Source organism: Nyctereutes procyonoides, unplaced genomic scaffold, assembly GCF_905146905.1.
Source record: "Nyctereutes procyonoides isolate TBG_1078 unplaced genomic scaffold, NYPRO_anot_genome, whole genome shotgun sequence".
NCBI lineage: Eukaryota > Metazoa > Chordata > Mammalia > Carnivora > Canidae > Nyctereutes > Nyctereutes procyonoides.
The window spans coordinates 69,735,395-69,807,483 of NW_026575051.1; positions in this window are offsets into that span (position 1 = coordinate 69,735,395).

A 72,089-nucleotide genomic window follows, 5' to 3' on the forward strand; every position below is an offset into this window, starting at 1 on the left:
ATGATTTCTCCCTGCATAAAAAGATGAACCCCCCAAAAGCATGAACCTTTGTTCAATGACATTTCATAGGCCTAGATCAGTGTTTTAAAAGTAATGAAAACATTTGTTTATCCTTATGGACATCAAGTCAAGGCTATTGACCAGGCGATTGGTTTGTGCGAATGTTAGAACAGCTGCAGGTAACTCTTTCATGCCTTTTCTTATTTATTTTTTAACAGTTAAACTTGACTTTCATGCCTTTTCTGGTAAATACCTTTATAGGAAGAAAAACAGAAAATGGGTATTGCAATGAATTGGTAGGCTAGCTGCCAAGTGACAGCATCAGTTATCTCAGGAGGATCTCGCTCATCTGTGGGAACAAACACCCAGTGAAACGGACTTAAGTCAGAAGTTGATTTACGGGGGCACCTGGGTGGCTCAGTCACTTAAAGGATCTGACTCTTGATTTCAGTTCAGGTCATGATCTCGGGGTTGTGGGATCGAGCCCCACCACTGGCTCCAAGCTCAGTGGGACCTCTACTTCTCTCTCTGTGTCCCTCTCCCTCCACCCCCACTTGCATGTGCATGGGCTCTCTCGCTTTCTAAAATAAATAAATAAAATTTTTTAAAGGTGATTTATTGACTGCATAAGTAAAAAGTCCAGGAATTGATGTGGAAATGTCATAACTGGATCCACTTACTCTAGTTGTAACCCCAAGAATCAGTCTCTTTCTTCCCCATGACTGATACTTCTGTGTTGGCTTTATTCTCAGGCAGGGACTCCCTAACTGCTGCCAAACCTGGTCACCAGCAGCAATGGTTTCCTTCCTGCTCATGAGGGCCACAGTGGAGAAAGCGGCTCTTTCCCAGCGGTTCCAACAAAGTTCCCTGCCTGACTCTCACTGACCTGGATGGATTGCTGCCCTTCTCAAACCAATCGCTTAGCCTTCAATTGCCCTGGTTTAAGTCATATCCTGTTCCTACGCCAGGGGCTGGGGTGAACCCACTCAAACCAGATGAGAATGACGGATAAGTGGTTTTGCAATGACAAGTCAAGAACTTTTACCAAAATAAGGAAGAAGGGGCGTTGGGCTGGCATTACAACTGATGTCTACTATGTTATGAAATGCCCAGATCTTTGAGAAAAAGTTAACAGCATGTCTAGAGTAAAGTGATAGGAAATGACAATGGAAAATTAGATGGAGGCCTGATTATTAAGAGCTTTTCTTCTTCTTTTTTCTCTAAATGAGAAAAGCACTGCATGTGGTCTCAGGAGACCTGGGTTCTCTTCTCAAACCTTTCTGGAACTATCTATAGGATCTTGCCAAGTAACTTAATATCTATATAAATGTGTCCTCAACTATAAAATGATAAATTACACTCAAATAATCTCTGTGTTTCCCACTAGCTCTATCAACTGACGGTTCCAATGGGGCACGGTGAGTGTTGCCTCCAGCTAATGTACCTACCATAGACATACTTATTATCACGTAAAGCAAAGAAGAGGGGAATACCTGCTCTTTCCCTTGCCACTAGCTAGGAACACTATTTCGTACCCATACCTAGTACACTACAGCATTTTGATGGATGGGAAAACTAATTCCAGGCAGAGAGAACTGGGTTCCAAGTTTTGGGAAGCTAGTGCTTCAGCATGACCTGGGAAACTCAAAAAAATATAGACCCAGGCCCACTCCTATGGTGTAGCTCAGATTCATGAATTTGTACTTTTAGAATTCCCCTTGTTTTTGCTTCCTCCTACTCTTCAGTCTTGGATATGGCAGCTTTCTTAAATACTAATCAAAAATCTTACATATCTACATGCCAAGAGAGATCTTCATTTGGGAATATGTATCCACAAAATATGGTCTAGAGTGCCTGACACCAAAATATGGGAGGAAAAAGAAACACCACATTCACTAACATACTTGAGTACTTTATGCAGAAGAGATGTATTTCATTTGACAAGAATTATGGTTTTCATAATATATACAAGATGCACCCTCTTTATGCTGCCAGTTTCAGAGAACCAGTCATAACTTTTCAATTTTCATATAACATTCAAGTCACAATAAGAATGAAGGCATCCTTCACACATCTTCAGTCACTGATTTTTTTTTCAATAAATCCCCAGAATTTTTTTTAAATGTAGTGATGGCAAGCAACTCAATATCAATTATATCTAGCACATCTGCTCCCATTTGTGATGAATTTTTCAATAGATCACTACATTATAGATTATCAAGTTCTTAATCTTAGGAACCAATCATCTGCTTTAGTCTTAATTTTTCTCAGAGCATTTTTCTTAGATTCGTTCAGCCAATATTTTAATTTTTGAAAGTCCATCCATTCAGATATGATAAAATTAGCCACAAAAGAAGCTTGAATTTGAGGAAATAATGTCTCAATGCGGACATGTTTACCTTACATAGTGTTGTCATTCTGACTTCCTGGGCTGTGCGAATACGTGCTCTGGGTTTGTCAAGAAAGAGTTAACTTCCGTATGATGCATATTCCTAGGACTAAAGGAAGGGAGTGCTGAGAAAGCTGAAGTGAGATGTAAATACAGTATTTCCTTTCCACAAACATAAGAAAACAAACAAGCATCAGACGTACATACACACACACACACTCACACACATACACACAATACATTTAGGATCAGTATGTGAGGTGTCCTGAGAACAGTTTAAGCAAATAATCATTTCAGACACAATAGGAAAAATCTCCAAACATCAGATAAATTCTGACTGCTGTAAGAAAAAAAAAAAACTGAAAAAAAATAGATTTCTCCTTTGTCCTAGAGAATAAAGGTGATGTTTCATTCTTTCATAAGGTACTTCCTTGATCAAGGCTACTTAGGAGTAGAAAGAATTAATATTTGAGTCACTGAATTGTTGGATCATTAATTTATCACACATTTATTTAACCTCTTCTATGTCTACGCAGAACACTTGATATTAGGGAGATGTTTAGTCTCTTCCCATGGAAACCCTGACTGATACTACAATAGTTTTTTGGGTAGATTTACTGAGACCATGCAGTTGTCACAGCCTTCCAAATCAGAGGAGGGCTCAGAAGCACCTCAAGGCCCCTCCAGCCCAAATGAATCCCCTATCTGGACCCACCATAGAAATGTGCCTCTTTCCCATGTTCATAGAGCACATCCTCCGTGCCCAGCTCTGCCCTCATCCTAATTCTGGGAATAGAGAGGTAAATCAGACTCAGATCCTACCTCCTAGAGCTCTCATACCAGGGAGGGAGTTGGACACCTAAGAAATCCTACGTGTGTGCCAGAAGCTATAACCATCGCAGGTGCAGAGTGCTAGAGCACCGGGAGGGCAACTAGCTCCATCACTCATGACCCCAGGGGCATTGAAAGCCATGTAGAGAGCAGGAAAGAAAGACCAGGTGTGGGTGGCAGAGGGGACTGTTGGCGCACGTGCAAACACAGGCATGGCAAATCTCTGGATGGCTTCAGAGAGCAAATGTGAGGAGGATAGAGAGAGAGGCATGTGAAGAGAGGAGAAGTGGTTAAGAAATAACAAGAGGTTTACTCGCTTTGCAGACACATTTTTTGCATGTTGCCTGAACACTAAATGTCAGACGGCATTTCAGAACCACCCATCCAGGGGCGCCTGCGTGGCTCAATAGGGTGAGTGGCCATCTCTTGATTTGGGCTCAGGTCATGATCCCGGGGTTGTGAAATTGAGCCCTGCTTTGCTTGAGATTCTCTCTTTGCCCTTTTTCTCTCTCTCTAAAAAAAAAAAAAAAAAGAGAGAGAGAAAGAAAGAAAGAAAGAAAGAAAGAAAGAAAGAAAGAAAGAAAGACCTCTTCAGTGTTAATGTGTGAATGAATTCATGTGAGGAAACCCGAAGTTAAGGAAAGGTTAGAGGACTCTCTGTATCACAAAGACCCATGATAAGCGTCCACCAAGGAAGGGTGCCTGTAGGACAAGGAGGGGATGAGTCTGAGACTTGAAGTGACCAATTTTAGGTGGAAGATGCAAGGAAGGGAGGACTCAGGGATGCCTGACAATTTTCCAGATGGAGAACCAACATGGATGGTGGCTCCTCTGCTAAATGTAACAGGGAGAAGTAAAGATGTGGGGGAAGGTAGGGAGAAGGGGGAGATGCTGAGTTCGGTTTTTCTCATGTTGTTTGAGGTGGGACAACCTCCAGTTGAGGTTTCCATGGGGCAAGGGGACGTCAGACTGGACTGTGAAGATAGCTGAGAGCTGGGGATGTAGTTTCTGGAAACTTCTGCGTACGGGTGGCAGTTGAAGATGTGAGAGAGAGTGAGATCAATCCGGACAGCTGTTTTGTGAGCACGGCGGCAGCCTGAGAACGAACTCTGAGGAAAGCCAACGTTCAAGAAAGGAGTAGAGGCAAAGCAGCCTCAGAGGAGAGAATAAACTGGGATCGTCTGGGGGAGAATCAAGGACTGAATAGTGATCCTTAAAAACAGCCACAAGGAGTTCAGCAGTAACTTCAGTAGAGAACTTCAGTGCTCCACATGGACAGCAGCCAGATTAGTCTAGAATAGTGAATGATGGACGGAAGTAGAGGATGTGGACTATGAAGCTAGACCACCAGAGAGAGGAGACAGAAGACAAAAGAGCCCATGCCAAGGTGCTTTCATTTTACTGTTTTGGGATAGAAGATATTTATCTCTCAGAGGAAAGAGGCACTAAAATTAAGACTGGAAAGCCTAAGCCAGAGGAAATAATAAATGGGTGAGGTTTCTGAGAAGGCTGTACAGAGGGGGAGGAGAGGGAGGAGACAGTGTAGGGAATGGATTTGGAGTTAAACAGAGAGGAGGACATCACTTCTCCTGAGAGGGGAGGGAACAGCATGGGGTGGATGCAAATACAAGTGTATTGGGGGGAAAGGACAGGAAGTTGAGGACCTTCCCCTGCATCACCAATTTTCTTTATGACATAGTCTGAGTCATCCTAGGAAGGGGAGCATCTTGAGGCCCCACTGTTGCAATCTCGTCCTTGGGCAACAGGAGTAATGTGACAACCTTGTGACCAGAGGTTGATCATTAAAATGCACAACCTTGTGGGGCCCAGAGCTGCTAACGGATGCCCCTCATTCTGAAGGACTTCAGGGGTGAGCTTCACTGTGTGGGGATGAGACTCCACTGGGAAACACTGAATGATTTAGCCAGAAGGTGGCAAACGTGGCAGCGGGAGGGTAGAGCGGAGAAGATGGGAAGAAGCTGGTCCCCCAAAACACTGGGCCCTGGGGGATGCCAGGGTTCCAAGCAATTTCCAGCAAAGATGAATCCCAACTTAACTAATCGGGTGAAGAAGTAGGCTCGTGTGGAATCATGCTCATCCACACCCTCCAGCGCTGAGTCCCGCACGCTGAAGGAGCCTAGAATTTATCTCGTTGCAAGTTCAACACGTGTCTTCGAAATTAAGTTTAGAGCCATTTAAAATTGAAGGCAATTTTCTGGTCTTCGTGTCAATAGTAATTGAGAAGCGAACCGTTGGGTATGACGTTCTGTGTTCATTTTGGCGGAAGTTCTATTTACCCAAGGTAGTAACCAAGAATATCGTAACATCATCAGGACTTGTGAGCTGCACGTGTAAGGCCGCCCTAAGCCTGTCCGTGTCATTCCCCTTTTATTCGACTTTATCTACATGAGTCCATTTCTAGTCAAACTGGTCTGTTCAAACACAATTTTATTTCCTTTGGTATTAAAGGTTACGATACCTTGCCTAAAATCCCTTCCCCGCTCCTATTGTTCTGGATCATATTCATCCTGGCATTTCTTCTTCTTCACTGTGAAGTCACTGGGCGCTCTTCCTTGCTGTGATATCTTATCTGAACTTCCTGAGAAGGCATTGCCCATATCGCTCTTCCAGGACCTGCGAACATCACCTTTATTGTAATTTTTATCTTTATTTGTGTCTAGCTTCCAATTTGAGTTACAAACTCAGTACGGCTAAAATCCTCCCCTACACTTCTGTGTACCTCCTCCCTCCCCACCACTACTCTGTGAGGCCATCTTAAAAGTCTCCATCCCTGACGACAATCTTCTCCGTACCCCCCAGTTCTCTTCCCCTTCTTCCCACCATAAATGTTCTACTGTGTCCTTTTTGCCTCATCCTTCCCTCCGTTGTCTCTCAATCTATCAGTCACTTTCTTTTATTTCCTTTTCTAGCCAGTCTAGATCACATGGTCCACCCCTTAGACCAGAATGTTGTCGCCATCATCAGCTTCCTTCTTGTGCGAAATCACCCACCCAGTAGAATGCCCAGTTTCAATTCATCTGACCATCAACCACCTCCGCTACTGAAGTGCCCTGATCATCAGCACTGGGGTCTCCTGTCACAACAAGGCACTGCCATTTTTCCATTTGACCCCAGTCGCCTGCTTTGCCCACCCTGCCCTACAACCTGGCCAGAATGTTTCCGTTCTCCTCTAGGCACTAGCTCCACCAATACTCCTCTCACTCAAGGGAGAGGTTCGCCTTCTAATTCACAGAGAAAATAGAGGCTGTTTTGGCCCATAATATCAGGCCTCCCTTCTCTGAATAAGCCTATTTATTCCTATGTTATTGTTTTTCTTCAATTCCAATATTCATTGGAACGTTTCTTTTTTAGCCAGAATTAATCATGTTATGTACACCATGTTAGACATCATCATCCTCCACATCCTCCACATCAACCTTATTCTTTTTCCCTCTCCTTCCTATATCTTCAACTCCTCACTCCTCACTCCTCACTCTCTACCACTCTTTTCTCTAAGCTTATGCTCGAAGGTGTCCATATTTAAAAAAAAAAGGGGGGGGGGAATGAGAGAGAGAATGAAGCTCGTCCCTGATCTACGACCACATATTTGTACCCACTCATGGCCACACCACATGAAAGAGTGGTCTATACACACTCCCTCCCATTTCTTTACTCCTATACTGTGTATCACTGCAAACCCACTTGAGAACCCTGTGCTCCATTGGAGTGGCTCATGCAAATGGCACCAATGACATCCAGGGAGTATTTATTTAGTCCTTGCCTTTCCTGATTTCAGTATCTAACACTGTTGGCTATTCTCCATCGCTCTCCTGGTTTCCAGAAACCCACCTCTTCTGTTATTTTGTCTGTCTGTCCAGCCATCCTATTTTAGGCCCCATCTGGTTCCCTCTTCCTATGTATTTCTAAGGATCATTCCCTCACTTTTCTTCCCTTTGTATGATATAGTTTCCAACTTTGATTGCACATTGGGATCACCTCAGGGACTAATTTGTAATTATTAATGTCTAGTCCCCAATTCCAGAGATACTGATTCATTTGATCTGGAGTGATTCATACATCAATATTAAAACAAAATATGGGGTGCCTGAGTGGCACATTTGTTAAGTGCCTGACTCTTGGTTTTGATGCTGAGGTTATGATCTCAGGGTCATGAGATGGAGTCCCATGCTCGGAATTCTCTGTCCCTCTCCCTCTGCCCTCCCATTCATGCTCTCTCTCTCTCAAAATAAATAAATAAATCATAAAAAAAATAGAAAGCAAAATAAAAATAAATCTTGTAAGTGATTCTGGTGCACAACTATATCAAAGAGCCACTGCTCTACAGAGTTGTCTTGTGTAATTCTATCCCTTTCCGTAACCACTTACCATCCATTATCAACTTTGGTTCGCCAGCACAACAGGGGAAGAAAATCCTGGATGATCATGTCACAGGGAGATTATGAACAGACACAATATACTGCGAAATAGTTTCAAAGCCCATTTATTTAGAAAGACTCGTTTTAAGTGTCCAGGGACACATTTCTCACTCTAGAGACATCATTCGAAAGTATTAATACAAGGACAGTGGTTTAAAATTACATTATTTAAGGAAAATTGGTCAAAAGTTTCAAAGCTGTCTTCCTTACGTTGCTGTGTGTCAGAACTGAGCTCTTCCTTTGTTCAGATGAGAAAACAAAAGGCTACACACAACGTGTCTCACTCAGAGCACATTCTCCTCTCCACCCTTTAAATGGTCCAGCAACTGCTACTGTTGCAAAACTCCCGTCCATGGCTCATCTCATCTTCACTGGTTGACCCCACCCTTCATTGCCATTGCCTTTTCCCACATTGCCATTTTCCTTCTTCCCACATCATAATGTTAACTTCCTTCGGAGCTCGCAGATGGTAGAGTCAAAATACTCACTCATTAAAACAAAACAAAGCAAAACAAAAACAAAAAAAAATGAAAAACAACTTTCTGGCCTTAAAAAGCATGATTTGCAATTTGCTTTCACACCCACAAATGACAGTTCTCCCGTGCCAGCCTCATAGCCTTATGTCTGTTTGGTAAGAAAGAGGGGTCCGCAAACTGTAGTAGCCACTGTATAAGCTGTCGTAGCCTCCAGATGATAAATATCTTCTAAAATATTGCTTCATGGAAATTGTGTTTTTTCTATAAATATACTGTTTAACATTTTTAAAAAACCACATTTAATCTACAACCTGCAGAAAAAGTACATGCTGATCACTATGTATGTCTAGAGCTCCCAAATCTCCAGCTCTGTCTCAAATTCTTCATAATGGTTTTGGACTTCCTGCCAAAGATCTGCTGAAGAATCCACCTGGGTACTCACTCCATAGCCATCTCACCCCTAAAATGTCCAAAATGAATCCATTATCTCCATCATCCTTCCCGGAGCTTGCTCCTTCTCCCTCTTTTGGTGATTGGCACAACGAGCCCCTTGCAGTCCACCTGGCCAGATCCTGCCGTGCTCAGAGCCCTACATAGGTCTCTGCCCCTTTGCTCGTATCCTCCCTCCCTGCCACTCTAATCTGTCTCCTCACCTCATATGGAAGAGGGTGGGATAGAGAGAGAAGATACAGATTATTTTTCATTATTTTTTCACTGCTGCTGTCGTTACTATGATTATTATTCATTTTAAACAGGCACATTCGTGTGGTCTCTAGCATTCTAGTAACTTCCTACTGGAACTAGTACAAAATCAAAACCTACCATAGCCTACATGACCCTACAGAAGCCGATCCCTTTCTGTTTCTAAGATCCTCTTTTCCCTTTCTCACTTATAGCTACACAGTCCTTCTTACCATTTCTTGAACATTCCAAACTTGTTCTTGATATGAGGTTTTGCCTTTGATATTCCTTCTGCACAGAATACTCTTCATCCGTCTTGATAAGGTTGGTGTCTTCTTGCCTTTCTGGTCTTAAGTCAAAGACATCGCCTCAAAGAGTATCTCTCTGTCCATAAATCTAAATGAGGCCTATGCCCCGTCGTTACCACAACATCCTATTTTGCTTTCTTTATAACATATATCATTCTCTGAAGTTATTGCTTTGGTTAATCTTCCTGGTTTTTGTCTGTCTCGCTTCACAAAAATGTAAGCCCTCTGAAGAGCAACTATGTGTTTCTTGTTCACATCTCCACTTCCAGGAGCTAGACTAGTGCTGGTACAGAGTAATGCTCAATCATTTTTAAATATTAACCGATAATAATAAATACTAAGCTGTACACTAAACCTGAAGACGTACACCCGAAACATTTGTTGGAGGATGAGGGAAGGAAACATCAAGAGAAACACCAATTTGGAGAATATAGCAGCCTGTTAGAATCCCCAGAGGGATGCCTCGGGTCAGTGGTAAGGGTAGCAGAAAACAGCCAATTTGTAGGAAGTCATGGGGACTAAGACAGAACAAATTTTCAGCAACGGTTTTGAAATCCACCTGACCCACCTCTGAGTCCCTGGATAGAGAACCATGGGCTCAGGAAGTACGTGTTCAGAGGGTGCATTTCGTCATTTAATTGCACCACACCTGGTGTAGTAATTTGACTAACGGATGTGCGTATGCCTCTTCTTGCGAGGCAGTGTGGTGTGGTGCAAAGCACGCTCACTGTGGGATCAAAGACCCAGATCTAGGTCATTAACTAGCTCTGTGACCTTAGGGAAGAACTATACCTGTCCAACTGTGCTGGCTAAACTGTCTCCTGCCCTCCAAAGCAGCTGGGACACGAAACCATTCTTTTGGGGTAGGATTTTTAAATGATGTTCTCTTCCCATTCAACACCTTGACCTTGGCTGCTCTTAGACTTAGCCCACACTCAGTTGTTTTTTCTTCCTACAAAGCCCCTTTATTATTTGTTAATATTTTTCTCCTTAGTCCAGATCTTCCTTAAGATCTTATTCAGGACTACGTCCATCTTCCACCCCAATTCCTTATCCCTACCTACTCCCAAACTCATCCCTTCACTACTATGCATGTAGTTAAATTTTTTTTTAAATGTTTGTTGAAATGTTCCCCAAAATTTTCTGGAGGACAAAATAGTACTATAATATCAAGTGCTTTAAAAAGAAGCATATTCTTTGACCGAATTACTCTTTTAGAACCCAATCTTAACATGTAATTCCAAATGCAAACAAGAATATATGCGTAAAGATGTTCAGTCCAGTGCTTCATTAATTGCAAAACAGAACAAAATAAAAAAAAAAACAAGACAAAAAATGGAGCAACATAAGTAATCATCAAGAGCAGAGGACTAAGTAATTCATGAAATATTCAGTGATAGAAGGTTTACATACATGAATATATGATAAGAGATAGAAGGATATTAAGGATTCTTGTAAAGTGATGTTTTATGGACGGGGAAGTAAGACATACAACTAAGTGAAGAAATCAAGTTTTAAAAAGCTATACACATTATGATTGCAGTTGTGCAATGTTATAAACACACCCACTAAAGCCTAGAAATATAGTGAATTATTAACCATGAATATTCCTGGAGTGGGATTATGCATGATTATTTTTCTCTTAAATCCTTTTCCATATTTTCAGTTTCTGCAATGTACCTTCATAACTGCTTAACAATCCTAATTAGTGAACCGATGAACTCAAAAAAATTGTTATCGAACTAGTTTAACTATAAAATGGGATTAACAATACAATTTCCCCTCCCATGTTTTCCTGTGTGAAGCTTGATGGAAACACTGCTACACATCGCACTCTAATATGTTAGCTTCCTCCCTAGGTGAGTGAAATTCTAAAGAAAAAACGACAATGCCTTATATCTCTTTCACGTTAGTGAATTCCAGTGCACGTAGTAAGACGTGGGCAGTAAACATATGAAGCAATGCTTTACAAGGTTTAATTTTTTTGAACTCTGAAATTCATAATAATGCAAATCAGTGCTCAATGTATAGACATTACAAAGGAGGAGAGAACAGAGCTAGATTTCTTCCGAGCACATTGAATGTCAGATGATTTACATTTGTTCACTAGGAACTATTGTATGAGGCAGAGCTTACTAACCTTGCTTTACAGTTTGAGGGTGTTGAGATTTGGAAAAGTGACTTCAGTGACTTCAGTGAATTCTATTCATTAAATTCTATTCCAAATACTCTCCAAATGCTCTGCTTCCAGTGGGCCCTTCCCGACATGAAGTTCCACAGTCCATCATTGACCCAGGCTTGGCCTTAGGCCTTGTTTAAGCCAATGAGTAGAAATATCACATTGTTCACCACGAGTCCTCTTTTCTCCCTCTCCCATGAGGCCAACAATGTCCTCAATAACAAGATGCAGGCTGTGTCTTTATTTTGGAATAAAGAAACCATGGAACAAAGACACAGCCAACCCAAAAAAACATGTAACGTGAGTGAGCAATAAATCTTTGTTGTAAACTACTGAGACGGGGCAGCTGTATATCCTAACCTAACCTCTGCTGATGAAGACTCACTAGCAACTGGTGAGGACAAAATGCAAACCCAAGTCTGTGGCTCCAACGTCCATGCTCTTTTCACTACATCACTCTACTTTATGTTTTCAATATTTTTGGTGAAGTTTATTGTTATGCTGGGAAGGAACGTATAATGAAACAATCGCTTCTGTGGATCAGGGATGTTTTCTAAATGTAAACCTAAAATGACTACTATTTTGTCTCTCCATGATCCTCATACTTTCTATTATACAAGTAATTTTAAAGCTTTAATCTAACACGCTGTGAAGTATCACTCATGCTTCCTGACTGACACCTCGCTAAGATTCCACGGGTTGGGTTAGCTTTATCACTTGAATGTTCAAATAGAAAACCCACATTCAAGTGAGTCCCCTGCCTTTTCACTTTGGAAAGATTAATTGAACTCATGGGGATGTGCCACTCTTATTTGCAAACCATTTCTGTGGATGAGGACATAGACTTTTTTAAGGCTTCTGCTTTTGTCTTGGCAAGGTGGTGTTAAGCCACACCATGGGTGGGAACCTCTCAGTGCGAGCATTCGAGATGGCTCAGACCTATCATGAAGCCTTTCCTAAAGAAATGGGGGTCCTCTCCCACTGGGCATAGCTATTTGCTGCCATGGAGACTCAAACTCTTGGCAGCTCCTACTGGACTTTCTATAGGATTTTAGAAAATTCCTGGCAAGCTCACCTGCACTATTTCAAAAGTCTGGAAACTAAAAGTTAGTTTCTAACTGCTCAAAGTTAGAGCAATAAAACTGATGATCAAGCCTAGTCAAACTCATCAAGTTTTGACCTTGGGGCCCAAGAGCACACATATGAATGTAAATACATGTATACTACCTCCTTTTCTTAAAGGAGCCTAGAGGCCCTGAGGTAGCCCTTGGGTGCTACCAGTCTTGAGTATAGCTGAAGTCACAGCAATTTTTATACCTGGTGTCTCTGACTCATCTCTCACTTTCTCGTGTTAAAATTTCAGCCTTCTTTAACATGACATCCCTATCCCCCGCAAGGATCTCCTGTGCATTCTGGAACAAGTTTAATCCACTGGACATAGTATAACTTCCAAGGTTTTTAATGGAAAACCAGCACGCTCAGGAGCATCCCATCTCCAGCATTATTTCCACTACTTCTAGATGACAGTCTTGGTAAAGGTGCTGTCTCCTCATATATTGAAATTATATGGCCCTCAAGACGCTGAAATACAGCAGTGTTCCTCCCATCCTCTCTAAGCTAGCGATCTGAATCAATATGCCACCATCGACTATCTTTATTTCTATCCTCTTGTCTCTCCTAGAAATGATGAACAAGCTGTCTCCCCCAACAACCACAACATTGGTTAAATTAATGTCTCATCCTTTCTTCGGGTTGTCCTCACTGAGGACCAACACAAAGTTCCCTTGCAGTTCTTATTTCTTGACAATTTTTTAAGTTTTCTTTAATTTATGCTCATAGTGCTCTAGAGAAGTGTAGTTTACGTGCAGTGTAATCTAAACCTCGGGTGTACAGCTTGATGAAATTTTCTATACATCAATGTAGGCTGGTCAAGATAGAAAATATTTCCTCAACTTCAGAAAGTACTTCAGTCCCTTCACAAACCGCATTTTCCTCCCACCTCTGCAGGTAGCCACTATTTGAAATTCTAGGATCACGGGTGGTTTTTACCTATTCTTGAACTTTATGTAAATAGAGTCATACATCTACTTTTTGTGCCAGGATTCTTTTGCTCAAAAAAGTTTCGAATCTAGTAGCTGAGTTATAGTCATATATACATGCACATTACAGTTGGTTTTATCCATTCTTCTGCCAATGGACATTTGGGTTGTCTTCATCTGAGGCCTGTTGTGAACAAGGCCACCATGAAAATGTTTGTAAAAGTCTTTTTATGGATGCATATCTAAAAATGAAGTGGATTAGCCATTGGGTGAACACATTTTTATTAGAACCTGCCAAACAGTTTCATAAAGCGAAGTTATCATTTTATATTCCCACCACCAGTGTTCCAGCAGCTATTGCGGTGGTATTTCAGTGTCCTTCCAGTGAGTTCCTGAGATTCCATGAGCCAATCTAACCTAGTCCCATGGCAAGCATAATATACATAGCTCCTGTGTCCAGGTTAAACAATGATTTTGTTTCTTTCATTGAAATAAAATTGATGGAAAATATGATATGTGTACGATGATGGTTTTTATATGCCTACAGGATCCTAAACGCTAGAAGCCCAAGAAAGATTTTCCTTTTCAGATATTAGAAAAAGAAATTACAATAAAAGCTTGGAATCCTTGATCCAAATGCAACTTCTGTATGTGGGCTGCTACTGTTGTGCATGCCTGAAGGAAAAGTTTTTCATTTTGTCTTGACGTTTTTATTACTTGATTGCTCATTTTCAGAATCTCTCACGCTTGAAGGGTATTTTGTGATTTCACACCTTCATTGGCTCTCTCGCTGCAGCCTCCATAAGTGAGGGAGATAAAAGTGTTATCATGCTGTCTGGAACTCCACGGTTGGCACTGGGTGCTGAGCAAAACTAGCAGCCACAATAATGAGGTTTCCCAGAGAAGGCACCTACAGGTGAGGCTCACTGTTGGGCCTGCACTGCAGCCATGGTGCTGGGCAACACCAGAATAAGAGCCAAAAAGATTCCATACCTGCAGAGGGAGTCACTTGAGCCCCTACTGCCCCTCAACAATGTTGATGACACAGCATCATGTGCTGTTTACCTCACGTAGGTATTGTACAAGCAACCCGACCTGGTCCAAATCCACAGTTGGAAGGTGGTGACACAAGGACGGGATAATTTCCTGAGAATTTCATAGTTAGTTAAATAAACACCACCTCTTCGTTGGAAATCTTCATATGCCAGAGACATAAATTCTAGGTTTCCTTTTTCTCTGCTGCTCTTATATTAGCTGCATTCAAAGCTAAATAAAGCATGATTTGACCAATATATTCCCTGGATTAATTTTCTATCTTCTCTGTGTTCTAAAAAACGTAGTCAACAGGCATTTGCCCCGGGGAGCTTGTTGGTGGCCCAAGATGCAGCTGTGACTGCTGCTGAGGATGACTTTTACTCTTCCTTAAGTCATTTGCTTTCCAACCCTCCTTGTATTCATCTCAAAGTAACAATGGGAACTTCTTAAATCTACTTGAGGGAATAGCCTAAGTGATTCCCTAAGAGAATATTCAGGACTCATACAGGTTCCTGGTCCACCTACGCAGAATTGCTTGACCTTTGAGAGCATCAGTTTTCTCTGAAAAACAAAATTCATAATATCTCCCCTTGGAATAGCTGTGAAAAGTGAATAGACTAGTGAATGTGAAAGTCATTTATCGATTTATGACATTATAAAAAGTATTTTTTGTTACCCTTAAAAACAGAAAACCCAAAATGAGTGCATAGAGCACGATATCACTAAATGTCTGCCTCTGAATGTACGAGTAAGACATGTGGAATTCCTCTCAGAGTGCTCTATGTTTCATGTCAAGAGGGAAAAAAATAAGCTAAACCATGTCCAAAAAAGAACGTGTTGACGAAACATAGGTCAAGATGATATCCGCCGGAAGGTGCTACTAAAGCTAAGGATAAGGTAGAGAAAAGAAAGGGCAGCCAGAAAAAGAGAAGACAAAGGAGTCCGTGGAGACGATAACCGATGAAATATAATTTTGCTCATCAAATGTAGCAAGAGTTATGAGTATATGGTATCTACCTTCTCCAAGATACATATGAAGTGACATTTAGGAACTGTGTGAATCAAAGATCTGGGTCAATTCTCTCTTCAGGTATCCCTGATGTTTGCAGAACCACTCGGGCCCTTGTGCTGCGAAATCACTTTGAACCTTTGGCCCAAGACCCATTCTAGCGCTTGTGCTTTAGGATTCCCTGAGTGCTGCAGTTGTTTATCATCCACACCCAGCTGAGGTTCATCCGTCTGGACTCTATTTGTCCTAGTTCAGTTCACCCTACTAACATTCCAGGGGCATCTTGCTTTCTGTGTCCTCTGAAAGCTCAGTAGAATGGCACTTGGATTAAAAAGGACCCGAGTCTTGCTCTTCAGGATCTATTACTGCTGATCAGAGCTTCAGTCATTGGGGTGCATTTGGAGGTGACTCTGGTTAAAGTTCTCTGGCTTTGCCTACAGTAGGATTTTGTCTACTATAGACATTGTTATACTCACACCTGACGAAGCCTGATTCACAAAAATGCCTACCTTTTAAATGAATTCATTTGAAAATGTTCCTTGGGTTTAGGAAAAGATTTGTTATGAGATTTATTTAAATAGCTCTTTTACTGAATTGGAATAAGACTTTATTTACCACTTTTTAGGAACACATCTGTCACAGGGAAAGTGGGGTATTCCTGCATAAGAATATCCTTAAACATTTAAAGCCCTGCTGGGGTGCCTGGATGGGGCACTTGGTTAAACAACTGACTCTTAGTTTCCTCTCAGATTGGGATCTCAGGGTCGTGATATTGAGCCCACATCAGGCTCTGTGCTCGGTGGGGAGTCTGCTTGAGATGCTCTCTTCTCCCTCTGCCGCTCCTGCTCAAGCACTCTCTCTCTCCCCCTCTGAAGTAAATAAGTAAATATTAAAAAAAAAAAATCTAAAACCCTGCTTGAAAAACATAAGAAAACATATCAAATGTTAGTCTTGCTCATAAATAAAGAAGAAAATGACCTCGTTCTTTCCCCCGAGTCTTGTTAAAGCTCTATCCAAACATGAGACACCCACTCCTATGTCTTTTCCATTCTGGTTGCTTGGACTTGACACCTGATGTATCCAGAATCATTTTTTGTTTTGTTTTATTTTTAAGATAAACCCTCTTTCTTACAGGTAAAAGGAAGAAAGTAGTGCCTAGAGGGAGTCGTAAAGTTAAACATTTATTTTGAAAATAGGATGAGGGGTGCCTGGGTGGCTCAGTTGGTTAAGCATCTGCCTTTGGCTCAGGTCATGATCTTGGGGTCCTGGAATCAAACCACACAAGCTCCCAGTTCAGCAGGGAACCTGCTTCTCCCTCTACCCCCTGCTTGTGCTTTCTCTATCTCTCTCTTTCTCTCAAATAAATTTAAAAAAAAAAAAATCTTTTTTTTTTTTTAAAAATAGGATGAAAGTAGAATAGAAGCAGCCCTCAATAATCCATGTTAATAAGGGGCACAATTAGTTTAGTTAATCCAAAAACTTTCATTTTAGACACCACATTCTACTTTTTAATTAATTCATTCATGATAAACATTGCTTTTCATTTCTTGTTAATACCTTCACCAATTCTCTGCCCTAAATTTCCATTCAATTTTGGTTTCCTAAGACCCCAGTGGTACTCTGCAGACATGAAGGAGTTAGATCACACATCTTCAACTAATCCATCTAATTACCCAACTCACCCCCAAGCACTGTGCTAACCAGAAAGACAACGTATTTCATTAGTGAGTAACTGTGGTTTGCAGAACTGGATCAACCAGATTCTGCTCTGCCAAGGCCCAGGTTTCTGAATGTCTGTCCTCAGTGAAGCTCTGTAGGTTAGGGTAGTATATCAGAGACATTGGAAGCTTAAGTTCATTTCCAGCTTCTTCCTCTGTACCTTCTGTCTTCCAATAGCCTTTAAACATGTACCAGATTCTCCCATAATCATCTAAAAAAATTTTTTTGATTGAAATCGCTCTATTGTTCCTCCCAAGGTCACCAGGAACTTCTAAGTTACCACATCCAGAGGATGTTTTTCAGTCTTTACCTGTGGAAGGCAACTTGGTTTTAATACAGTTGATTACCTCTTGCTTCTTAAAACTCTACTCCCTTGGCCTCCATGCTGCCATACTTTCCTGGTTTTCCTTATGTTTCTGTGAGTTTTCCTTTTGCCTGTTTTCTCTGCACAACCATTCAACATTGCCCAGGCACATAGAGCTTTCTCTCACCATTTTCCGTCTACATCCCACCCCTCTGTGGTTTTATCTACTCACGTAGTTCAGGAGTTATATATTTGCTAATAGCTTCCAGATTTCCCACTAGAGATTGAGATTTTTATGGCGAACTATAGGCTGGATAGCTCCATGAGAACGCACAACAAAATTTCAAATCCAACATGTGCAAAGCTGAAATTATTAATTTCTTCCTTAAATTTGTTCCTATTTATATATATATATATATTTAAAAAAAGATTTTATTTATCTATTCATGAAAGACACACAGAGAGAGAGAGAGAGAGGCAGAGACACAGGCAGAGGGAGAAGTAAGCTCCATGAGGGAAGCCCGATGTGGGACTCAATCCTGGGTCTCCAGGATCACACCCTAGGCCAAAGGCAGGCGCTGAACCGCTGAGCCACCCAGGGATCCCCTCTATTTTTGTATTTTCTATCTCATTTATGGGGCTACCATTCAAACAAATGTGTAAACTGGAAACCTGGGTGTCATTCCTGACTGCCACCTCCCTCAACCCTCACATGTAATCAATGAAATCACAAAATCTTGATTATTTTACATCTAAAATGTATCCTTTATTACCCCAATTGCTAGTATTAATACTAAGAGTCTTACCTCCTCCTACACAGTGCACTAACCTCCTCAATCATCTCATTTACATTCTTTTCACCTTCCACCAGCCTCTAGAGGTAGGTAGATCTACAATATCTATCTCTTTAATGGCTGCCTACTTCTCACAATAAAGACCAAGCTCCTTTGCAGAGAACAGAGCCCCTTGCCCACCTTTCTGCCCTTATTTCTTGCCACTCAATCTCATACTTTTAATTTTTTTACCATTCAGTCTCACGTTCATATTTCAGAGAATTTGAAATGCCTGTAGTTTCCCACACAGCATTCAATTCCTTGCCTCCATAGATTGTTTAAGCTGTCTCCATTCCTATCTCTTCTTATCTTCCCCTCACCTCGGCCAACACACCCTACTGTGTAGCTTCTACTCATCCTTTGAGAATGAGCTCATCATAATCGTCTAAAGCTTTTCTGACAGACACACCCTCTTTTCCACTCCAGGGTAGTTGAACTTCTCCAAGATTCCAGACATTTGAATATCTCCCTCTGCATACTCAACCTCAGTCTTCAGCATAATACTTGACTAGAACGGGCTCTCGTGGATATTTGTTGAATGAATGAGTGTGGAATAACAGGTTGGCTTCCTGCTGACTGGGCTTTTAGCAGTTGTATCAGCCTAAGCTATGATGTCATTCATTTCCATTGTAGAGGAGGCAGAGAGGAATATGACACATGATTTTATCACGTTTCCTTTTAACAGTTCAGCCTCACGATTTTGTTTGAAATGTTAGAGACTTGCAGAATACTGAACACATCCAGGTCTAAATGTGGCCGTCAAACTACATTTCAAAAGTAATAATTTTAAATAGTAATTAAACTACATTTCAACTACATTAAACTACATTTAAACTACATTTCAAAAGTAATAATTTTAAATAATTTTAAATAATTTTAAATAATTTTAAATATTTTAAATTTAAAATAAATTTTAAATTTTCCACTGTGGAAACTGTGTGACTTGTTTTCTCTGAGAGAGGACACCGTCCAAAGGTTGCCTGTCGCTCTCAAGTCCTTCTGATCAACATTTTCCAGAGGAGACACCAACAAGTAGGACAAGTTTCATCTGTGTCTGCTTTCTCTCCAGCCCCCCGTGCAGGGGTCGGGTAATTGATGTGAAACTTGGTTAAAGTTGATCACCAAAAAGGAGAGAAGGACAATCTAAAAGCATGGGAACCACCCTTCCAATAATCAAGAGATAACATAGCGCATTTTTACACTATTTTGGCATTTTCAATTCCAGAAAAAAAAGAACAGTGCTTCCTGTAACTCACAAGTCAGCGCCTGGGCTTTGTCTCACAGGAAGCATCTGGGAGCTGCAGGTCAGAGGCGAGGAAGGTTACAACGGGCAGGTTTCACAGGCAGTGATTAAGCATGTGGAAACTGGAAGTCGGGGAATAGGATGTGAATAGTTTTTAAGACAAGGGCAAAGAAGCACAGACAACGGAAGAACTATCGGAAGATATCTGAAAAAGAAACCAAGAAGCTTCAAGAAATAGAAAAAAAAATAAGTCAGATAATTACCACCCTGTGTTACAAATGACAGAAAGGGAAAAATTAAGAGACAAAGTTTTTACCTTAAAAAAAAAAAATGACAGAAGGAATGCAGCAGCGACTGTGGATGATGCATCTAACATCCTTTGGGAGATGATGAGGAACCAGGAAATACTGGAAGGGAGAATGATAGTCGTTTTTGTCAAAAAGTTTTCCAGCTTTATAGGCAAGAAAGTCTTTAGTTCTGTGCCTGCATAATGCTTCCTTTGTTAAGTCTTATGTTACGTATCACTAATGTTCATTTAAACTTTAAAAAATAAAGAATTTAAAAATTGCCTTAAATATTTGATTCTAGATAAGATACAGCTCATTAGATTCTTCCACATATATTGGTTTATTTTCTAATTTTGCAGTATTAGCCTTTGAAGATTTACATTCACTTTCATCCATTGGGTAGCCTCCAATCAAAGCACCGTCATGAAACCCAGCCCCAAAACTCTCCAGGCTCATGGATCCCTTCAGCTGCCAGAAGGACTCAGCATGCTCTTCATTTTCCATGCCCTTCCTCCAAAGGCCCTTGACTCCCAGGCCAGCCACTCAGGGTGCCATAAGCTTCTTAAATAACAGTTTCTAAAGAGTCAAGTTTTCATAATAGGAATAAAGCTTATAAGAGTAGACAATTACAGGTAGACAGATTAGTTTCGTCCCTCTGGTAAATGAAATAATAGAAGCAAATATATGCACAGGTTATTTTAGCTTAAATGCAAATGTGTTTGGTCTGAGCTAGAAAAGTTCATTATATGGGGTTGGATTAATGCTTTGCAGTAACTCAGTACATATGCACCATTAACAAAAGCTATCTCTTTAGATATTTAGACAATATCTTTAAAATTTAGTATCATCAAGTCATCTTATACACTGGAAGCCAAAGCCCTACACAAAACAACGTATAACCCACAAATGTTTTAGGCCTAGCACAGGGGGAGAAAAAAAAAGCATGGTATTGAAAAAGTCACATTTATTGCTACATTGTGGAATCCTAAATTCATCCACTTATTATGCAAAACAGCAATTTTGTTTTTTCATTTCTAAACTACAAACACACCTGTAAATGTTACAAATATAACATCCAATTGATGCCTAAATCAGCTAACTCCATCATGAAACAGCCTGGCTGTTCTCCATGAGCTATAGAAGCAAAGAGCAAGAGATAGAAGGAGAGGCATTGGTACTTTATATTTTGTTTGCTTTAAGCATTTCTTTTTGTTTTAGGATGTCCCCAGGCAGTCATTTCATTAATTTTCATGTAGGGTATTCCTACTAATCCAATGAGAAGTTCTTCTAATAACATTTCTCCATAGCAGTTGAAATAAAAACAAGGTACCAGGAAAAAAAAACAAAACATTCTCTGCCACACAGGAAAGCAGGATCTGAAAAATCTAAGCAGAAGGGTAGAAAAATACAGCCTATTCCCCCGTATTTTGCTTGTTCAACATCCTTTTTGGGAGGAAGAGAATCTGGCTTCTTGGTACAGGGTGACATGGTATGTGTATCACTCATCCATCGCTGGTTACAAATTACCCCTAAATTACCATAAAAAATAAACAATACCTCACACGGTTTCTGGAAAGTCAGGGACCTGACAGCGGTTGAGCGGAATGGCTCTAGCTCAGGGGGTCCCGTGAGGTTGCAGTCAAGCTAGGATGATCAACATTCCCAGTTTGCCAGTGACAGAGGAGTTTCCCAGGAAACGCAATGTCAGTGCTAAACCTGAAAAAGTCCCTGGAAAACCTGGACCATTGGTTCCCATAAATCAAGTGTCACTTGGGCTGTGATCTCTAAAGACGACTGGGGTTGGAGGATCCACTTCCAAGTTGACTCACACGGTGGTTAGCAGAAGGCTCAGTTCTTTGCTGTGTACACCTCTGCACAGAGCAAGCTCATAACATGGCTTCCCTCAGAGACAGTGATGCCGCGCCGCATTTTATGCCCTAATCTCCAAGGTCTACCATCTAACTTCTGCTGCAGTCTGTTCCCTTAGAAGCCAGACACTAAGCCCAGGTCACACTAGAGGGTAGGAGATTGTAGAAGGGCTTGTATTCCAGGAGACCAGGATCATTTTAGCCATCTTGGAGACTGGCGATGGTGTGGTAGGGTAGGGATCCTAACAGAACGTATTGAAAACACCCCAGGTAGTTGTCCAGATGAGACACCTTCATTTTCTTTTTTTTTTTTTTTTCATTCAGTATTTCTTATGAACCAGATGCCATGTAAAATGTTCCTGTTTGAGCTTATACCAGGAGAATGATGAAAGCAGAGCAGTCCCCAAGGTACTCTATCATTCATATAGGAGTTTTCATGGAAAAAAAAAAAAGCGGGGGAGAGGGAGCTTAAAAGAATTTCAAGATGAACCTTGAAAATAAGTATAGAAAGCAAAAAGTAGGATAAAGAAACCATCCCATTTTCAGCTTCTGTGGAAACGCTAAAGGCCCAATTCTTGGTATAGCGCAATGCAATGCACGAGCTCAGGAGCCAGACCACCTGGGCTCAAATCCTAGTTTTACCCTCTTCTAACCGCATGACTCTTGTTAGGCTACAGCTAGAAAATGGAGGTAACAATGACAACTACCTGATGGAGTTGTGAGGGCCAAATAAGAATTGTGCACAGTGTCTAGAACGGCGCTTAGCATACAACGTGCAACTATTAGCTTTTGTTACCAACTTGTCACCATTCTTGAAACCAGTGTCCCTTACTACTTTACTACTGTGCACTTTTTGTTCCCTGTCCCCTTTGCAGATCATCTCTTCACTAACTCATCTTTGGTTGACTCTCCTCTTCCTACTCTCGTGGTTCTCAGGATCTTAGCTTCAAATCCCCCCACCTTTTTTTTTTTTTTTTAAGAGAGAGATAGATATGCATGCTCTATGCAGGGAGCCCAATGTGGGACTTGATCCTAGATCCCGGGATCATGCCCTGAGCCAAAGGCAGACGCTCAACAGCTGAGCTACCCAGGAGTCCCCAAACCCCCTTTTTTTTCCTACATGTACCCCCTTGGAAATGCCATCCTCACACATGTGCGTGCTGAAGACTTCCAAAACACACTTGCCTGTTCACATTCCTCTCCTGTGAGCTCCAAATATCACCTACACTCACAAGCAGTAGCAGCACAGAGATCTAAAACCGAGATGGGCCTGCTGTGTTTCCTACTCACTATTTCCCTTGCTTGGTAAATGGTGTCACTATCTTCCTAGTTGCCCAAGTCAGAGCTCCATCTGAGTCACCCAGCCTTATTCCCCCAAGTCACATTCAACATTCAATCAGTCCCCCATCTTCTCTCTTAAAATCTCTTAAAATCTTTGAAATTATCTCTGTCCCACTGCTTCCATCTAATGCCTGAGCAAGACCTTCCTATCCTTAGAGAGGCCGGCATAGTACGCAGAAAGGACATGGGCTTCAAATCCCAGGTCTGTCACTTTCTGGTTATATGACCTCTGTATGCCTCAGCATCCTTTCCTCCTAGAAGAAAAAAGAAAAAAAAAAGAGAGAGAGAGAGAGACAGTGAAACAAAACAAAACAAAATCCTCTCCCCACCACCCTAGGAAACGTAGTGCTCCTTACTCACGGCAGTATCCTCTACCGGGGTATTGACATCTATCGGACCTCCCCCCCACCACCACCCCTGTGCTGGCAGGTCTTTAAAAAGAGAGATGTGTCTCAGTGGTTTTGTATACGCAAAAAAGGGTGGCGCCTAACTCAGAAAGCCCACAAGATGTGTGTGGGATGAAGTGCATTGTAGTCAATGGTCGTCAAGCTTTTACAGTACCCAGTGCTAGAACCATCACCATCACTGAGCTCTTGTCAGCTGCATCCCTGAGCCCAAGTGCATGGACGTCCACCACACCGCCCACCTTTGACCACCATGAACCACTAAACTGAACAGGTTTAGTGAACTGAACTGCTGGCTATTTGACCTGAAACTGCCTCTTATCAACCACAAACATATTTGCATTCAATGGAATACATTTTCCTCTTCCTTTTTTTTTTAAATTGACTAATCAAATCCACAATAAAACCATTTAAGCTGGTAAGAATCAAACTGTTTATACTCAATTATTCATCAATGATGGAGAATTAGGGAGTAAATAGTATTCTTCACATTTTGTTTTCCTTTAAAACAAATAATAATCCCTCATGAAACTTTGTTTCCACTTTAGGCCGGACGGTTGTGATAGTGATTTGAATCAAGTTCGAAAAAGAAATAACTAGTTTTGCTGGGATAAGACCTTGAAGTATAATTGGGTTGCGTGATGGGGGAAAAAAAACAAAAAAACAGTATCAGTTGTTATCAGGCTTTCTTGGGTCTCAAACTACAAATATAAATGCTGAGGCCTTTGCAACACCAGCAAGAGATCCAGGTGTCCAGTAGTAGGAATAGGTAGAAATATCCCAGCTATTGGCAAATACCACAACTATAATATTGTGTCTCTCGGAATCTATAACCCTGCCATGGATTCCCAGTCCTTCCATACACTGCAATGTTCTGAAATTCTCTGTGACTCCAGCTGCTGAATTGGTTCATACCTAAGAAAATGTTCTTGTTAAATCCTGGTTGTTGTTATTCTTGTGATCTCAGAGCAATTGACATTTGACATGTGGTAGGAAACGGCAAGATATTTTGTACAAAGGACAATCCCAACCGTTGGTCACGGGTTTAGTAATAGCAGAGAGCTCCAATGTGATTTAATCTCCTATCTAGTTTGTATTTCTTCCCATAATCACTCACACACAGTAAATGACGTCATCAGGAAGAGGGTAAATACTCTTAGAAGGGACAAGCCCACTGATGTTCACAGTAACCTGGATAAAATGAAACTAAATTTGTAAAACTCCTTATCATAAGAGAGCAAATATATGTAATATTTAATTTTGGAATATCAGGAACGTTTCTAAGGTTTTTTTAAGAGGATTTGTTTTTTTTCTCTATGCATGATGTTTGTTATCATTTCTCACAATTTTGATAGTCCTTTATTTCTAAGTTTTAAACTTTACCCTTTGTCCTTTTAAGAATTGGTTAAGATAGCGGGATATCAATAATCAACTTAAATGTGGCAAGCAACAAAAATAATGATACAACCAATTCAGGACATAACATTCAGGTTCTGTTGCCATTTCATAAATATATGAGAAATAGCTCTCTTTATAACTTTTTTTAAAAGACTTGAGTACAAATGCTGTTTCTGGTCTCTCCCTCTGTCCCCCAACATAACTCAAAGTTCTGTACACAGAGGGAACCAAGTCATGATTATTGTTAGTAACGATGATCAGAATTAGCCACTTTTCATATTTTTCAATAAAATTTGATGTCTTTTTCCTCATCCCCAATTCGTCTAAACTTATCGTAAAAAGTGTTAGAAATTGTAAATAAACACAAAGAAGAAAATGTAAAATATGCATAATCTCACTTCCCTAGAAAATCACTGTAACATTTAGAGATGGTCCTTATCTCTCTCTCTCTCTCTCTCTCTCTCTCTCTCTCTCTCTCTTTCTCTCTAACTCTTAAAACTTAAAAGTAAGATATCATGTCATACCTATATTTTTATAACCATCTACAATATTTTATGTTGATACCTCTGAGAATAGCTTCATGTCATCATGAGAAGGGAGCAGTAGACATACTCCAGTGACCGCATGGGGAACACTTACACAAGTGCTCTCTAAAAATGAATAAATGAGTGAAAGAGTGAACAGATGAATTTGTAAGTGAACACACGAATAATTATCTTTGTGGAAAGCTGATTGATTGCTTTCACAAAGAGCTGTTGGCAAAATGATGGTACACAATCGTAACTCAACTTCTTGGCATTTTTTTAATGCATTGCTAAGCTTCATGGTCACCTGAGAAGACAGGTTTTGTCATTTCTCACCACCATATCAGTGATCTCTGAGACAACGAGAAACCTGCCCGTGTTTTGAAGTGAAGATTCAAACCCAGACTTGACTGAAGTGAAAAATTCGGAGCTCTTTCCACCATAACTCAAGGCCTTTCAAATATGGCTGATACACTGAAGAGAAGCTTTGTGGAAAAGACATCCCCACCACCTACAATACAGGGATTGCATAATGACAAGAAGCCTTTCAGGGCTGTGCACTGCACGGACACTCACTGTCTTCCCTGGTGGCAGAGGACAGCTGTTACCGTCCATTTGTGTAGTAGCTGTTTCATACTGGTACCGTCAGGGTCATTGAAATCACAGACACATTCACTCAGAATAAAATGAGTGGGTTTTCTTTCTCTTTTTGAGAAAGCTTTCTACAATAATCCACTTAATCCCGTGGCTGATTTGCCATTGAAATCTGAAGCACAGCGCCTTTTACCAGGAATTTCCTAACTTTGAAAAAAATTTAAAAACTTAAATTAGCCAATGAGATTTTTTTTTTATTGCTCCTTCTTCCTTAACTTTCAAAAAAAAAAAAAAAGTGTGTGTTTGAGTGTGTCTGTCTGTTTGAGAGGGTGAGGATGGAAGGGGGAAACAGATGCATTCTTTCAGCACAATGAATATTATTTTACCTTTGAGAAGAAGTACGGCATATCCCATAAAGGCAGAGAAAATTTAATTATTGAATAGTAGCAAAAAATAGTTTTTTTTTTAAAGAAGGCAGGATTTGGGATACACGTCATTATGTATTTGTCAAAACCTACAAAATTCACAGCACCAAGAGTAAACCTTAATGTAAACTATGGACTGTGGGCGATAATGATAAGTAGTTGGGGGAAAGAGGTATATGGGAACTCTCTGCATTCCACATTCCACTCACTTTTGCTATGAAGTTAAAATTGCTCTAATAAAAATATTTTTTAAAGCAGACTGGCATGACACAAATAAATTTACTCTGAAGTTTTAAAAAGAAGTAAATGATGTTTTTCTCATTCCAGTGGACTAAACAGAACTAGATAGATAGATAGATAGATAGATAGATAGATAGATAGATGATAGATAGATGATAGATCTATATATAAATACAAATAGATATATAAATATAAATATATAAATATAAATATATAAAAATATAAATATATGTATATATATATATATATCACTGGCCTCACAATTTACTCATTTACATAAATGATTCCACAGCCATAGATTTCTGCCTTAGTCTTGAATGACATCACAACCTCCCATTACTGGGCTCAGCCCAATGCAACAAAAGTATCACCAGGGAACTTAAAAGAAATGTAGATTCTTAGGCACCACCCAGACCCACTGAACCAGAAAACTTGTCTTTTAATAAGCCCTTCAAGTGATTCTGATGCAAACCAAAGTCTGAGGACCAGGGGTTTAGAGTATAGCACCACCGCATTCTCTAGGCGGGTCATTCACAAACACGGAACCCAACTGCAGGGATCAAGAGTTCAAACATCTGAACATGGCAAAGCAATACCTATAAGACTGCTACGGTGATTAATGACTTAGTACATATAAAATATTGAAAACAACACCTGGCATATGTGTGCCTACTAAATATTAGCTATTGTCACTACCGTTGCTACCATTGTCGTTATGCAGCTTTTTGAAACGGTCATGAGCATAATTTAAAAATCACGTTGGCACAACTGAACTCGGATTCTGTTAACTGCCCTTAAGTTCCTTTTGTGGGGAAGTGTTTGTACGTGTTGCAATGATAGTGAACTCTCACCCCTGAGGTAGGCCCTACACACAGGTTGTTTTCTTCACTGTCTAGCCCAGTACGGCCACAGATAATGGCCTCTCCTCACAGGTGCACAGGGCCAAAAGGATGTTGTGAACCAGCCTCACTGCGCACGATACTGAGAACAGGTAAATAATGGCAGAGTGCTCTTAAACAGGCACTCGATTACTGGGGATATGGGGGGTGGATGACACACAGCTAAGGGTGTGTTCTAACGTTGTAAAGAAACACTAAAGAAATAAGCTGTGTAGGGAAACAAAGTAAGCCGCCCAGCCTCGCCGTGGAGACCCATATGGCCTATTTTCCACAGATGAAGGAGTAATAAAGGAACAAAGGAGGACGGATTCGGGAAGACAGGATGAATGTTGGGAATGAAAGATGACCCCATCCCTTCGGTATACTTAAAAAGTGGGGAAGTTCAATGACTTGTTTTAGCCCACGGCAAAACAGCCTTATCCAAATGGCCTCCTCAAAACGGCCATGCTAAGACATTAGAGACCCAACAAGGACAGAGCAAGGAAGAATCTGAACTAGAACAATCACAATGGCCACAGCTGTCACCTGGTCTCTTAAGATGCAGATCAGATGGATATAAATCCTCATGGCTCAATGCCCTGTCAAGATCTCCGTATCTTTCCAGTAGATTTATGTTACGGTCCTCATATAATGAAGGCAGGCCGCTGATTCACAGTAACAGCTAACACATATACCACTTGCTCTGAACCGGGCACTTTTCTCTGAGTTTTATGAACTAGAACTCATTTACTAGTCACAACAAGCGTAGGGAGGGTTATCAGTATTATCAGAGGAAACTAAAGCACAGGGAAGGTCACAGGCTGCCAAGGGCCCAGTACTGGGAAGTGTTGGTTTGAGGGTTGGGCCCAGGCGGCTTGGCTGTAGAGCCTGAGTTCTGGTCCACGGAGCTTGGCTGACTTAATACTGCCCGTCCTGCATGGGCTGTGTCTGCTTGCACCTCATGGGCTCTGCAATGCCCCCTCTACTTGACTGACCACAAAAAAAGGAAAGAAAGAAAAGATGATCACTCAAGACCTGTACGTGGGGGATCCCTGGGTGGCGCAGCAGTTTGGCGCCTGCCTTTGGCCCAGGGCGCGATCCTGGAGACCCGGGATCGAATCCCACGTCGGGCTCCCGGTGCATGGAGCCTGCTTCTCTCTCTGCCTGTGTCTCGGCCTATCTCTCTCTCTCTCTCTCTCTCTCTCTGTGTGTGTGTGTGTGACTAGTGTGGCTATTAAATAAATAAAAATTAAAAAAAAAAAAGACCTGTACGTGGATAGCTGACTTTATGAAAGGTCTGAAAAGACGGATGGAGCAAGTCGGCCTTACAGCAACTAAACCAACTCCGAATTGAATCGTAAATGCCAGTGTGCTTAAAAAGTCTTTTTTCTTGTGTCTTCACTTCCAGACTGAAACCGGGCCCCCTTTTTCACATCCTGGTGGCCCATGGAACTTTGTTCATAAAGAAAGAAAAAAAGGAAAACCAGTGTATTCCCTAAAAATAATTTTGGCACTTGCCACCGAGGTGATCATTTTTTTTTTTTACTTACCCCCTATTGCCCTGGCATTCAGGAACCAGAGAAAACCAAAAGCCAGTTTTGAGTAAGTGCCCTTGAAAGGGCCAAGAAGGTGCAATTATATAAGAGGCTCTGATGCAGACCTGGTTTTCCTGGAATGCAAGACAAAAAGGACTATGGATCGTATTTTTGTGGGGTTTTTAGGTCATGCACACGTGTTAAGGGGCTACTCCATCCCCCATAGCACCTATGAATCTAGATGTCATATGGGCCCAATTAGACACCAGGATCAGTTGCCTCTTAGAGCAACTGTAATGCGGGCACTTGGAATCTCACTGAGGTGCTAGGTTCACTGACAGCAATTTGAGGACTGCATTCGGGGACAGCATCCTTCACATGCGACCTGAGCCATTGTGTAGACCCTGCCTTCAGAAGAGCTCCACGCTTGGTTTAATGCTCTGCTATCACTGTCTTGAAACTCTTCATAATTTTGACTAAGGAGCCCGATATGTTCATTTTGCACTGAACCCCAGGCAGTATGTAGCCAGTGCGGGCCCCACTAGCCAGCCGCCTTACACCCATCATCCTATGTGCTGGTCAGCATAATGCCTTCTAAATAGACAGCAAGGTTGAGCTGAAACCGTCAGAAGACATGAAGCCAAACAGCATCTTGGCTTGATCACACACCAGCCAGAATCTGACTTTGAACAGTATCAGGCACCTTGGAGCCATGCCCCTCCAGTATATGGGCCAGATACTTCAAGCCCATCGGCAAACATTAATCCTCAGAAAGACAAATACAGAAACTGAGAATAAGCATCTGGAAAACTTTTTTTTTTATAAGATTTTATTGATCTATTTTGAGAGAGAGTGCGTGCATGTGTGAGCAGGGGGAGGGGCCGAAGGAGAGGGAGAGGGAATCTCAAGCAGACTCCCACTGAGCGCAGAGCCCAAGGTGGGCTCCATCCCACCACCCTGAGATCACGACCTGAGCCCATACGATGAGTTGGGCACTTAACTAACTAAGCCACCCAGGTGCACCATTTTTTTTTCTAACAATTTGACATTACCACTGTATCCAACTACATGGTCGTTTCTCTAGTCATTCATGTTCAGTAGACTTTATAAAATTATGAGCCCATGACAGACAGGGCGAGGGGGAAATACTCTGGCACTTGCCACGGATGTTTTGAAAAACACTGCCGAGGTCAGAATCTCTTTTCCAATCAAGACTGAGAAACAGGGCCACCTGGGTGGCTTAGTGGATGAGCGTCTGCCTTCAGCTCAGGGCATGACCCCGGGGTCCCAGGATCGAGTCCTGCATCAGGTTCCCTGCAGGAGCCTCTCTCTCTATGTCTCTCATGAATAAATAAATAAAATCTTTAAGAAAAAGAAAGGAAAAAAAAGACTAAGAAACAGAGACCATAAATGTAATGTCAGATTCATAGGCTGCTCTTAGGAATCTGAGGCTCTGGGAATGAAACATCTTGGAGAGTTTTAAAAATTAACAAAACACCTAAGACATTTTAGAAATTCTGGTCCAATGGTTGCCATAGAAAACATAACATTATTATTTCTTGGAAAGGCTTCTTGATGTTACTGAATTAAAAGTACATTCTTTGAACTCAAAAGTAGGGCAACAGCGGTTTTATATTTCCTACCATTTCCAGGTTCAGACTTAAACGTTAAGTGACATGCTCTAGACTGGACCGGACCTTTCCACGTCTTAGGAGGGTCCAAGTCTGCTCTGGGCATCGTTGACTGCCTGGTGGGCTGGTCCCGAGTAAAGACTGCACGTAACAACGTAGTGCCACCACTTACGTTCTCTGGAACTCAAGTAACTGTATGTATAGACCTACTTTCTCCCTCCCTGGGTGGACTCGGACGCCTGGTTGGCTTATGTTTCATGGAAGTGAGGAGCTGGGTGTCCGCCTATGGTCCAACCAGGATGCCCCGGCCTGTCTGCTCTCAATTCCTCTCCTGAGCCTTTTGAGTCACACTCTTGTCTATGCAACCGATAGGAAGAGGCGGAGCAGGGACCTGGGCTCACCAACCTGTCGTGACTGAACGGAGCTTTGGCCAGATGCCATCCGCTCCCATCGAGGCTCGCCCTATGAGACAGCCCCACAAGCCCCATCCTTCCGTCTACCAGGAGGTAGTTTGCTGCATTTGCTCTTTGTACCGTTGTGCTCTGGGGAGAAATTCCTGCCTGCCCTTAATACAAGCAATAGCTCAGTTTTTCCTGCCCAATTAGTCTCTCCGTGCCATGGATGCTGTACGCTGGGTAAGTGGTCAAGCAGCTTCCTCTTTCTTCCTGGCTGCTAGGGTGCCAATTAGTACCGGATTCATAGTCCTTTTGTACCAACCGTGTACAAAAGGACTATGTTTTTATACATGGTTTCTTCTCAGCTCCATGCTATCCCCCTCTCTAGCTTGCTTTTTCTTTTCTCAACTACTTATAATTCACATCCTAGCTCACTGTAAAATACCTCAGCTGTCACTGAGAGAAGATACCAGGTCAAAAGAGAGTGGAGAAAAAAAGAGAAGGGAAACAGATCAGGGGAGAAACAGGAGGAAGGGAGGAAGGAGGGTGGGATAGAAGGAAATTAAGAAAAAACAAAATTCAAGGCAAGGAAGGGAAGAAGCTATATTTTTGTGGAAATAAACTAAATAAGAGTCTCGCAGGATTCAACAGCGAAAGGATCATAGAAAAGGAAGTAGAGTATAGAGTCTTATAGGCATTAATTATATAAAAATCATTTCAAAACTAAAAATGGGGAACTCTCGAAACAGATTGTTTGCTATTTGTTGCTATTTAATGATGTCTAAGACCCAGAATATGTAACAAAGTATGGAATGAACCTTCTTCTGTTGTTTCTGAGGTTTGGCTTCAAATCTAAAATCTTTAAATCCGAGAATCAAGTTCACTACTATTCCGTTTCCCACTATAAAAAGATGTTCTAGACACGTCCCCGCAGAACTCACTAAGTAGCTAAACTGGTTTCTTCAACCACCAAGTCTGTCAGCCAACACCAGCCTGAAGGAGCTGAAGATGCACTAGAGGAGATTTTTCTTAGAAGGCATTAGTAGGAATGGGGAGCAGTTGATGTTTTCCCTCGCCTCCTCCTGGGAGGCTTCCTCTCCCACACACCCCTTGCACTAAGGGAGCGGCCTTGAGGGAAGCTCTCGTAGAGTTTGGAATCATCTTCTCCAAGATGCATCTGGCACCTCAGCCTCCAGGTGCTATCTGCTGAGCTGCAGACCCTTGGGTGCCTGTCCCTTTAGAGAGCCGTGAAGTGTCCCCAGGAGTTGGGTGTGAGGCATGAAGACAGACGCTGAGGCTGCCTCTCCACCGAGATGTCAGGGTGGGGGGCTGGCTGACCACTATGAGAAAGGGTGAGGCCAGACAACAGCCGTGGGGGTGACCTGCACCTCCAGAGTTTTCCTTGAGGTCAAGCGAAAGTTGCAGAAGGTAGATAGATTCTAGGCAGCTTGAAAGGATCCCAAAGAGGGGATTGCCAGCCAGGTGGAGGGAACCCCAGGAGTTGGCCTCTGCCGTGAGAGGCGAAGAGGGTTCTGAGACGTGAACTAGAGGCATGCTCGCTTGTGTCGGGAAATGGCAGTGTGGATGTGCCCAGGGGGCCTCCCTGGAGAACCCACCAACACACCTGGCCAAGGAGTCAGCCTCTAGCATGGGCCCCAAAGAAGGCTGACAGCTGAGTGGTGCACAACAGCCAAGTAGGGGCCATTGCTGCTTTTCCTCTGATGCCTGGAAGCAGAAGCCATGCCTGGCTTAGGCCTCAGTTACAGAGAAGCAGTATATGCCTTTGAACTGAGAACTACCTCGATTTTGTTTTTAATTTTAATTAAATATTTTTATAGCTAGGGGGAAAAAATACTATTGTAATACCTAAAAGTAACTTCAAGAGCAGTGGGATCTCTGGTCCTGGGATGGAAAATATAAAAGATGTTGGGGGGCAGGGAGGGGCCGGGTGCCCAAGTGGCTCGGCAGTAGAGTGTCTACCTTCAGCCCAGGGCCTGACCTGGGGGTCCCGGGATTGAGTCCCGCATCCAGCTCCTTGCATGGAGTCTGCTTCTCCCTCTGCCTGTGTCTCTGCCTCTCTTTCTGGGTCTCTCATGAATAAATAAACAAAATATTTTTAAAAAAAGATGTTGGAGGGAAGAAGTTTTTCATGATTTATAGATGCTCTCGGGTCTAGCCCATCCAATAAATCATTTACGTAAAATAAAAGACAAAATAATTGAAATATCATCCCCCCAAAACCCAAAGTTTGGGATACCTGATAATACACACTACCCATAGTCTCCTCAGAACACGTACAAGGTATTCAAAAATCATGTTGATCGTGTTAGCTCACGCCTTAATTTTTTTTCTTTCTCAGATAAACGATTGGCCTTCCATCTTCCCAAATCACCCCATTTTTAATGCACTTTTTCCTATATAGTTGAGCTAGAGTAAAAGGAGGGGGGAAGACAGCAAAGGCCAGAGTGCACCTTTCCCAGCCACCGCCGGGACTGCAGTGCATCAGGGACGGCAGCCCGGACCCTTGTGATCACGGACACGCGTGGACAGAAGACCTGCTGGCTGCATTCACCGGCCACTGCAGGCAACGCCCGACAGGCCAAGGGGCCTGGGCTGCAGACTCCAGGAGCATAAAATTCTCCACGAAGACATCCTGAATCATTTGCAGATTGCTCTCACGACGGCCCCTACATGGAGCCCTCACACTTTTTCTCCCTGTAAGACTGAGTTTTCTAAATGCATATGCTTTTTCTTCTTTCCTCATGCCTCCTTGCAGAATCTCTACGTTCCAGGCTATTTTAGCTTAGTTGAAACAGGTGGCTGGAGCCAGAAAACCTGAGGCCTGACACTCCAGCCCCCTGAGACACATGTCCTCCCTAGCAGCAGGTGCCCCTCGGAGCGCGTCCTCCCCTGTGAACCTCCAACAGTACAACTCAACAGTAACCACTTTGCGATAAGTTCATGTAAAATGGAGAATAGGATTGCATCAGAGACTGGTCCGCACAGGAAGCCGAGGCTGTGGACTGTGTGTAAGCCTCAAACTCATAAATTGTTTGGGAAATGCATGAATGAATGAATGAATGAATGGTTTCATATACATTTCTTCTTTACCTTCCTTTTTTTTTTTAGTTGCCTAGTTCGGATTCCATAGGAAAACACACGGACCCCTGCTCTCCATGGAAACAACATCATAGAATTTGAGGACATGTGGGGCACCCGGAGGGCTCAGAGGCTGAGTGTCTGCCTTTGGCCCAGGTCATAACCCTGGGGTCCTGGGATCGAGTCCTGCATCGGGCTCCCTACTTCTCCCCCTGCCAGTGTCTCTGCCTCTCTGTGTGTCTCTCATGAATAAATAAATAAAATCTTAAAAAAAAAAATTTAAGGACACGTTTTGAAACCACCACATTTCAGTTCATCTATTGTAACAACAACCCTTCCCCCACCCTGTCCACCCCCCCCACACACACACACAAAAGAAAACTTCATTTTCTTTTGTGAAAAATTACCTTACCCTTTAAAAATCCTGGCTGAAATGTTAAGCATCTGAAAATACAGGATTTAATTATTTAGATTAAAAATTTTTTGGTTGTTGTAGGGTGGGGGGTTGAAAGATATTTTGTCTATTTTCACCTGGATGGTATGGATGGAATTTAAACATTTTTAAATGGGTTTGACATTGTTTCACTGAGACTGAGAAGTCTCTGATGAATTTGGTTCGAAGCCATGGTTTGATAGCATTTTGACCCCATGCACTTATTTTTGAAAAAAGCGACCCGTTCTTTTAACGGCAAAATAATGAATCTCAAGACCCCTGACAACGCCCAGGTCATTTATAAGCATCAGTATTCCTTTTGCAATGCAAAAGGTCCTTAAACGTTGTTGTTTTTTCATGACTCTGGCGTTATGCTTGGCATTATCCTCTTCCCAGGCCGACCAAAAGCACTGGGTAACTCCGGGTAAGGTGAATGAATTCACCATCTTACCAGTAAAACTTCTGAGAGCTGAAGCATTTCTAAAACTCACTTGTCCCAGAAGGAGTCACCTGCCCATCTTTCCTGTCCCACTTGTGCTATACAGGCTCAAATCCAACAGGTTGCCCTGTTCATTGTTTACTTGTCTACATACTCCATGGCAAGGGTGGAGGTTTCAGCCATCATTTCATCCCCAATGGCTACAACATAGAAGATGCTTAACAAACATTGAATTATTGTATTTTTTTTCTTTGTCTCATAAAGGCATTGTTGCTGAAGCTTTTTTAAAAAATGTGTAAGTACATACTGCTTCTGTAAAAGAATGTCGAATACCGTGGGTTTCCATACCTTCCGGGGACTACTGTTTTGGTGACTTAAATCAGTGGGTCTCAATCCTGGGTCACAGTGAAGATCTTAAAAAGTTCCACTCCTAACCTCAGAAATCCTAACTGAATTGGTCTGTGATGAGGCTCAGACATCCATATTTTTAAAAGCATCTCTTCAATGTTGTATCTTGAGATAAATTTAGACTTACAGAAAAGTTGAAAAAAAAAATAGAACAGAGAGCTTCTATATGCTTTTCACCCAGCTTCCTTTAATGTTAACATCTTATAAAACCAGATTACAACTCTCAAAACTAACAAATTAACGTCGGTTCAAAACTCTTAACTGAACTAGAGAGGGTATTTGAATTTTACCAGTTTTGCAGGAATGTGCTTCTTCCGTCTCAGGATCCAATCCAAGATCCCACATGGCATTTAGTTTGTCATGTCTCCTTAGTCTCCTTCAATCTGTGACATTTCCCATTCTTTCCTGGTCTTTCATGACCTTACCGATTTAGAAGAGTATTGATCAGTGGATTTGTAGAATGCTCCCCAATTTGGGAGCATTTCATTTGCTGATTATGAGGTTGAGGCTTTTCATTTTTGCCAGAACACCACAGAAGAGGTGTGCTCTTCTCAGAACATGTCAGTTGCTACTTTATGTCAATATATCTTATTTCTGGTGATGCTAATCTTGATCACTTGGTTGAGGTTGTATCTGCTGGGCTTCACCACGGCAATGCTACTAGTTTCACCAATGTAATTAATGAAATTCCTGGGGAAAATAATTTGAGACTATGCAAATATTCTCTTTCTCCTCAATTTTTTTCCTCGGACGTTGAAATTAATTTAACACATATCCATGGATCTTGCCTGCAACAATTCTTACTATGGGTGTTCTAGTGGCGGTTTTCTATTTCCCTTGTTTCTTCCACAGTTATTAAATTCATCTGTACGGAAATACTATCCCTTCTTCTCCCATTTGTTTAACTATTCATTTATTTAATTATGTTAGTATGAACATATGGATCAAATTCTTGTAAGCACCCAGGTGATTCTAATTTGTACTCGGGATTGAAAACCACCACTAGGTGATCTTTGAACTTGGCTCATGATGTGCTTCCCCTAGTCTGTCTGCTAATATAATGGTCTTTGTCTCTTCAATGTATGTGTTGTTGATATGATCTGTTCAACCAGCTTGTTCACCATTTAAAATTATATGGAAATTGAAAGGACCCCAAATAGCCAAAAAATTTTGAAAAAGAGATCGAGAACTAGCGCTCCCCGATTAAGACTTGTAAAGCTAGTAAAGCTACAAGAGTCAAGACTGCGTGACATTGGTGTAAAAATAGGCAAAAGAGCAATGCAACAGAATAGACTCCAGAAACAGGCCCACACGTGTATACAGGCATACCTCTGAGATATTGCAGGTTAGGTTCCAGACCACCGCAATAAAGCAAATATCACAATAAAGGGAGTTAAATGAATTTTTTGGTTTCCCAATGCATATAAGAGTTGTTTACACTATACCACAGTCTTTTCAGTATGTAATAACATTATGCCTAAAATAACAATGTACATACTGTAATTTAAGAGTACTTTATTGCTCAAAGATGCAAACCATCACTGGAGCTTTCAGTGAGTCATAATCACTGATCACAGATCACCATACCAAATATACATGAAAATGTTTGAAATGTTATGAGAATTGCCAAAATGTGACACAAAGACATGAAGTGAGCAAAACTGGTACTAGAAAAATAGTGCCAAAGACTTATTTGCCACAGGGTTGCCAGTGAACTTCAATTTGTAGAAAACACAATATCTGCAAAGCATGATAAAGCAAAGTACAATAAAATAAAGGATGGCTGTAATCAATTTATTTTCAACAACTTGCCAAGATAATTTAATGGGGAGAAAGATAATCTTTTTGGCAAGTAGCCCTGGAACAATTAGATATTTATATGGAAAAATACAAATAAGTCTTGATCTTTTCTCATAACTAATTTATAAGGATCACAGGCCTAACTATAAAAGCAAAAACCATACAACTTCTAGAAATTTCAAGGAAAATCTTAGCGACCTGGAGTTTGTCAAAAGCATAAACTGCAAAAGGAGAAGTCAATAAATTTACTTAACCAAAGTCACAAATTCTGCTCTTCAAAAGATACTGTTAAGAAAATGAAAAGGCAAGTTCACAGAGTGGACTTTTATCTATAATATCTTAAAAACCCTTACTACTGAATAATAAAAGGACAAATGACCCAATTTTAAAAAGTTGAACAAACACTCCACCAAAGAATATATATGATTAGCAAATAAGCAGATGAAAATACTCTCAACATCATTAGTCATTAGGTAAGTACAAGTTAAAGCCACAATGAGACATGACTACAAATCCATTAGAAATGACTAAAAATCTAAAAAGCGGTTGTATCAAGTGTTGGCAAAAATGTGAAGGAACTAGAATTCTATTACACTGCTGATAAAAATACAAAATGGTATACAGTTGCCTTAGAAACAGTTTGTCAGATGTTTAGAACTTAAATATACATTTACCATGTGTACTCTTAGTTATGTAGGCAAGAAAAATGGAAGCGTCCGCCTATACAAAGACTTGGACATGAGTGCTCACAGTGGCTTTACTTATAATAGCTACAATCCAAATCAAATATCTATCAATAAAGGAACCTATAGGCCAGTTCTGGTTTTTCCATACAGTGGAATACTACTAGCAAAAAAAAAAATAAATAAAATAATAATAAGTTCTTAACATTTTTTATTAAATGAGTCATTGATATATCCAACCACTTTCTGGTAAAAGACACCAGAACAAACAGTACATACTGTACAATTCTATTTACATATAATTATAGGAAATGCAGACTAAACTATAGAGACAGAAAGCAGGTTGGAGGTTGCCTGAAGTTGGTGAGGGGGAGGGGGAACAGAAGAAAGAGTTCACAAAGGGACACGGGGAAACACGGATATATTCATTCTTGGTTGTGGTAATGATGTCACAGGTGTATACATACATCAAAACTTATTATATATTAATCATACCTCAATAAAGCTGTTTTCAAAGGGAAAGACATTATAAGGAAACAAAAGTATAGGCCCATATCCCTCATGAACATAGGTTAAAACAACAACAACAATAATAAACCTGATTCTGGGTCCCTTGCCCTGAAATTTGGATTTAATAGATTAGTAGTATGATCTAGCTACCAAGATTTTTATTAAGGTTCCTCACATGATTGTAGTATGCAGCAAACTTTAAGAACCACAGTTCTGTTCCATGACCCTAGACTATACCCCTAACCCTGAAAAAAATTCGCTTCAATGCATGCCCTTAGTTGCCAGGGCACAGTGTGGGAAAAATATGAGTGGGTCACAGAGACCCGTCATCACTACCAGAAAACAACCTGAAGCACTTAATATTGCCAGCTCATCAGTTGTGTCTTCTTAGTAAAATAAAAGATTAGATTTTTAAAAAGAAAGGAAGAGGGGATCCCTGGGTGGCCCAGCAGTTTAGCACCTGCCTTTGGCCCAGGCCGTGATCCTGCAGTCCCGGGATTGAGTCCCGCGTTGGGCTCCTGGCATGGAGCCTGCTACTCCCTCCTCCTGTGTCTCTGCCTCTCTCTCTCTATGTCCATCATAAATAAATAAATCTTTAAAAAAGAAAAAAAAAAAAAAGAAAGGAAGAAGTGAGCTGCTGAGGGTTCCGTGTGAGTGCTAGTAACTGAAAAACATGTAACCATGCCTGCAGCGGGTGGGGAATAAGTAACTCAGAAAATAAAGCTTTCTGAAATGCCCTGACGAACAGGGAAAGATGAAAAGTACCAGATAAGTTAAAAAAAAAAAAAAAAAGGAAAAAATCAGAAGTTCTGGGCAATGGATCAGGAAGTCAAGGAAGTCAACAACTTGACCCATCTGTCTTAAAGGCATTATCTGTCAAAAGAAGCTTATGTTTACCCTCATTTGGTGCCTTCTATGGTTTTTTTTTTTTATTGTATAGCATTCAATATACTTGTTTTACTGTTCCTTTCTTCAAAAAGATATCTGAAATTCTTTTCCTTCTTCTTATCAGCCATGCAAATAGCTGTGCAGTTTTATGTTTTGGTTTATTCGTTTATTAATTTTAAGGATTTAGGGCTTCTTTTTGAACTCCTTTTACCATAAGAATGTTTACATTCCTTTTCACCAGCTACTGCTTATTAAAGGATGTGAGGAAATGAGTTCACTGTGTTCAATCCTCAGCTGTTTTCTCCCAGCAACACTGATAAGGCCCAGCAGAATTCCTTTAGGAATAAGAAAAGAGACAGAAATTGTAGATTTTAGTCATCTGTCCCTCCTTAATGCTGACTAACATTTGTCCTGAATTCCACTGAAACACTTTGTAGATAATGACAAATCTGTATGATCCTAACTGAATACTTGGCAACCTTGCTATTTTATAAAGGCAGGAACCCAGGAGGGAAGTAAGAGCACTTCCCCATCATGTTTGACCTTCAACCAATGTGCAAAACTAAAGGTGCTAAAGTCTCGATGTTTTGCATAAGGACAAAGTCCAATTTCCTGTATTTATTAGAAATGGCAAAAATACAGTTTTGTTTGATAATTATTTATAGGTGGGATACTATTCAACTATAAAAGGTACAGGACTCTTTTCCAGAAAATATGAAATAAAAGAGCTCAGATCTATGTCATTTCACACAGAAATATACCAGGTAACAATACAAGTTGATTAAGACGTGTCAAAAATGGATTCTGAATATTTATGTCATGAAATCATAAGTGTATTAAGATAAAAATCCTTTTTTTTGCTTTGATTTCCACTTATTTCTATTCACAATTTTTCATTTTGTAAGAACTCTAAAAGTAGTGAGTCAATAATGAGCTGTACACCAGAAGTGATTATAGCCCCAATTTAAAAAATGGACCCTGGTTCATTAATAAGAAGAGAATGTAAACTTCCAGGTCCTCACTATTGTGTGGGGTCCAACCTTAATGAAATGGGCTATAGGAGACGAAATATACTAGGATTTCTGGAGAGAATCTGGTGACTAGAGGAGAGAACGACCACATGTGATCTTGAGCACGGCTTAATAAACGTGAGAATCATGATAAAAAGAGCATGAGGAAAAAAAAAAGATGGCATATATTATTACTTACAAGCACGAGGGCAACTCAAATACAGAGAATTGCAAAGTAAATTCGTATGACATGCATAGTCCTGACCCAAGTCCCATACAGATATAATGAGCCTATAATTTAATATCCAAACAGGACACGTTTGAGAGTAAGAGGGCACAACTAACAATTGCTCTGGGGCAGCAGGCATAAACCAGGACTATCTTGGGCAAGCCAGGATATATAACTCCTTACAGATTGCAGAGCGTAATGAGATTTGAAGGAAGAAGGCAATAGAAAGACCAGAATCTCTTGACAAGCTTGACAAATTTGATGTGACAGGTCACTAGAAACTACTGCAAAAGAGATCATGTAAGATAAAGAAAATGATATTTTTGGTGTGAATGCAGCTGATCAGATGAAAACAGACTAAAGGCAGGGAAATTGGCAAGGAGGTTTCTGGAGGCAGCAAGCTCAAGGCCATGTGGGTGTAGAATGAAAATATGCCAAGAGTGGACTTAGGAAACACCTGAGAGGAAGACATACAGGATGGACAGTATGCTGATTGCCAGACAGTCAAGTGAAACAATACAACGATGAGACCAACAACATGGAGATGGGGAAAGAGATCAGAAAAGTAACCTGGAGAACTGTCAGCATGGATAACGATGCTCGAGGAGGACATACGAAAAATGCAGGCATGTAGGGAGAACACAAGATGGGAAATTAGGGGAGTCCAGGAAAATGTAAATGAAGGAAGAAGAAGACGTGTGAGGATGATGAAAAGAACAGAGTAACTATGAAATGAGGAGCCTCTAAGGTGAGAAGAAAGTTGGAGGTGTTAGAACATCATCAAGCCTGAGACGGAAAAGGTAGTACATTTGACTTGAGGGACATCGTGAAGAGGTTTCATCCTGAGTAACTGAGGAAGTGAAGCCTTTTTTTTTTTTTTTTTTTTTTTGTAAATACGGTTATGAAAAATGAGAGAGATTTCAGTCTTTAGAGAAATACCTGTGATCCTTTGCACATGATGTAAGGAATCAATTGCAAATATAATCAGAAAATGGGAATTTTATTTGCACAGCAAAGGAAACCATCAACAAAACAAAAAAGCAACCCGCCAAATGGGAGAAAGTATTTGCGAATGATATATTCGATAAGGGGTTAATATCCAAAATATATAAAGAACTTCTACAGTTCAGCACCAAAAAAAACCCTTTTACCTATTTTACACTTTTACCTATTTTCCTGATAAAGGACCTGAACAGACATTTTTCTAAAGACATACAGATGGCTAACACGTAGGAAAAGACACTCAACATCACTAATCATCAGGGAAACAAACCACCAGTGAGATACCACCTCACACCTGTCAGAGTGACTAGTATCAAAAAGACAACAAATAACAAATTAGTGAAGATGTGGAGAAAAGGGAGCCTTCCTGCACTGTTGGTGGGACTATAATTTGGTACAACCACTGTGGAAAATGGTATGAAGCTTCCTCAAAAATTTAAAAATAGAAAACCATAATAATCCTGTAATTCGACTACAGAGTTTTTACCCAAAGAAAACAAAAACACTAATTCAAAAAGATATATGCACCATTGCAACATTATTTACAGTGGCCAAGATATGGAAGCAACTCAAGTGTCCACTGATAGGCGAGTGGATAAAGAAGATGTGGTGTATATATGCAATGGAATACTACTCAACCGTAAAAATGATATGATCTTGCCATATGGAACAACATGGATGGAACTGAAGGTATTATACTAAGTGAAATAAGTCAGAAAAAGACAAATACCATACAATTTCAAGTGTGTGTGGAATCTAAAAAACGAACAGAAACACACAGAGAACAAACTGGTAGTTACCAGAAGGGTGGAGGTTGGTGAGGGTGGGCAAAATAGGTAAAAGGGTTTAAGAGGGGGGCGTCTGGGTGGCTCAGTGGTTGAGCATCTGTCTTTGGCCCAGGGTGTGACCCCGGGGTCCCAGGATCGAGTCCCACGTCAGGGTCCCTGCAGGGAACCTGCTTCTGCCTCTGCCTGTGTCTCTGCCTCTCTCTGTGTGTGTCTCTCATGAATAAATAAACAAAATATTAAAAAAAAAAAAAGATTTAAGAGACACAAACTTCCACTTAGAGCTGAAGGGATTTGGGCAGTAAAAAAATTCCAGTTATAAAATGAGTAAGTCACAGGGATGAGAAGTACAGCAGAGGGACTAGAGTTAATAATATTGTAATAGTGTTAGATGGTGACAGATGGTAACTACACTTATGGTGACCATCGCATAATACATAGAATTGTTGAATAACTACATTGCACACCTGAAACTAATGTAGCATTGGATGCCAACTATATAACAACTAAAAAATAAAATAAAATAAAATAAAATGGGAATTTTATAGAATTTTGGAGAAAAAAATCGTTGATAGCTGCTTTTTTGCTGCATTTATTTACTGTTGAATTCAACATACACAGATCATCATTTCATCTCTCTTGATACCCTCATTCTTGGTATCTCTGGGCCCTCCTTGCTTTACTGTTTATAACTTCACACTCTGTTTTGACTCCAAACTCCTATTAGTCAAGTTCAGTTCAATCAAATCCCACCCAAGCCAGCTAAAATATTTTAAACTATTACTCCATTATGAGCAGACTTAATTTTCACTGTGATATAATTTGAGGAAGTATTGGACATGAGAGGAGTTGCTCTTAATGGAATTACAGAAATGAGGAAAAAATGGAAATATCTTCCAATGACCTAGGAAATGCAGAACTAGGCCCCTACGTCACCTGTGAGATTTAAGCAGGAAAAAATTCCTCTTTTCCTAAATTGCTTGATACCTGAAACTATGTAGACTTATTTTCTAATTAATTCTAAATTTTTTTTTGAAAATTAACTGTGACATCTGAAATTTGGGTATTCGCAGTGTTGTCTAACGGGACACATATAATACGGCAGCGTTTACTGTCTTCTTGTGCTCAAATATGAATTGGATTATATTCTCATTGCCTTCTAAATGAATTGACTCTGAAATAAGAATCCTAATAACTTTTCTTTGGGGCTTAATTCTCAGCTTTTTTTTTTTTTTCATAATTTTGTTCTGATTCAGTCCCTACTTGCTTCAAGCTTTGGTATATATTAGAAAAAGCATTCCTTCTTCAACGTTTTACTTCTGCCCTGTTGGAACAATATAATAAAAGTGAACATCTATAACCTCGCTGACGTGAATGGTGCCCCTAGAATTGTCTGGTATGTAGCCTGCACAACCACACACAGCAGCCCTGGGAAGTAGCTCCTGGTGGGTTTTTCTCTCTGCTCCAGTGCACAGAGTCACCTAGATGAGCTAAGACGTGGACCTGAGGCCCAGAGGAATGAGGCAACTCTTCCATAAAACACACCGTGATAAAACAAAAAGGGAGAAATGCAACTTCCTGGCATTTATGACCAGGATAACCTGAATTCTCAGTAATCCTCCCGGAGCTGCCAACCTCCCACTCAGTGGTGATGCCCTAGCATGCCCTAGGAAGGATGACATCAACATCACCTCTGCTCAGGGCTGAACCTTAGTTAGGGAAGCAGCCTTGTTCTGGAAAGGAATTTCATTTTTCTGACAATGTATCTCTAATACTTGTCTGTACTTAGACGTCTGAAGAGGGTGGGGATGCTTACCTGCACACCTTACAGACTTTGAGATTCTCAAAGGGGATCATCTATGTGAACATCTTCTTAACTCTAAGATGCTGACATCAGATACGCTGTTATAACCTGGAAACATAAAGACATTTAATACAAGGCAAAAAAAAAAAAAAAAGAATTAAAGAAGAAAGAAAAGAAAGGAAGGGAGGGAGGAGAGAGGGTGGGAGGAAAGAAAGCAAGAAAAGAAAAACTGACTTATATATAATTAGAGGGAGGGAACTTTGGGTCGGGCTTTCTCCCTGGGGCTTGTTCTAAGAAGACGGAGTGCCAGGGCTGCCCTCTCTGTTCTTGCTTTTCCAACAGGTAGGCACAATCTCCCAAAATAACCTGGCTGCCAGGTGATCCACGTCCAATCCAAACACATACCCCGCTCCGTGCAGCTACTCTGGAATAAGAACCTTTTAGTTTTATGCAGTACCTACCTTTCATCTAAGCATTTCTAGACAAATTTTAGTCAGTAATTAAGTCTCAGAGTACCCAGTCAGCCTCTTAAATTCTAGAAGAGCTGCTAAAGATCAACGCCTGGATGGGAGTGAGACATCATTCACTGAAGTCCATTCCTCCTCTCAGGACAGAAATCATCTCATTTTTACTTCTTTTCTGCACTTGTGAAGTCAATGTACATGAACTGAATTGGGAAGAGCCTTGACTCGGTGGGCAAACTGTGAAAGACCTGGGCTACCAGTACTGGCTTTGCAGCCATCTGGACCCATGGCCAAGCCACCTTACCTTTCTGGGCCTCAGACTGTGCGCGTGTGAGGGGCCTGGGGCCACTGGAGTTATTGGTTAGAGCATCAACAGGGGGTAAATACAAACTGATTCAGACCGAGGGGAAGATTACATAGCAAACACCTGCGCTGCCATTTAAATGCACGTTCCCTCCCTAAGCCTTTCATCTCCTGTTCTGTATCTGGTCTTTGCCACCAAACCTCTCAACCTATTGATCTAGTGAAAATGAGCAGTAATGAGACGGTGATTAATTGGTTCAAACCAATGAACATATAATCAGATCCTTGTTTTGAATAACAAACACTTCACACCGAGCTTTCAGAAAATCTATCAACCTGATTGGATTATTAACTAAGATACCTGACCCTCCTGAGTGATTAGATTCTGGTAGTGCCTATTCTCCCCCAAGGCTGCTTCTTGCCTCATTAGATGCTCCCAACACTTAAAAATGCGACATACCCAAGCGAATTGTCATAAGATATCTCAAAGCCTCCAGCCTGCTGAATCTTCACAAATGTCTCCCATGCTTGGCTTTTCTTTGAAGTTAGCAGACAAGAATGCTTGATTTGATTTTTTTAAGCTTCTCCCCTGACCCTCATCCCATGTTGCTTTCAAAAGCCTGACATCAGATTTGTAAGGAGGAGGTGGAGGGATAAAGACAAAAAAAGGCTGAGAAATTATATATATACCCCCTCTTCCCAGAGACACGGTCCTGTTACTATTAAAACATCGCTTTCACAGAGTTATTTTATATCCTAATTTATATCTTACATTGCTTTATATCCTAATCTCCCAAGCAGAAGAGGTCTGAGAAGTTCTTCAGATACCCACTTCCTTTCAACTATGTGGGATACCTCTTCTTCAGAAACCTTAAGATACACTCAGTGCTGTTCTGAGGACCCTCCTTTATAAAAATAAGAATCCAAAGAAGTTTTAAAGCAGTGCTTTGCGGTTTAAGTTTTGGTACTGGCTATGCCAGGCAACTCACTCTTTTCATGATTTGGGGTGACACTTAGCCCCTGTGGGCCCCCCCCGTATCCCCATCTCAGTATCAATGAGGTAGGACTGAATGACATCCAAGACCCCCCCGCACTGAGAACCTGGGTACTTTGGAGGCCCTACGTGATTAAGAGTGCAGGCTCTGGGATTAGACTGCTTGGTTTTGACTCTCGGCTCCACCACTTCCCAGCTGTAGTTTCTGTAATACATTCTTTATTCTCTCCCCAAAGTGGCCCTCATGTCCACCACACTCTGCTCAGATGCACGTGTCCTGAATCCTTTCCCAAATGGTCTTTTTCTCCTCAGCACCAGATTCTCTCTGAACACTTCACAAGGCTTCCTCTCCATGTAGCCCAACATCCCACGGCTGCACAACATGCGACCGACCTAACCAGAAGGGCCAGAAATACTGAGGCGCTGGGTGTCCAATTGCCCACATGGAGCTGGACAGTATCTATTCATGAACTCAGGCTACCATCACTAACCTGTATGTCTCCGTGAGAAGTTCAAGTTGGAAATCATGAAGAGATAAGAAATTGCATGCTTTTCCACTCAAAGTAAAGGTCAGCATTTACACTTACCCACTCCTCCTTTGAAAAATGACCCTTATGTATTTCTTGGCATTTTTCTGTGTGGTCACTGTGGTGGACAGGCCCTCAAGTGCCTCTCTTGATCATTGCCCCATGGCGTTTACATACCCTTGTGCAGTCCCTGCCCTTGACCATAGGTGGGACCTGTGACTTGTGTCCTACCAGTAGAAAACAGCAAAGTTGAAGGGATGCTTGTGATCACGTGTTTGTGGTTACTTCTCATAAAATTGGGATGCCCTTCTTCCTAGGAGACTATCCCTTCGGTCCTGGTTTGAGGAAGCAAGCATCCATGTGTAGAAGGTCCACGTGGCAAGGAGTTGAGGGATGACCAACAGCCAGCAAAGAAATGGAATGTGACAACCCACAAGGGATGAAATAACCACTGCCAACAACCCCTTGAGCTAAGAATTGGATCTTCCTCCTGTCAACCATCAGATGGGTCCCCAGACCCATTCACTCCATAACACCTCTCTTCCTGTTTCTTGTCTCCATGCTTTTGCTTACTCTATTACCCCTTCATGAAATCCCTTCCTTCTCTTTACTCCAATCCTTTCCATTTTTCAAAGCCAGACATGCTTGGCTCTTACTTCTCTGGGCTCTTAAAGTACCAAACTAAAACATCAGCCCTTTAAGAGCTAGAACCTTGTTTATGTAATAATGCCACTACATGGATAGTGGTACTTGCTTTGTGAAACCTAAATGAATAATGCAATGTCTTGAATATAAGAGAAATTAGAAAATGGTCATCTTTAGGTTAATAGAGGAAAACATGACAGTTCCAATTTGTATTGATAAAAAAGGTATAATGCTATGCATTTTCAATGAAAAAATTCAATTACTGTTAGAAATGAGTGTTAATAGTCCCTTAAACCAAATATATATTTTAGGGCCACCTTGCAACTTAAAGTTGGGTTTAACACTGTATCATAGAGGATACCAATACTCTGTGGAAAGAATTCTTAACAAACAAGTGAATAGGAAATAACTTTAGAAAGAACATTTTTTGCTTTGCTTATTATTTTTGTTTCCTTTTGGAAGTAAGTACGTGTTTCCAAAAGGGTACTTATTATAGAGTGCAAAAAGTTAAAATGTACATTAAAATCTCGGTCTTTGGACATTATCTTTAGAAAAGAAGATAATTACTTGTTTTAAAGATAGAGTATATTTTAAATAATTCATTCATAAATACAAAAGGCTCTTTAATACCCTAGTCTGTTAAAACTAACCCTCGTTAAATTACTCATAGTAGTGAAAAAGAACAGTCAGACACTAAAATGCTGAAGTTTAAAATAACCCCAGGCACTGATGTTGTTTGCAGGGTTCACAGTGAGCTCAGACAAGGCAAGATTTGGCCTCTCTCCTTTGACCAGGGCTCTGAAACTACATGTGTTTGCACAGGGTCTGTGGGAGGTGGGGTGACTCACCCGAGGATGCTCTTATTCATACAAATATATTACAGCACTGCTCTGAGACGCAGACCGAATTGCTCTTGGGCAAATCAGAAGAGTAGGAGCTTTGTCTGTGTTTGTGGACTAAGAAAATATGCAATGTTCATTCTAAAGAGCCATTTAAACCAGATAAGGCCAAGGAGGGAGGAACTATGCGTCTAATACGAAAAGTATTATAGAGAACCATTCATTTTTACTTTGTTTGAGGAAAACCAAAATGGATTTGCCTCAGAAGAAAAGAGGTCGACAATTTCTGATGAGAAAAGAAGGGATAATTTGTGGTTCTAGTCCTTGACCCTGCAGTTTTCCAGCATTGTTTCTTTTTCGCATTTTATCAGACGAACATAATGTAAGACACAATGGAAGGAATGGACATGTGCATAGATGTGTGTGTGTTTATGTGTATACAGAAGGTAGAAGGAAGTGAGGGAACAAGAGCGGGAAATGATTTTTGCACAACACCAATTTAAAATATCTCTTGACCAGTTATTTTAGGACTGAAGCCCACTCAATCCCCAACCTCCTACCCCTACCATATATGTAAATACACATGTATTTATCTTACAGAAAGCATAGGAGTATGTTACAAAGCTTGACCGTATTATCAATAAAATATTTGAAGTAATTGGGGAAAAAAGTTCTTTGTAACCTTAAGGCTTATATATTGATATAAGATTATACCGTGGCATTTTGAACTTGAAATAGACATGGAAACTCTAATGGTCAAGGAAAAATGAGTTCAAAACAAAGGACACATATTTTTATAGTAAATATGACAAATGCCCTTCACCTCACGATTATTAGCTTAGCTCTAATGACACAGATCACTAGGTAGCAAGTGCCCACAGAGCTAAGAAAAAAATCTGACTGGTGATAAAGAGTAGCCTGGGGCAATTGAGAAAAATGGAGACTGGAGCGTTATTATTGGTTCTTCTCAGATGACATAATCTTAGAAGATTCTAGAAGTGTTATATCACCAACCCAAGAGGAAAACAAAGCATATAATCATACAAACATTTTAATTTTCCCCAACTAACTGGATCTACTTCATTGCTTGTCATGAGTATAAAAATAAGTGTTTACAGAAAATCAAGTTTGGTAGAATGTTAAGTCTTTAAATTGTCACATGATGGATACAACCCAGATTACAAAAAAAAAAAAAAAAATTCAAGATAGTCACGAATTAGATGATGTCACATGATTATTTGGGGTTTTTTTTTAGTTCTTAATAGTCAGGAGAAGTCCTAACTGAGATCATGTGATTCCCACATGAAGCTGACCAGGTTAAATTTAGACTATCCAGCTGTTATAATATCTTGCTATTTTTCTTTTCCTTGCTGACCAAGTTGGGAGAATTTGGCTGTGGCGAGTACCTTAGTCATTTTGCCTTTAGCAGCATTTTAACTCTCAGTAATTTATCTGGCATGAAACAAAGAGAAGCTCCAACGTGTTCTGATTTCCACCGTGAAGGACCAGGGAAAAAGAGAAGTGGTAAATGAAGAGCCTTTTAAAATGCACCAAAGCAGTATTTCTTAGAATATTTGCCTTGAGGTCCAAGCTAAACTTCTCTTCTCTCCCAGCAGGGCAAATGGCTTTAGGTAAAATCCCAGAGTATTCAGTTTCAGCTCCGGAAGCCGTTAACAATGGGGGCCCCTTTAGTGGAGAACAAATGATTTGCAAACGAGCTATCACATTCTCCGTTGTGGATAAGAATCTAAGTCAAAAAACAGTGATACCTTTTCTTTTTACTTTTCCTATTATCACAAGTAAAAAGCAATTCCAAAGAGTTCCCTCTTTAGGGCTGTCGGGCAAAATGTGACGCTGCAGAGTTTAATATATTTGTGCCCCAAACTCTCTCTTCAGCATCTCCCCTCAAAATTTTCCCTTCCTATCCTACTCCATCCTCCAAACCCACACATAAGCATACTCCAAATCTGTCCTTAGCATCTTTGTAAATATTTTGTATTCCAATGTCTAATAATCCTGTTGAATTATTCTTCCCATAGCTCTTTGCATTTTGCCAGAATCAAAGCCCACTGGGGCCGTACCAGCCAGGGCAAAGACTAGGCCTCGGAACAGGAGAAACAGAAAGACTTGTAATTCTTAATTTTACTATTTGGGGGGACTCTTTAGCAGTAAGTTAGTTCTGGGGGAGCCCAGGAGTTCAATCTTCATTGCCAAGAGTTGCAGAAAAGAAAAATCCTTTCAATGGAAGAAGTTGCTTTTACATCAACCAACCTACCAAAGGATTTTGAGGTGACAAGCTTACGGAATTCGAAGACCATGGTCCGAGTTCAAGGCAGCAACCAAAAAGATTTTACCACTAAAAGCCACACACCCAAGGTCTGTTAATTGTGGAAATTTTGGGAGTGCGGAATTATACAAACACACAAAGGAAAAAATGAAAATCACCTGCAACTCTACTATTTAAAGAAATAATCCCTGTTATGATTTTGTTTTGCGTCTTTTCTGTCTTTACATCATGTATAATATAAATTGGGGGTGTTTGCAAAGTTATGACTTGATCTTTTACTCAGTACATAACCACTATTTTTCATGCCATTAAAATATTATTTTAAGACCTCATATCCAATCTTGGCTACATCATAATCTACTTAATCAGTCTCCTGTTGTTGACATTTAGGTGGTTTCCAGTTTTTCACTATCATACTAATGCTTCAATGAAAAGGATATCCTGGTCCATAAAACATTTTATACTGTACAGTTATTTCCTTGACATTAATACTTAGAAATGAAATTGGTAAGGCATAGGGACTTAATATTTTTTAAAACTGAAATATCCAGCTATGTTGCCCTCCAAAAAGACCTTTATACTGCCACCAACAATCTGTTAAATGGCTTTTTTACCTAAAACGTTATTTAAAATAGAGTAAATTATTTCATATCTACCCACATGATGAGTTGAGATGTATCCTCTGCATTACCTTCCCACATGATGCATTTCTGCCAACTGATACAAAATTCAAATGGGTGAAAATTGGATAATAAAGCAATGCATCATTATGGGTTCCAAAACAGACAAAAAATATAAAATTCCTAAATTCTTTTGTTTTTGTCCAATACTTTTCTCAATGGTATATATTCTTTTTATAATGCCCTTCAAGTGTACACTGAATTGGACAGCCTGACTTCAGTCTAACAAGCAACTAATTAAGACTATTTAATGAATGCTTTCAAAATGCCAAATGATTTCCATCCTTGTCTCTATTGCCTCGGTGTTGAGCTATATATCTTTTGTCAATAACATAAACATGTTTAATTTTCCATTTCCACTCATTTTAGTAAAATAAAGCAAAATATGATAAAATATTCAAATAATTTTATAAACACTGTTATATGGATACAAGAAACACTGGTGAAACCAAAATGTTGGCAAACAGCATCAACCTGCCGCATTTAAAAATACTCTTTTATCAGTTAAATGTTCACATTAACTACAATAAAGGCAGCTTACACGACCCCTGGGTGGCTCAGTGGTTGAGCCTCTGCCTTCGGTTTAGGCCATGATCCTGGGGTCCTGGGATCCAGTCCTGCATTGGGCTCCCAGCACAGAACCTGCTTCTCCCTCTGCCTGTATCTCTGCCTCTCTCTGTGTGTGTCTCTCATGAATAATAAATACAATCTTAAAAAAAAAAAAAGGCAGTTTACTTATGTCGATGTATTAGGCACAACAGTATGAGTCAAGCCTAACCAAAGACATGGAACCCATATAATCCCCTCAATGCTTTATTTCCACCTCCTTTGATTGCTAAGGACATTGGACATGTTTCCCTAAGTGTATTGATCATTTGTTGCTCCTCTGTGAACTTCCAGTTTATATTCTTTGTCTATATTTTATTGGGATGTATGTAGTTGGCTTATAGAATATTATAAATGCTCTTTACAAATTCAGAATATAAAAACTGCCATAGTTAATTTGAATAATGATTCCTAGTTGGCCATATGCATTTAAACTTGGCTTATGGTGTTTATTAGGAATCTCCAGATATCCTTAATTTTTATGTATGCAATTATGCAATCAAATAATCTCAGTGCTACCACTGAGGTGTTTCTATGCTTCATTACTTTAAAAGATGATTCTAATATATTTAGATCTACTTTTTTCAATCTCTCTTTTTAGGAGGAAGAGGGATCTTTGCTCACATTTCATTAATTTAACTGCTATAGATGTAATAGCTTCTTTTAAGGTAGGAATTTAACTGTATTATATATCAAATTATAAACAATTAGTCCGGTACCATTTTTCAACTAATCTATTTTCCTCCTGAATTGAAATGCTGTCTTATTTTTATACTAAGCATATACATATATGTGGGTCTGTTTCTTAGCTTTCTACACTGTGGAATTTCTGTTTCTTAGAATTTCCTGTCTAGTTTTTTTACACATATATTACAATCAGAATTAACCTTCTAATATATTTTCATATCTCACAACCCAAATCCCCTTCCTTTCATTATTCTGTTTTATAAGTTATTTGTTCCTTTCATATAAACTTCTGGATAATTTTGCTGAATTAAAAGAAAAATTCACTTGGGTTTTTATTAGAATTGCATTCAAATTAGGAATCAATTCAGGAAAATTTATACATTTGCTATGCTGAATTTTTCCCATCCAAAGTCATATGATTAATAAAATTCATAGAACACTCCATTACTTTAAAATTTTATTTACAGTGCTCAGTAAAGTCTCATGGCTTTCCCCATAAATTTCCTACGTTCTTGCTATGTTTGCTATGTTGTGAACTTTTCCCTTTTTAAATGGTGACCACTTTCCCTAGATTGTGAGGTCTCCAAGCACATAGAACTTTGGGAAAATTGTAAGTTAACCTTATTTTATATTGTTCAACTGGTTACAACTGGTATATAGGAAAATTAATTATTTAAGCATATATTTATTTTGCTTCCAGTCACTTAACTCTAATTTTCAACAGAGTAATAGTTGATTTTATTGTCATTTTTAATTAGACTATCATTTGATCTACAAATAGTGATAATTTGCAATACTTACAGTGACTCTTTTCTTGCCTGATGGTACAAATCAGTGTTCCAGAATAATGTTGAATAGTAAATGATAATAGTGACATTGTATATTTCTTGGACATTAGCTTGATGGGTATTATTTACCAAGTTATAGAACTATTCTTCTGTTTTTGTAAGACTTTATGTTGGTTGCTGTTTCTGTTTGTTTTAAAATTAAACATGAATGTTTAACTTTATAAAATAAATTTGGATCTTTCTGTTTCACTGATCTCAATGGGGAAAACTTAGGGGGAAGGAAAGAAAATACTCCATAGGAAGTTATAACAGAATCAATCATGGGTTTTTTTTCAAACTAGAATATCTTCTCACATATGTGAGATTCTGATCAATCCCATCCCTTTCTTTCCTAAGGTAGGACGGGTGGTATCGATTATTCCTATTTTAAACTTTTTTTTTTAATTTATTTATTTATTTATTTATTTATTTATTTATTTATTTATTTATTTATTTATGATAGTCACACACAGAGAGAGAGAGAGAGACAGAGACATAGGCAGAGGGAGAAGCAGGCTCCATGCACCGGGAGCCCGACGTGGGATTTGATCCCGGGTCTCCGGGATTGCGCCCCGGGCCAAAGGCAGGCGCCAAACTGCTGCGCCACCCAGGGATCCCTTATTCCTATTTTAGAATTATGATGGTATGAGCCAATTTTCTAAAACAAAACGAAACAAAAGACAAAGTTTGCCAAGTGCCAAATAGACAACACTATAATTTTTCTTCTTTTATCCAAAGATGTGATAAAAACATACTATTCCTAATATTAAACCATTCTTGCATTGCTGAAATACACTTCCCTTTTGTTTTTTTTTTGTTTTGTTTTTGAGATTTTATTTATTAAAATAAATATTAAATATTAAATAGTTAATTATTTATTTATACTTATTTATTAAATATTATTAAATATTATTTATACTTATTTATTAAATATTTAATAAATATTAAATATTAAAATAAATGACATGGGACTAGATCCCTGGTCTCCAGGATCAGGCCCTGAGCTAAAGGTGGCGTTAAACCACTGAGCCACCCGGGCTGCCCCCCTTTTGTTAATACACCACCAGATATGCGTCACAGACGTTTTGGGATCTCTGTTTATAAATGAGATCCTTTTGTAGATTTCTATGCCATTTGGGGGCAGATGTTCATATTACTGTATCATCATAAACATTGAAAGTAAGTTGGAAAATTAATTATACATCGTTTTTCCTCTGACCTTAAATAATTTTACATAAATTGTGAAAATCTGTTCCTTGGCAGTTTACAGGATCTCATCCATGAAAGCATCTAAGCCATGCTTTAATGGAGATCATTTATCAACAACTTCTGATGGTTTTTTTTTTTTCCATAATTATTGGACTACTTAGTTTTCTATTTCTTTTAAGTCAATGTCATTAATTTAAATTTTTCTAGAAATTATTCATTTCAACAAAAATTGAGTTAACAACTATAGATTTATTTTTATAATTTTAGTCACCTTTATATATATAGTTTTTTTTTTTTTCAGGTTCTTATGGGTTTGATCCCCTATTGATTAGATTAGTTAAAGGTGGGCCACCTGGGTGGATCAGTGGTTGAGCATCTGTTTTCCGCTCAGGTCGTGATCCTGGGGTCGTGGGATTGAGTCCCACACTGGGCTCCATTCATGGAGCCTGCTTCTCCCTCTGCCTATGTCTCTGCCTCTCTCTCTGTCTCTCGTGAATAAATAAATAAAATCTTAGAAAAAAAAAAAAGATAAACATTTGTCATTTTGTTGTTGGCATTTATTTTGTTTGGTCAAAGAAAGCTTTTGGATTTTTTACTACTACCATCTATTTTGTTTATGTATTTTCCATCTTTTTGTCTCTTGACATTTTGGTCTAGATACTTGGATGACTTCTTTCCTATTTCCAGTTCTCTAATTATGTTTTAATGAAATCTATCTACTCTGTTATTTGCAATTATTACATTTTTTTCATTTCTCAAATTTCCTTTTAACTTAGGTATATTTTTCCAGTTTCCTGCTTAATTCTCCATTTTTTTCTCTTAATAAATGAATCACAGATATTTTCAAATCTATACCTGACATTTCAAAATCAGGATCAACTGTGGGTCTGATTTTATTATCTGTTTATTTTTTTTCTCTTGGGTTTTGATCAATATGACCATCTATTTTTTTAATATAGTCTGGACATTGTGTATGAAAAATAATTCAAAGTCCTGGACAATATTGTCTTTTTCTAGACAATATTAGATTTACTTTTGCTTCTGGCAGTGAAATAAGGCAAAGGTGTAACATTTTAATCTAGTTGATTTTAGTTAGTTGAACACACTCAGAACTGAGATCTTTTTCCCTTGTGACAGCTGGCTGGTTAACTCTTACTTCTAGAGCATAATCTTTCAGGAGTCCCATTTGAAAGCCTTAAGTATTTACTATAGCAACTCTTCTTTAGCGGGCTCTCAACTGTAGTTGGGGTCACCAGCCTCACCCTAAACTCTACTCAGCTTCTCAGCCTCTCATATACTACTTTCTGCAAAACTTCTAGCCTCTCACCATTCACCCGTGCTTCTAACTAGCAGATGCCTTAAGATGACAAGTGGTGTCAAAAATAGGGTTCATCTCTCTGTCCTTCTTTTCTCCGGGATCCTGGCCCTCAAGTCTTTGCTACCTTGGTAGATTTTCAGAGTCTTCAAAAAGATTTTGTTGTTGATTTGGCTTATTTAAGTTTCTCCAGTGTGCAGAGTTGGTTTAAAATAAACAGTCTGCCATGGACACAAAGGGAAATTTTTCATTCTGTGTTCTCACTAGTTGATTTCTGCTTTTGTCTTTATTCATTTCTTTAGTGTATTTTCTTTGGTTTGTTTTATTGTAGTTTTTCTTACTGAGTTAAATATTTTATTTGTCTACCTTTTCTTTAGTGCTTGTCCTGTTGCCTTTAATGTAAATTCATTTTGAACTTGTTAAGTAAATGTCCAAATAAGTGTCCATCAAGGTGACCAGCAAGGTCATAGAAACTGATGTGATACCTCAAAATTAATCTAATAAATATTTGATAATTGTCTACCTGGTATCCATTATCTACCGCCCACTTTTTAACAGCACTCAGATTTGGTTCAAGCATCTACTATTCTCCCTCCAGCTAAATTATTTTGAGGGAAACTGATTTCACCTTCATTTCCAATCTTAGGACCTGGAATGGTTTGAATCAAATGATGCATGTCATTTTTCAGGCCACAAAAATTGGTTCAAGTATATACATATGATCTCATCAAATTCAGTAAGAGTGATCTTAAGATCTTGTTTGAAATCCTAAGATAGAAATGCTTTTTCTCCCTGTGTATGAGTAAGAGAACATCAAACACTGTTTTCTCTGGTATTTATCTAGCAACCATGAGAGAAGTCTGCCAGGGACTAACATGGTGCATGCATGGAATTGGACAGAGCTGGAATAGTCACAGAGAAATTGACCCAGAGCCCTGACTAAGCCATGCTGGAAGCCCACCTTCCAGCTGGACTCTAAAGTTACCGAGCCAATAAAATCCCTTTATTATTTAAGTCAGTTTGAATAGAATTGACTTTTCTTTCACACACAGCCAAATACATCTAGTACACTTGAGCACCTAACAAACACTTTGTAATGATGGTGGCATTAAGGAAATCGAAACAAAAAAACAAAACAAAAACTAGGTTTTTAAGACCATATCCATTGGCCTGTTAAATAAAAATCGAAGCCTCTCATTTTTAGTGGCTTCCAATCCCATGCCAAGGAAGGACTCTTAGCACTCATACGGTCTCATTCCAATGAGATACTTTTTTCCTGAGATTTCACAGGTTCAATCAAAGGGTATGTGTATAAACAATGAGAGTAAATCCCAAGTACTTATAACAATAAATTTCATGACATGTATTTTTATAGAATATCAATAAGAACAGCAGCAATGTGTAAATAATGTTTAACCAAGCCACAAGACAGTTTGGTTCTCTTATTTGTAAAATAAATTAAATGAATGATTCTAAGATTACTTCCGGTTCCAAAAATAATATGAGTTTATGATCCTAAAGATGTTCTTTTATCATCAAAGTGATCAAATTCATTCACAACTCCAATTGTTCCTTAAAAAAAAAAGATATTATTTATATATTTGAGAGAGAAAATGAGAGACAGACCATGAGCAGAGGGGAAGGGGCAGAGGGAGAAGCAGGCTTCCCAGCAGAGCAGGGAGCCCGATGCAGGGCTCAATCCTAGGACCCCAAGATCATGACCTGAGCCGAAGGCAGATGCTTAACCAACTGAGCCACCCAGGTGCCCCCCAACTGTTCTTTGGATGGCTTCTGTGGCACTTTCACCAGTGAGGTAATCAAATTCAGACTGAAGAACCTTAGTGATCTGGGATGTGCATCTCCAAAAACCAGGATTACTTCAAAAAAGGATCTAAGCTTAGCTGATTAGAGACAGCATGAATCAATACTCCTCACCCAAGGGAGGACTCACAAAAGAACTCTTCGGTGAAGACTATGGATGGCAAGCGCAGGGTGCGATATGAATCCAATCAGATACACTCCAAGCTAGAGCAAGGTCGAATTAAAGTAGGGTTTACCAGTATGGACAATATTGGGGTTAGGGAGAAAAGAGGGAAGACATTGTATTCTTAGAAGCAAACATAGTTCATGTTCTTATATTTTTCCCAGTAGAGGAGGATTTGAGTCTACGCCAAGCTGGTAATAGCAAATGCTTGGCCTTCGAAATGTTTCCCACCCCAACATCTGCCACGGGAGAAGAGACAGTAGCCAGTAAGTAAGGGGCTGTGGGGACTTAGAATCAACAGCACTGGATGGGGGAGGAGTGGCAAGGGTCCTGGGTAGCAGCACAGGTGGCAGCCAAGTGGCAACTTGCATGCCAGATGGGAGAGTGTCACATGCTGCCCTCTGGCATACACAAAGCCCATTTTAGAGAATTAAGGAAGCCCTGTACTTCTCAAATGAACATATGGTGCCAAAGAGGAAGGTATAAAATTTTACTTTGGGAAACTGATGAATAAAACCAAAATATATATATATTTTACGTAGAGAGAAGCTGTAAATAAATGGAATCATCAATTAAGATTTTCTAATAAAAGAGACAAAAACTTCCACTGGAACCTTTAGAAAGAAATCTGCCTAAATGAGTTCATTCCCCAGGATGGCTACGCCCAGGTTCCGTGTACAATCCACCTCCTTTCTCGGCATTAATTTTCTCCCGTCTTTATTCTAGTTGCTCATTTCAGGGCTGAGCTTTCCCCATAAGTTACTATCGTGGGGGAGCTTTTCCAATCCACCCACATTCTTGTAGGCATGGTAATGGATCCCTTCAAATAGGAAATTGCTAGTGTAAAGATGCAGGACACTTAAAGCTGGGGCGGTTGAAAAGATGTCATTGTGAGTTAATACAACAGACAAACAGAATCTGGAGAGAATTCTTTCCAAATGTATTTGGACATGAAGAAGGAAGTGGGTCAGAAAATTATGACCTCTGTATATTTAGCCTAATCTACATCCTCATTCCAGGCAACTAATTGTGAGCTATTGAAAATGAAAGTCTAAAGAGAATGTCATAAAAAGACATTCTCATGGCTTCTCCTCTGAAGATTCCATAAATAGATTGGAAATCATCTCCAGGGGACCTTTGTAACAGCTTGTGGACTGGTACAGTAATTAACAGAATCCAAACACAATGTAATCTACTTAAACACTGTCACCATTTCTTATTTTTCCTTAAAATTTTGATTGTTTCTTGCTAGCTTTCTTGGCTCAAAAGATATATTTAAATTGCCCTACTTCTGTTCCCTCTATATCAAAAAGAAGAAAAAAAAATGTAGCCTAGTGAGCCAGAAAGGAAAACAACATTTCTATAAGTATATAATCTTACTTTAAGACTGGCAAAGCAAACAGAAGTGACTAAAAATATTCTGTCTTTGATTTCCACATTCATTACCTCCAAGTGAAAGCATATAATATGTGGTAGTTGCAATAATCGGGTCTTTGTTTCTCCCTACATGTAAAAAAGTTCAATCATAAATTTTTTAAAAAGGGGATTTTACTTAGATATTAGGAAGAATTATCTTCCTTTAGGGGATTCTGAAATGCTGGAAGAGGAAACAAGGAAGGTTATGGAATTTTCTTTTTATGAGATTATATAGAAGAAAATAACAATTTTTAAGGACAACTTATCAACGATACTTCAGAGAGAAAGAAAAAATGTGAATTCTCCTATATCCCATAAACTCATTGATAGCATGATACTGTAGTTTATTTTTTTTAATGAAGGGTGGGGACATCCTTTATTACAGAAAATACTTGCCTAGGAAGAGTTCATAAATTCTCTACACTAAATTTTGAATTTCCTTTCTTCTTCTGAGTAGCAAGATGATTCTGAAAATTATTCCAGTGGTAACCGTCCAACTAATAAAATGAGGTTCAAAAGCAATTAGGTTTCTCAGCCACTGGTGAGCATGTGTATAAAGTACAAATTCTATGGGGTCCCCTTTAAGGCACATTTTTTGTTTCACTATGATATCCAAAAAATATGCATAATTTTTCAGTGTGTAGGAATGTGAGTGTGTGTGTTCAAACCTAGCATTGAAATTAATAAGGATTTGAGCTAAACACTGTTCCAATACACAATACTAATACAATGCCAGTAGGAGTTTCCTAGGGCTGCTCTAATAAAGGACCACAAACCGAGGGGCTTAAACAGCAGAATTATTATTATCTCATAATTTTGGAGGCTAGAAGTCCATGATCGAGGCATTAGCAGCGTTGGTTCCTTCTGAGAGCTAACGAAAAAGTCTGTTCCCACACTTCTTGCCTAACTTTTGGTGGTTTGCTGGCAATCTTTGTCATTCCTTGGCTCAGAGAAGCATCTAGATCTAGATCTAGACCAATCCAGAATTCTATCTTCATCTTCACATGGCATTCTCCTTGTGTGCATGTCTGTGTTCAAATTCCCTTTTTTTATATAAGGACATTAATCATATTGGATTAGGGGCCACCGTAAAAACTTCGTTTCAATTTGATTACCTTTGTAAAGTCCCTATCTCCAAATAATGTCACATCCTGAGATAGTAGGGGTTAGGACACCAACATATCTTTTTTGGGGAGTTGGGAGTTGGGGGTGGCGAGGGGACACAATTGAACCAGTAACATATAACCTAAAAGAATGACTACATCAATAGGCTGGGAGATAGAAAAACAAGCAAGCCTATTTAACCAAACCAGATGTCTATTTTTATTTATTATATAAAGATTAGTCCTCTTTGGGCAGCCCAGGTGGCTCAGTGGTTTAGCGCCTCCTTCGGCCCAGGGCCTGATCCTGGAGTCCTGGAATCAAGTCCCACGTCAGGCTCCCTGCATGGAGCCTGCTTCTCCCTCTGCCTATGTCTCTGCCTATGTCTCTCTCTCTCTCTGTGTCTCTCATAAATAAATAAATAAATAAATAAATAAATAAATAAATAAATAATTCTTAAAAAAAAAAAGATTAGTCCTCTTTAATACCAGAACACATGAGCATTTTAATTCAGTCCTCAGATTGAGCTAGCTCGTTGATTAGTGTTTCAAAGATACGTAACACATTGGTTCCTTTTTTTTAAATTCAATTTTCATAAAATTGAACAGACAATGTGTAGACACTGCACAAACTAAAACTGCCATACCCCTGGAATGACTCAGAGCTCTAATCACAGGTCACATAGGCACAATGTCTTGTTCTAATGATGAATATCAAATGGGCATCACAAAGAAAACTCTTACAATTAATGGTTTCACTGTCTGATGTATGCAGATTACTTCAGGCCCTCCCTGAAACAGAACTTTTCCAATTTTTATATTACAATAGTTAACTTACTACTAGAAGAGAAAATAGAAGATATTGCAACTTAAAAGGGATTTCAAAACCGGCTGGTCTGATTATAGATCTGAAAACTATGTGCCTGAGCAAGTAAATGACTTGTTCAAGGTCATCTAGCAAATTAGAACAGAGCCAGGAAAATAATCTGAGATTTGGCTTTTCCTCCAGGTTAATCATGTTCGGCTGCTATGTCGCCATCCCGTCACTTTGTCTGGGGAGCACCCCTCACACTCAGAGTTAGGCCCTCAATGGCTACATGGAGGCTAGTTTAGAATCAGTCACAAAGGTCATGATTTATCTTTGCACAGGCTAGAATTACAGTCCCCCTCATGGACTCACACAACGGTTGTGCTGTCCTAGAGCTTTATTTAAAATGTAGTATGTACTTTTATTACTGTAGTTGTGTGCTTCCCCCTTTAAATCTTGAGTTCTCCTTAGATTATGGGTAGAAGTGACATATTTTCAAATCTAAAAATCAGGACACATGTTCTACTAGGAAATGTGTTTATCCCAATAGGTTGGCACACAACCCAGTATTTGTTTCAAAATGACCCTTTTGTGAAAGTCTCAAGTTGGGTTGGATTCTTTTGCACATATGAGCGTTACACTGACACCTGAGGTGGTATATGGCAATGGAACAGTTGAATCCGGATTGCCCTAGATTGCTGGGAAGATGGGGTAGAGGACTATTAGGACACTTGGTTATGGCAAACAAAAGATTAGAAAAGCTTGAATGGGTGGGGAAGTGAGAATGATTATAATGAGGGCTCTACAAAAAAAACATGTTTTCTTCCAATAAGTGACAGGTGACAAAAATATGAAGGTGAATAATCGGGAGTCGTTTTGGTTTAGGGATTAATATACCCCTCATCAGGGCTGGAAATAGGGCAAATGAGGCACTGAGGATGCAGCGTTTAAGGAAATCATCACTTTTAACTCACTCCTTGATGGATGGAGTACCTCCTTAAATGTTACATTCTGAGTGATTCTCACCTCACCCTGGCCCCAACTGGCTCCCAGACATCCCCCAACGATTCTTGAGAGAAGCGTTATTACAATACGATATATTAATTAATGTGAATAACAATTATTCTCAATCATTGAGACACTAAATTACTACAGTCATGCTCTCTGATAAAAAAGGGAAATACACTTAAAAGTTTTAAATAATTTAAGTGTTAAGTTTTGCCAAACAAGCACTAACCTCAAATTCTCTGAACAATGCAGTCAACCAGAATGCCTCATCCCTGGTACCGTCCCATGACTCTGGCGATGACCGAACATCATTGTTGGCACTTTATATGTGGATGTGCTTTCCCCTTTTCTGATTGGTCCAGCGCAGAGCTGGATCCATCAAATGCTACCTTCAGAGAATTTGAAATTTAGATGCAGAATTTGAGGTCACCAGAATGTGAGCATACTCATCGCCACGTTGTAGAGCCTGAGTCCATACATTCCTGCAGTCAAGGTGGTGGCTCTTCCTATCCAGTCTTGGCTCTTCACTACTTAGAGTCCATATGATGGCTCATCACCTTCGATAAATCCCTCTTTGGGCTGAAGTTTGCCATTAACTTCTGTTCCTTGTAACCCCCAAAGCTGAAACAGAAACACTCTCCTCTGCGGCAAGAATTGTGCTAGGAGCTGGGGTGATGAGGATAGACATGATACAGTTTCCATCTCTGCCCATTTCACAAAGCATCGATCAATGCCAACTGTGGTATTACTCTCCCTTATTTGATTATCCCATAACTAACATACGTGGGCCCATATCTTTTCTTCATACGAAGAATTCCCTTGGTGTTGTTTGATGCTGGAAATCCCGGGAAGATAGAGCAGATATAAAGCACTGTGGTTATGCACATTATCTATAGGTTTCAGCTAATGCTGATAACTTCATTTGTTCAGCTATAGGATATGATCTCTTAATAAAATGGTGTTTCGGGGCAGCCCGGGTGGCTCAGCAGTTTAGCACCGCCTGCAGCCCGGGGTGTGATCCCAGAGACCCGGGATCCAGTCCCACGTCGGGCTCCCTGCATGGAGCCTGCTTCTCCCCCTGCCTGTGTCTCTGACTCTCTCTCTCTCTCTCTCTCTGTGTGTGTGTGTCTCTCATGAATAAATAAATAAAATCTTTTAAAAAAATAAAAATAAAATGGTGTTTCATATAAGATAGCATTTGATCCTAGTAAAATTTAAATATCGTTTAGAGACATTTTTAAGAAAAAAAAATTTTAGAGAAAAAACAAACAACACCATCACCATAAGCTTCCTCGATAATTAAGAAGGAAGAAAGGAAGGAAAGTATTTCAAACGCAAAACTAGTATCTGGTGAATGTTTTTCATACTTTGAAAATACATTTTGCTATAAACATGCAAAATCTCAGCAGCTGGAAACCTGCTATATGTTGAATTCAATGGGCCACACATGTGTTTATAATACACAGAACTGTGGCCTGTGAACGGATCCCTGGGGCGTATGGTCAGACTTTTGCCTCAATCGAACTCCCATCTGGAGGTCATGGGAAAGGGGGTACTTGTTTGCGTTTTCTCCTTCCTAGGGACACATTTCCTCCCCCAGCTACTGGCGTACAAACAAACTCATGTCCTCAAGGTGACGGACTTCGCTGACCTCCCCTGGCCTGAAGTGCCAGACCTGTCCACGCGTCCTCGGGATGAGACCAGCACGTCCAGCTCACCCCGACTTCCCCTAGGGGAAGGCCCGGCCTGTCTCCCCCAGGCCAGGTTCATCTGATTGATTTGCCTTTTGCTCCCTTCTTCCCCGGGGAGGGGAGATCCTCGGCACCCACTGGGGCGAACAGAATGAAGCTGAGATGCTGCTTCTTCCTTAATGAGCTCAAGTTCTCCAGATGGCAGCAAGCGCTCGTCATGCAAATTCTTGGCAGCAGGGAGCCTGTCAAGTGGCTACTGCTGCTTATTGTTACCACCACTCCCCCACCCCCTCCACACAAACGCAGAAGAAATACCATCTGTCTACTGTGGGGCTGAGTGGTACTTTCCAAGTCCTGTGGCCGGGGCGCTCAGGCCTGCGCTGCACACGCAGCCCCAACATGAGCTGCCTCAAGGTGGTATCCAGGCTGGGGAAGCGCTGAGCCAGGAGGCCCACCCCAGCTGGCAAGGCCCCTGCCCCCGGCCTGGCCCCCACCTGGCTCCGGGCAGGGGCAGTTTGCTAGCAGATTTCTCACAAGACCCTTAGGGAACAAAAATAGCAAAACCCATTCTGTCCATCCCTGCAGATTCTGAGAAAGGAACAAGATGAACTGACTTAGCAACGTGTCTCCGTCCCTAGTGACCAATGGCGTGGAGAGGAGAACTGGTTCCAGAGTGCACGCTGGAAGAGCAGAGGGTGCCTGGGCCATGGAGGTGATTTCCTTGGGCTTTCCTCCCTCTCTCACAAACATCCCAAGTCCTGCGTGGTAACGAACTGTCCTTAGATGTAGAAGTCTTCACGGATACATGACAGCGTCACACAGAAGGTTCCAAGCTCTAGGGAGGGCTCAATACCTGGTCCGCCGCAGAGTCCCACGACCAATGTGGTCATTCCATAACTGTTATTTTTTTTTTTTATTTTTTGTTGCTGATTTTTTCGGTCATGCAAGTAGAAGGCATGATCATAATATGCCATAGCATTTCCTCACCCCTAGTGTTCCCTCCAGGGGTAGGGGAGTGAGCTGTTCACGTGCCTACATTCAAGTCACACGACCTTCCTCTATTTGTGCATATCTCCTCTTTTGTATATTTTTAGTATTAATCAAAAATGCTTCTTTTTTAATTTTTTTATTTATTTATGATAGTCACAGAGAGAGAAAGAGAGAGAGGCAGAGACACAGGCAGAGGGAGAAGCAGGCTCCATGCACTGGGAGCCCGACGTGGGATTCGATCCCAGGTCTCCAGGATCGTGCCCTGGGCCAAAGGCAGGCGCCAAACCGCTGCGCCACCCAGGGATCCCAATTTTTAGTATTAATCCCCCAAAGACATAGGCACCGACATCCACAAAGTATGTGTAATCTCTACTTTCTAATCCACCTTCCATATATTTCCTTAGATAAGCATCTTTGAAAAATATGCTGTCTACTTTGGAATTTTGTTCCTTTTTTAAAAGAAAGTTATACATGTACGTGTATATACAGCCGTATGTAACTATGCATTGTGTCATTGCCAACTTTTCCCACCGATATGGAAGTCAGTTTTCCCAATCTATAGGCCTTTAGGTCTATCCCTGTTGCTAATCTTCCTCGCACAGGATGTCACTTTCCCATAAAGAGCCTCATTTTACCCTGCTTTTCACTCTGCTTTTGGGAGGTGCAGTGACTTCTTGATGAGTAATCTGAGAATGGTTGGCATGCTCTGCTCCGTCCTGCCTCCTTCTTCATGGGTCCTGATACTTGCAGGGAGTTGTTCACCTTGTCTTCGGCTCAGAGTTGAAGAGCCTGCGCACTTTGGTTTTCAATTACTGGGCCCCTTTTGAAATTTTGACAAAGTTCAATAACTGCATTGAGCTGTGTCTTCCAATACCACACGATCAGTAGTAAGAGCACGATGTAGACCTCCATCTATTCCTGCTTTTATTCCTCTGTTTGTTCAGAATCCAAGTAAGGAAGGGCATCATTCTTTATTGGGCGGCCTCCCGAGAGACCTCAGTAGCTTTAATAAATCTTACACATGATACTTAGGTATTTTTCTAGTGATGAACACACGTAGATGCCTCCTACCCTTTTTGCTAATGTAACTAAAACTGTCAATAAACAGATCTTCCTAGTGAAGCAGAGAAAGTTCCTCTGGCGTGTATGTCAAGAGTGGGATGATTGGATCACAGATACATGAAGACTTAATTTCACCAAATACTGACCATTACTCACCAAAGTGACCGCATCATCTTCCCTCCACCAGCAGTTGATGTTATGAGGCTTTCTAATTTTTTTGGGGGGGGATAATGATATCACATGATTGCTTAAATTATTCGATATCTGCTCCTTACCATTTGATCCCTATCCTCATGCTGCTGTGAATTCCATTTATTTTATTCAAGTGTTCCTCAAGTTATAGACTTTCTTACTTATTTGCAGAAAACCAACTTACACCCCGTATGTGTCTAAGTAATACAATTATCACTTGTTGGTTTTCATGTTATAAATATCTTCTTTTGATCTACACCTGCCTGTTAACTCTGCGTACGGAGTCCTTTGTTAAACAGAATGTTTATATTTGGACTTTGCTAAATGTATCTTTTCCTCTTCTCATTTGTGCTTTGGGACATTTTGGGGGGTTCCCCAAATGAGATCACAGAGTTAAACTCCTATATTTTTCTTTCCATGAATGCTTTAGATTTTTGTCTTTCAAGTTAAGAACTTTAATCTGGTTGGAGTGGATTTTTCTTCTTTTTACGTGGTGTAAATTATGAATTTCAAATTCATTTTCCTTCAAGTGGTGACCTAATTCTTCTATTGCTTATATTAAAGAATCTACCTTTCCTTTTCTAATTTATGATGTCACCTCGATCATATTCTTTCTTCTTTTTCTGGGGTCTGTTCCATTCCATTATCAACCTTTATGTTCCTACACTAGTACCATGGATTTTTCAACAATAGTTTTGTGATATGCCTCAAGTTCCATTTGGACAAGTCCTTTCTTGGCTTCTTTGTAAAAAAATTCTTTAACTATTCATGGGCCTTTATCTTTCTACATATATTTATTTTAGAATCGATTTTTAAAATTTGCTCAAAAGTACTCCTCAGATTTTGACTGGATTAGATAGAATTAATAGATTAAATTGTGAAAAACTGAAATACATATGTAATATTAAATAGATCTTTCATTTTACTCGAGTCTTTTTGTCCATTTATTATGTGAATACTGTATTGATTCTTTTGACTTTTCTGTTATATATAATTAAGGAAATTTTTGTCTCTTCCCTTCTAGTACTTGTGTTATTTTTTTTTCCTTTTTTTCTTCTTTTTTTTTTTTTTGTTAATTTCTAAATTTTTTAAAAATCCTATTTCACTGGCTAGAAGCTCCCAGAATGTTTTTTCATTGGGACTGAAAGCGGACATCCTTGTCTTCTCCCCAACTAGAAATGAGCTGGACCTGGAACTTTTCCATTAGAGCTGATATTTGCTGTAGTTTTTCTCACATAGCTTTGTTATACCGAATATTTCTTATGAATTGAAATGTTAAAATTGTTTGATGACACTTCAGGCTTATACTTTCAAGTAGACCATTACAAAAAAGTGAGTGAGTTTATCTCAGAATGCTAGCGATCCAAAATGTTAAAAAGGTTTCCATCATCTTATTGACATCCACTTTTTCAGATATGAATCTGACCATCTTTTTGATGGTATTTTGCAGCCGTTACCGACATTTGCCTCTCACTTGAAAAAAAAAAAACACATAAGTTTCAAAACACAAAAAGCATTTGCTGTCCTCTAATCCTAGAGTAACGGAGTAATTAACCTCAGTGTGTTCTAACAGTGGAGCTTCTAATCCTAGTTTCATCTTTGAGCAGCAGCCTTGACCTACTCGTAAGACCACTGTTTCCACATTTGTTCCACTCTCTGAAACTTCTCAAAACACTATGTCATATTCAAATCTCTGTCCCTTGGTTCCTTTCTCTCTAACACTTTTCTTTATTTGTCCACTTAGCTACACATCTCATTAATATAGGTCTTCATTTGTTTCCTTATATTTGGGAATATATATGCATCAAGTGGTTCTGTTCCTTCTTCAAAACCTCACCCCCTTCCTTGATAATAAGGAAGTATGATTTCCTACTACCATCAAATCTTTTCTAAATGGGAGAATGAAAGGACAGCATAAAACACAGAACTATAAGCATATAATAACTCTCACATTCAAATGTATAGAATAGAAAGATTGTGTTGCTGTTGTGTTTTCTATGTCACTTGGCATAGGTATTTAATAAATATAAGTTCAATTCAGTTCAATTCTCAGTGATAGTGAAGACATATATTCTGGAAAAGTCATAGTCCAGGGGTTCTGAAATATTTGCATATATCAAAATCATTTGAGGGCTTATTAAAGAATAAATTTCTAAGCTCCACTCCAGTGTCAGATTCAGAGGATCTAGGGTGAGGCTACATATGCATTTCTAGTAAGTCTCCAGGTGCTGCTGCTGCTAGTGGTCTAGAGAACCACTTCAGTATCCCTTGTCATAATTACTTTCACTTAATATTGATCTTCTAGAGACAAATTGATTTTTTATTCCAGATTCAAGTTACACTTTGTGTCTTGAGCCAATAATCATTACATCTTTAACTTATTTCAGTATCTCAATGTATCTTGCTGAAGTATATGAAATTTTTGCTATTCATCCATTTTTAAGCATCAAAATTGAAATTGCATATAATTTACCCTAATATTAAACTTTACCAAGAGTGGCTTTTTAAAATATTTATTTCTATTCAGACAAAAAAACCTCCTGATTATAACTTTCACATAATTACCCCTAGTCAATTTCTCAGCCTGAAGAGTCTAGTTAGCTTCCCCAGGCTTGAGTTACATCTTGCTTAGTTCCACAGAGAAGGATAATAGAAAGAAAATGTTCTTTGCTTAAGAGAACACATAGAAAATTAAAAGATTCTTAAAAACCAAATAATATATCTTTACAGGAGTAGGCCATAACCTTTAGGTTAATTTTCTTTGTTAGGCTGCTTTTTAAAGTCAAACTACTAAAAAAAAAAAAAAAAATCCTTTAAAATCCCAATTTGTGGGCAGTCCAGGTGGTTCGGTGGTTTAGCTCTGCCTTCAGCCCAAGGCATGATCTTGGAAACCCTGGATCAAGTCCCACGTCTGACTCCCTGCATGGAGCCTGCTTCTCCCTCTGCCTGTGTCTCTGCCTCTCTTTGTGTGTCTCAAATAAATAAATAAATAAATAAATAAATAAATAAAGTCTTTAAAAAAGAAAGAAAGAAAGGAACATGGACTTTTAAAACTGGTAAATGTGAATTTAATCCTAATTATGTCACCAATTATCTAGGTGACCTTAGGCAAGTAATTTATTTCCTTGAAAGCTTAGGTTGTTTCCCTTTTAAAAATAAATGTATAAAAACCTGTCTCTGTATGAGAAAAATCAACACAGTTCCTGAGATTTAGTTGAAATACAAAAATTTTAGAAGGTAACACTATAAATATATTACATGAAAAATTATACTTGAAGAAAAGTTATAAAATATCAGACTACCTCAAGTGATATATGAAGCTGATTTGAATTTTTAGAAATTAATCCATCCCACAAACATGTATCTGTCAAGTTTGAGATCTGAGTCGCCATGAGATTTAGACCAGAGTTTAGAGATCCCCATGGGAGCAACTCACAGGGTGAGTCCCTAAAGTAATGTAACTGCCAGGCAGTCTCCTAGGCACTTGGCATGTAATCTACAAAATACCACTTTGGACCAGGTCTTGGTCTCTCTTTCCCCAAGCCCTATGTTCTATTACAACATCACGCTGTGAAAAAGAGGGCTGACGTTTACTCCTGGCAGAGCCGAGCTTTGTGATGTTTCACCCAATCCAGTATGTCAAATCTTGTAACATAACATTATTTTACATATTTCTAAGAAAGAGTAAAAGGCTGACAATGAAATTATAACCCATACTTTTTCTCTTAGAATATTAATTTTATACATACTGAAGGAGCCCATTTGGACTTATTCAGGGTTATATGCTACTCTTACGCATATAAAAAGAAAAACATAAGCAAAATAGATAGGTGAAGGCACTTGAAAAGCTTTTTCATATTTCAAGTTCAGCTCTACTAAATCATGTTTTGTACAAGGATTGTTAATGTCTGTGATTTTTCACACAATAGCATCATCTGTGCCATTAAGAGCATTGGTGATGCAGCATTTCTTACAAAAGAGCTCTATCATTGTGTCCAGAATTTTCTTCCAAGCCACTGGCACTAACTCTGTCAGTTCCTATGCACATGTGCAAACAATAACACCCACAATAGGAGAGCCACCTAGCCAAAAGCAATTGTAAAACACCTAATTTCAGAGATAAAAATATGTAAAATTAAATGTACATCTTCGAATCAGTAAAACGCAACCCTCACTGAAAGACCTATAACTTATTAGGTAGAACTAGTTTACTAGCTCATAGAAGTTGACATCGGTTTTAAATATGAAAAGGTAGTTTTCTATCGATTTGTATTTTGTCCTCTCTTTTGTTGCTGTTTCCTCATTCTTCCTCTGGAATTGCATTTTGTTTCTAACTCTCTTAAAATTCCATGAAACAGAAAACTGACCACAGCAGCCAAGTCAAATAGGGATCTATTCTTCTCACGTAACAAAGAAGACTTGAGGTGGAAGCCACCACAATGCCATCAAAGATCCATGCTGCTGCCTTTCTCTGCCATAGTTCAAAGGTTATCACATCCTAATGTGATAGGTTGCAAGATGGCTGATGCACCATGGCCACATTCCCAAGAGGATTTGGGAAAGAACAAAGGGTGAAAGTCATCACGGAAACACCAATCCTTCTTCATCAGATTTCTTCTTACATCTCACCAGTAACAATGGGTTATACGATAAACCTAATTTCAAAAGAGTCTAAGGAGAGACATAATGTTTACCTGGGAATATTGCTTCTCTGATAATATTGTTGTTCTCTTGGTATAAATAAATAGAAGAAGAAGAAAGAAGAAGAAGAAGAAGAAGAAGAAGAAGAAGAAGAAGAAGAAGAAGAAGAAGAAGAAGAAAAGAAGTTGTTATTTGTAAGAAAGTAGCTCCACCTGTTACCACTCCATGGCCCCAAAAGTTCAAAAGTATGAAGCAGTATGCTTGCTACATGCACGTGCAAAGCTATGGCTTTTGCTTTATTTCATCTAATGCAGTTGGGTAGGATTTCACTGGTAATTAAACACATCTCTTTGATAACGTGGCTAATATATTGTTCATTCTCATCTCCATAAAAAGCATTAGCTATAAAGTAAAAGCAAATGAAAGACATCAAAATGCTTAAGAAGAATTAAAGTAACATAATATTGTAGTAGTTATCTAATCCAGAACACTGCTTTACACATAATAAGCATTTAACGAATGTATATAGTATGAATTAGTGTTTTTTATCACTTTTCAAAAGATCCGTTTTGGGTTTTTGTTTTTTATTTCTACATCAGATTTGGAGGAAAGATCGATATGAAAGAGATCTAATAATGATTCCTAACATGTGAATAACATTTAACCCTAAGTACTTTCTGCCACATTCAAAGTTTACCTTCCAAAAAGTTAAATTATATAAGATATATACATAGTAATCGTAAATTGGTATGATCATTCCACTAGCAAAGCGAACAGTATGTCCCGAGATATTACGGTCACGCTGGTATACAAGTTTTACTCTGAAATGTTTACTCTTGGTTCTTCTCCTGCCACCTGTCTCACCCTCACCCTTTCTTAGCCCTTTGCTCTTCTTGGCAGTTGTTCTAACTCTTTCACCCCTATATGTACTTGGAATTTGCTGCTTTTCCTGGAAACCATCACCATAATACCATGATTCCCTGAGATTCCTTAGACTGGTAAGGATAAGATATTGCAAACTCTCCTTTTCTAACTAGGCTGCCCCTTCCTTCTCTCTCCATCTCCAATCGGCTGTTTTCTGGACCCTGCTTCCGTAAAACACATGAGGAAAATTGACGTTGCTGTGTTCGTTCTTACCTGTACCCTTCTCCAGGAGGATACTGTCTCTACAACCATAGAATTTTAATCCAGAGGCATTACACGGGGTATCCCACTGACATCAGCTCGGTGCTAGTTCTTAGATGTCTTTACAGACAGTTGACAGTCATAATACTCAAAACTTCAAGTTCATTGACTGATTTCACAATCAGTATTTGATTTTTTTAGTGTGTTCTTACTGTAACACAGTCCTGTGGTTGGTTTGGTTTTGTGTTGGTGTTTTTGTTTCTGTTTTTGTTTTTTTGTTTGTTTTTTGTAACCCTTTTGAGGCCCTTTAAGTTTATACAAGCCTACATAATCTCTATTGCTTTTTACCTGCATTATATGCTAGGTCACTCGGAATACTGAAATTATGTCTAAATAATCTGCATAATCCTACAATTCCAGAAGACTATAGAAATGCACAATACATTTTGGGGAGGGTGAATGATCCTTCTACCAGATTTTTTTATAGCTCCCCCTTACTATTAAAAAAATCATTTTAAGTGATGTGCCCATTTCACCCGTCATTTGACAAGAACAGGCGGAAGCCAAGGAGCGCCCTCATAATTGCTCATGCGTTCA